Raw genomic sequence first — 72089 nt, 5'->3', positions numbered from 1 at the left:
ATAGCTAGAAAAAGAATTATTAAAGCTACCAGTTGAATGAGGTTTGTACCTCATTGTGGCTAATAATGGTATCTAGTTAGAATTTTCTGAATAGCTATTTAATCATGCTATTTATGTCCATTCATATCAATTTACTAAGCCCAAGAAATATTTGTTTCCTTTTCATCAAGTTTGTGTTTTAGAAAAAGCTTTATGTTGTATATACAGTCTTGCTAGGAACTGAATCATGCCACCCTCTCTTCGCTCCCCACCTCCAAAATCATACGTTGAAGCCTTAAGTCAAAAAGTGACCATATTTGGAGATAGGGCCTTCAGGAGATTTTAAATTTAAATGATGTCAAAAGGATGGGGCCCTAAGTCAATAGGACTGGTAGTCCTATAAAAAGAATAGGAGAGAGGCATGTCACAGGGGAAAGGCCAGGAGGAAAACAGCATGCAGGAGGTTGTCTGCAAGTCAGGAAGAGATTTCTTCCTGGAAACCAACACTGCTGGACCTTGACCTGAGACTTCCAGCCTCCAGCACTGTGAGAAGATTAATTTCTGTTGTTTAAGCCACCCTGCCTGTGGTATTTGTTATGGAAGCCCAAGCTGACTGGAACAGATTTTGATACTGAGAAATGGAGTGCCGCAGTAACAATTACGTAAAAATGTGGAGGTGCCTTTGGAACTGAGAAATGGGTAGAATCTGGAAGAGTTTTGAGGTGCAGGCTAGAAAAATCCAAGATTGGGGTGAAGGGGGTGTTGATAGAAATATGAACGTTAAAGGTCATTCCGATGAGATCTCAGAAAGAGAAAAGAACTGGAGAGAAAGCTTCCATCTCCTTAGACAATAAATAAATAATCATGAGTAGAATGTTGGTGGAAATATGGATATTCAAGACCATTCTTGTGAGATCTTAGATGGAAAGGAGGAAGAGGTTATCAGAAACTTGAGGAAAGGCAATCCTTGTTACAAAATGGCAAAGAAATTGGCTGAACTGTGTGCAAGTTCAAATGTTTTGTGGAAAGTAGAGCTTGCAAGCAATGGATTAGATATATAGCTGAGGAGATTTCTAAGCAAAGTGTTGAAGGAGCAGCCTAGTTCATCCTGACTGGTTATAGTAAAATGTGAAAGGGGAGAGATGAATTAAAGAAGAAATTGTTAAGCAACAAGGAACCAGAACTTGAAGATTTGGAAAATTCTCAGCCTATCCATTATTACCAAAAATGAGAAAGCATGTTCTGAAGAGAACGCTGAGGGTGTATCTGAACAATCATTTGATAAAGAGGTTAGTATGAGTGCAAAGCATGATTTTAATCAGCCACCTCAGTAGAGGGCAGAACAGAGATGCGACACTGGACCAAAGGAAACAGAGAAAATAGGGCGGAATGAAGGAAGGCTGTGAACATGTGTTAATCTTCAAGAAAAGGGAAGAATGACCCCCAAAGTCAATTCAGAGATCGTGAGGGCTGCCACTCCCACCATAGACCCAGGGGGAAGGCTGTTTTCTCCTTTCAGTGGACAAGAGGTCACCACAGATAACTGCATGAGGGGGACCCTCACAGAGAGCTGCATGAGGTGGGGAAGTTACCCCACAAATCCAAAGAGACGACTGCCCTGCAAAGCCATGGGGTGATGTTGCCACCCCAGTTGGCCTGGAGGGGAGGACATCAGAGCAAAGAGGACTGGTTTTAGCCTTAAGATCTAAAGAGATTTGCTCTGCTAAATCTTGGACTAGATTGAGGCCTGTCTCCATTTCTTCTTTCCCATTTCTCCCCTTTGGAATGAGAATTTCCGTCTTACCCCTGTTCCACTATTATACTTCAGAAGCACATAACTTGGCTAGTTTCACAGGTTCACAGCTGGAGAGGAATGTTGCCTCAATGAAACACACCTTGAGTCTCACCCATACCTGATTTTGATGATATTTAGTTGAGACATTGGACATTAGACTATCTGCACTGAGTTAAGACTTTGGGGCATGTTGGCTTGTAATGAGTGCATTTTACATTTGAAAAGGACATGAATTTTAAGCTAGAGACTGAATTCTCACCCCAAATTGCCATGGTGAAGTCTTAGCCCCCATGTGACTGTATTTGGAGATAGGACATTTGAGGAGGTAACTGAGGTTAAAAAAGGTCATTTAGGGCTTCCCTGGTGGCACAGTGGTTGAGAGTCTGCCTACCGATGCAGGGAACACGGGTTCGTGTCCCGGTCCGGGAAGATCCCACATGCCGCGGAGCGGCTGGGCCCGTGAGCCATGGCCGCTGAGCCTGTGCGTCCGGAGCCTGTGCTCCGCAACGGGAGAGGCCACAACAGTGAGAGGCCCGCGTACAGCAAAAAAAAAAAAAAAAAGTCATTTGGGTGGGGGTTTCATCTGATATGATTGTTGGCCTTATAATAAGAGGAAGAGCTCTCTTTCCACATGCCACAGAGGAAAGGCCATGTGAGGATGCATCAAGAAGGTGGCTGTCTGCAAGCCAGGAAGCGAGCTCTCCCGAGGAACCAAAGCTGCCAGCACCTTGACCAGGGACTTCCAGCCTCCAGAACTGTGAGAAAATAAATTTCTGTTATTTAATTCATACTGGTCTGTGGTATTTTGTTATGGCATCCTGAGCCGGCTGATACAAGTCTCATTTTAAAATTATAGATAATAGAGAAAGAAAAAAATTCCTGTCTCCCCTACCTTAATACACCCTTTTGTCTTAAAAGAAAACTGAATCCGTATCAGTTTGAGTGAGAAGCCTGGATTTGGGGGATAGAGTGAAGCATGCATAAAACAATGTAATGCCCTGGCAATATTCCGCTCTACTATTTTTAAAGCCAGATGGCTAACGGTGCTACCGCAGGTCTCTCATGAAGACTGTTGCTATCATATGAATCGCTTGGCAGTAGCTTTTCTACCCCTTCACAAGTTACTAGGGCAACTCGAGTATTGATTGGTGTCTTTCTGCTTCTATGAGTTCCCTTTGCTGTATTTTATGAGTTTGCTGAGATATGTTTATATGAAGCAATATATGTGTGTATGGGGGGGGTGTTGCTTGTATACATATGAGAGATTGTTTTTCACATGCACTAATCTGACACGTTTGTTTATTTGTTTTTTCTCTCCGTACAACTAGTGGACCACTGACCATCTTTGGACCTTGTAAATTCTCAAATAAAAGCAGAGCTGACCTCCACTGTGCTTTCTAGGGTTACCCAGGGCTTTCAAAGCACATGGCCTGCTAGGACTCTGAGGCAGGCCACAAATCATCTATAGGAAATGATAATTTCCATTTTGTCTGACAAACTATAAGTTCTAGATTTAATGTCAGGCAAGAGATATGTTTTTTTCTTGAAGAAAACCCCCCCCTGCTAACAGTGCTATTAGTTCTATTTTCTGCATGTTCCAAGCTCTCATTAAGATCATCCAAAGGAATGAGTAAGTACAGGATTAGAAATCAAAGAAATTTCCTCTAGTTCTGGCTCTGCCACTGTCTAGCTGGACAGGTTTGGACATTGTCATTTAGCATTTTTTTGCCTCATTAACTCATTAAACATTATTCAAGGACCCACTGTATGTCAGATGTTGTGCAGGGATAAAGAAAGAAAAATAAACAAAAACAAACAAACAGATAAAGAAACCTAAAAGCTCCAAGTCCCAGAAGAACTGAAAACCTTGTAGAAAATAAAAGCATAGGTAACAGCAGGGTGTCAGCTGACATCAGCCTGGGAGCCTGCCTGTGTGTAAAATGTGTGGTCCATGACCACGGTTCCAGGTAGCCAAAATGTACACATTCTTTAGAAGTAGTAAAGGAAGAGGAGGAGAGATGTGCGCTGCAGTCACAGGGAAAAAGAGAAGAGAGAGGAGGGCCATGGAGGAGAAACTGGGCTGTACTGGCATCTGGCCTCCTGCAGGACCATGGGATTGGATCTGAGCTGCAGCCTAGAGAAATGTGAGACACTAAAGTTGATCCTGCCGTTTTCAGTTGGAAGCATCACACGATTCTGACACATTGGTCATTTTGCAGCTTTGGGCTGCCCTGGACTTTTGGACTTTTGTACTCAGAGCAGGACCTCATTCTCCCAGGAGGAGGGAGAATTTGTGGCAGGTAGAACAGGAGCTAAGAAACTCATCAGATCCAACAAATGTCCAGCAGATAGAAAAGGTCAGCAGTAGAGGCCTGAGTCTGGGACAGCTCCACCCAGAGGCAGGTACTCATCCTTTCATACATGTGGCTTCCACAATATTTGAGAAATGGGTGGGTTGCCTTTGCAGGAATTTCCTGTCTCTGCAGGAACATGAATGTGAAGGGGACCGAGGTAACAAATGATTATTAATGCTAATATAATCTCAGAGTCTATGGAAACTGAATGGGAACATACAGGTTATATGCAGAGTTATCACTAACATGTAAAAAATATCTAGTGACTGCAGGTACAAATAGCTATGAGGACACCTAAAGGTGTGGAATTAATAACTCCAGGAGGATTTGAGGGAGAGATCAACAGGAGAGGCTATAGTTAATTATTTTCTTAAAGGTAGAATAACACATTTCACACAAGGAGAGAGGAGACATTCATTCCAAAATGGCCAGTATTAAAAAAACAAAACATGGACAAATAACAATGGCACCTTGAGAGAGTGCATTAGTTTAGAATGCTCTCCACTGCAAGTAATAGAAAACCTAATAACAGTATTTTAAACAGAAAAGTTGGCTTTTCTGGCATAACAAGAATGCTCACAATAGGTAGTTGCTGCAGATGGTTCAGGGAATCAATTATGCCTTTCCTTCATGGTTGCAAGGTGGCTGCTGTAGCTCCAGCTATCACACACATTCTTTAGTCAAGATGAAGGAAAAAGATAAAATGTCCATACCAGCCATGCTCTTTTACCTGGAAGGATAGAGTTTTGCTAAGACCCTTCCTCCCTTCTCCTATGACTTAAGCTAGATCTCAGCCTGGATGTACCATGTTTGTTCCCTTTCAACCCTTCTCCCCTCTCTTCATGCCTGTCAGCAAGGAAGCAATCTGGGAAAGCAAATATTTAGCTGAGAACATTGTCATATTGAAAATAACAACAACAACAAAGAATTCGTTAGGAAGAATAAAAGAGGAACAAACAGGGAATAAGGAGAAATGATGTATGACTGGAAACGTAGTCTTTGAGATGGAAGGGGGGTGGGGGGAAGGAATTTTCAAAAATGAAACCTAAAAGTAAAGATATGGTCTGATTTTAAAGGCCTCTTTAGACTATGTTTATAAGGCTTGTTCTTTTGTTCCTTGAAACATGGAATAGTTGAATTCTCTTTTAACTTTAAGATTCTATAAGATCCCTTGTCAATAATCCCTAATATTTAAGATCTTTATTCGAACGTCAGAAATTTTCTGTTGGTCACACGCTTACTGCTTGCTCTACTTTCCCTAAAGCTCAACGAATGTAGAACAATGAACCCTTCCTTCCCCTCTTCCTCTCTCATCACCATCAGTGCTAGGACTTTAGCCACATAAAGAACTTAATTGAAAGTAGCCTGTTTTTAACAGAATGGCATCTGTGGTGTATCCAGCAGCTTGAAGGAGCAATGGGTTGAGTAAAGGACGCAGAAGCAGGAAATTCTGGTCAGGTCCCATCACAGATGAGCTGTGACGCTTTGTGCAACTCTCAGTCTCTGGGCTGGTGTCATGGAGAAAAATCTAAAATAATAGACTGAAACCAGTAAAATTCTGGAGTCCCTTCTAGTTCTATGGTTATTTGTTGACTCATTTCCTTCAGTTCCTCCAAGCATGCACATACCATGGCTGTATTTTATAAGGACTGATCTAATGACATTTAATGGGGAAAAAAAAATTCCTTTATTATGAGATGTATGGATCTCTAACGTAGCTAGATTTGTAATCTTGTGCAGCTAATGATTTTGCTGTAAAGGAACCTATTAAACAATACCCCCTTAGTTTGGGGGTCCTACATTTTTATGAATTCAGTGCCTCTTATTGCACTGTCAGAAGTTTTAAAGTCTGGGGTTTTCAGATAATTCTCGTTTCCTTCAGAGCGCATTTCTGCCCATGTAGCTTGGAGCTGCAGCCTTCATGTTCCTAGACAGTCACCAACATCTTTAAATGTCTGTCAGGCATGACTGTGCTTATAAGAATGAGGAGGTTTTGCAATTGAGTTCAGGGAAATAATGACCTCTCTGTCATTTATCATCAATAAGCTGTTGAAAATAGTACATGAAGGTGCTCTGCAGGACAAAGATGCCAAGCTAGGCTGTTCAACTAGCATCCTAGCAGCTCTGTTGTTTATTGCTCCTCTTGGATCACTTCCTTTATTTAATTTTGGCAAGTTACCAAAGTTAAAGAAGATATTTGCTGCTGTTGTGGCTCAGATCAGCCCACTTGTCAAACAAGAGGATTGTGAGATGCGGGGGGAAACTTCTCAGTGCCAGAGACCAAAGACAACAATGTTCACTGATGGAGAAAATCTTTATTACTGTGAGGTGGTGCATGCTGTTTTTACAGGACGTTTTTCTAACTGGATTGCATCCACACTTTTAAAAGACAGACAACTGGAGTATCACTGGAGATAATAGGATCTGGGGCTGGAAAGCCTTCATATTTTATTAGGGCTGCATTCATTCCATTTCTTTAAGTAACTGGAGTGTTATTTCATGTTCTAGTGTCTGCATAACTGTGTTGCCTTTGATTCTCAGTTCCATTTAAAATTCCTCAGCATATCAAGGCTAGTGAATGTCAGCGAAGACAACTATCAACAGGTAATAACTTCCAAATATGGGAACGTGTAGCTGGAAAACACTTAAATGAGCAGGTCTTTCTATAAGAAGTGGGAGCCAGGGGAGGACAAAGTAACTCCAACCACCCTGCATGTATGTCAGATTCCATTTAGGTTTTGACTGTGCATAGACATAGGCATTTATCACAGACGATCAAGGAACTGGAGTAGGTCCCAATGAAGAATAAGGTTACATAGACCAAATGAGAGACCCATAGGGTACATGACAGAAAATATTTATATCAACCAGCTTCAAAAACCTGTAGGAACTGGGGAAAGGATATAGCCCAATTGGGACAGTAAGGAAATCCTCAATAAAAACTGTTTAGTAACTTGCTTAGAACTCCATCCGGGTTGTCTATTGTTGCATAAGTAACCATGACAAACAGTGGTTTGAAGCAACAACTTACTATCACCTTTATTGGTTCTATAAGTTTCCCATGAGGCTACAGTCAGATGTTGGCAGGGTCTGGACTCTTTTGAGGGCTCAACCGGAAATGCAAGATATCTTCTTCAATCCCAAATGTACTGTCTGCCTGAGATGGGACAACTTAGGGCCGCCTAGGCATCTTTCTCTCCATGCCACTTCCTTGCATGGCTAGATGGGTAACCACAGAACATGGCTCTCTCAGGAAGCTAGCCTTCCCTGGAGCAAGTGTTCCGAGAGACTGAGACAGAAACTATGAGATTTCTTATGATCTAGCATCAGAAATCGGACAGTATTCTTTCTGTCACATATTATTCATTACAAGTGAATCACAAGACTCAGCCCAGATTCAAGGGAAGGGAACTAAACAAGGGCATGAGTATTAGGATGTTGGGTGCTATGGGATCCATCTGCAGAGACTACCTACCAGAATCTTATCGGTTCATTAGCTAAGTGAATTTTTATAGCTTACTATTTGCCAAGGAATATACTAAGTTCTCTTAAATAAATTTCTTGGTAGGACCTTCAAGATGGCAGAGGAGTAAGACATGGAGATCACCTTCCTCCCCCAAAATACATCTACATGTGGAACAACTCTTACAGAACACGTACTGAACACTGGCAGAAGACCTCAGACCTCCCAAAAGGGTCTTGGTGCTCTGGCTGGATGTCAGACCTGAGCCTCTGAGGTGGGAGAGCCAAGTACAGGACACTGGACCACCAGAGACCCCGCAGCCCCACGTAATATCAATTGGTGAGAGCTGTGCCAGAGATCTCCATCTCAATGATAAGACCAACCTCCACCCAACGAACAGCAAACTCCAGTGCTGCACGCCCCATGCCAAACAACTAGCAAGACAGGAACAGAACCGAACCCATTAGCAGAGAGGATGCCTAAAATCATAATAAGTTCACAGACACCTCAAAACGCACCATCAGACACGGTTCTGACCACCAGAAAGACAAGATACAGGCACATCCACCAGAACACAGGTGCCAGTCCCCTCCACCAGGAAGCCTACACAAGACACTGAACCAACCTTACCCACTGGGGGCAGACACCAAAAAAAAAAAACGGGAACTACGAACCTGCAGCCTGTGAAAAGGAGAACCCAAACACAGTAAGTTAAGCAAAATGAGAAGATAGAGAAATACACAGCAGATGAAGGAGCAAGGTAAAAACCCTCTAGACCAAACAAATGAAGAGGAAATAGGCAGTCTACCTGAATAAGAATTCAGAGTAATGATAGCAAAGATGATCCAAAACCTTGGAACTAGAATGGAGAAAATACAAGAAAATTTAACAAGGACCTGGTAGAATTAAAGAGGAAACAAACAACGATGAACAACATAATAATTGAAATCAAAAATTCTCTAGAAGGAATCAAGAGCAGAATAACTGAGGCAGAAGAATGGATGAGTGACCTGGAAGATAAAATAGTGGAAATAGCTACCTCAGAGAAGAATCAAGAAAAAAGAATGGAAAGAATTGAAGACAGTCTCAGAGAACTCTAGGACAACATTAAACACACCAATATTCGAATTATAGGGGTCCCAGAAGAAGAAGAGAAAAAGAAAGGGACTGAGAAAATATTTGAAGAGATTATAGTTGAAAACTTCCCTAATATGGGAAAGCAATAGTCAATCAACTCAAGGAAGCTCAGAGAGTCCCATACAGGATAAATCCAAGGAGAAACATGCCAAGACACATATCAATCAAACTATCAAAAATTAAATACAAAGGAAAAATATTAAAAGGAGCAAGGGAAAAGCAACAAAAAACATACAAGGGATCCCCATAAGTTTAGGAGCTGATCTTTCAGCAGAAACTCTGAAAGCCAGAAGGGTGTGGCAGGACATATTTAAAGTGATGAAAGGGAAAAACCTACAACCAAGATTACTGTACCCAGCAAGAATCTCATTCAGATTTGACAGAGAAATTAAAACCTTTACAGAGAAGCGAAAGCTAAAAGAATTCAGCATCACCAAACCAGCATTATAACAAATGCTAAAGGAACTTTTTTAGGCAGGAAACACAAGAGAAGGAAAAGACCTAAAATAACAAACCCAAAACAATTAAGAAAATGGTAATAGGAACATACACATCGATAATTACCTTAAATGTAAATGGATTAAATGCTGCAACCAAAAGACATAGACTGGCTGAATGGGTACAAAAACAAGACCCATATATACGCTGTCTACAAGAGACCAACTTCAGACCTAGGGACACATACAGACTGAAAGTCAGGGGATGAAAAAAGTTATTCCATGCAAATGAAAATCAGAACAAAGCTGGAGTGGCAATTGTCATATCAGACAAAATAGACTTTAAAATAAAACTATTACAAGAGAAAAAGAAGGACACTACATAACGATCAAGGGATCAATCCAAGAAGAAGATATAACAATTGTAAATATTTATGCACCCAACATAGGAGCACCTCAATACACAAGGCAAATGCTAACAGCCATAAAAGGGGAAATTGACAGTAACACAATCATAGTAGGGGACTTTCACACCCCACTTTCACCAATGTACAGATCACCCAAAATGAAAATAAATACGGAAACACAAGCTTTAAATGACACATTAAAGAAAATAGACTTAATTGATAGTTATAGGACATTCCATCCAAAAAAACCCAGAATACACTGTCTTCTCAAGTGCTCATGGAAGATTTTCCAGGAGAGATCATATCTTGGGTCAAAAATCAAGCCTTGGTAAATTTAAGAAAATTGAAATCATATAAAGTATCTTTTCCGACCACAACGCCATGAGGCTGGATATCAATTACAGGAAAAAATCTGTAAAAAATACAAACACATGGAGGCTAAACAAAACACTACTTAATAAGCAAGAGATCACTGAAGAAATCAAAGAGGAAGTCAAAAAGAACCTAGAAACAAATGACAATGAAAACACGATGACCCAAAACTTATGGGATGAAGCAAAAGCAGTTCTAAGAGGGAAGTTTATAGCAATATAATCCTGCCTCAAGAAACAAGAAACATCTCAAATAAACAACCTAACCTTACACCGAAAGCAATTAGAGAAAGAAGAACAAAAAAACCCCAAAGTTAGCAGAAGGAAAGAAGTCATAAAAATCAGACCAGATAAATGAAAAAGAAATAAAGGAAATAATGGCCAAGATCAATACAACAAAGGCTGGTTCTTTGAGAAGATAAACAAAACTGATAAAGCATTAGCCAGACTCATCAAGAAGAAGAGGAAAAAGACTCAAATCAACAGAATTAGAAATGAAAAAGGAGAAGTAACAGCTGACATTGCAGAAATAAAAGGATCATGAGAGATTACTACAAGCAACTATATGGCAATAAAACAGACAACCTGGAAGAAATGCAGAAACTCTTAGAAAAGCACAACCTTCTGAGTCTGCAACAGGAAGAAATAGAAAATATAAACAGACCAAGCACAAGCACTGAAATTGAAACTGTGATTAAAAATCTTCCAATAAACAAAAGCCCAGGACCAGGTGCCTTCACAGGCGAATTCTATCAAACATTTAGAGAAAAGCTAGCACCTATCCTTCTCAAACTCTTCCAAAATATAGCACAGGGATGAACACTCATTCTACAAGGCCACCATCACCCTGATACCAAAACCAGACAAAGATGTCACAAAGAAAGAAAACTACAGGCCAATATCACTAATGAACATAGATGCAAAAATCCTCAACAAAATACTAGCAAACAGAATCCAACAGCATATTAAAAGGATCATACACCATGATCACGTGGGGTTTATCCCAGGAATGCAAGGATTCTTCAATATATGCAAATCAATCAATGTGATACACCATATTAACAAATTGAAGGAGAAAAACCATATGATCATCTCAATAGATGCAGAAAAAGCTTTTGACAAAATTCAACACCGATTTATGATAAAAACCCTCCCAAAAGTAGGCACAGAGGGAACCTACCTCAACATAATAAAGGCCATATATGACAAACCCACAGCCAACATAATTCTCAATGGTGAAAAACTGAAACCATTTCCACTAAGATCAGGAACAAGACAAGAATGCCCACTCTCACCACTATTATTCAACATAGTTTTGGAAGTTTTAGCCACAGCAATCAGAGAAAAAGAAGGAAATAAAAGGAATCCAAATCGGAAAAGAAGTAAAATGGTTACTGTTTGCAATTGACATAATACTATATATAGAGAATCCTAAAGATGTTACCAGAAAATTACTAGAGCTAATCAATGAATTTGGTAAAGTAGCAGGATACAAAATTAATGCACAGAAATCTCTTGCATTCCTATACACTAATGATGAAAATCTGAAAGAGAAATTAAGGAAACACTCCCATTTACCATTGCAACAAAAAGAATAAAATACCTAGGAATAAACCTACCTAAGGAGACAAAAGACCTGTATGCAGAAAACTATAAGATACTGAGGAAAGAAATTAAAGATGATACAAACATTTCGAGAGATATACCATGTTCTTGGATTGGAAGAATCAACATTGTGAAAATGACTATACTACTCAAAGCAATCTACAGATTCAATGCAACCCCTTTCAAACTACCAATGGCATTTTTCACAGAACTAGAACAAAAAAAATCACAATTTGTATGGAAACACAAAAGACCCTGAATAGCCAAAGCAATCTTGAGAAAGCAAAACAGAGCTGAGGGAATCAGGCTCCCTGACTTCAGACTATACTACAAAGCTACAGTAATCAAGGCAGTATGGTACTGTCACAAAAAAGAAATATAGATCAATGGAACAGGATAGAAAGCCCAGAAATAAGCCCACGCACATATGGTCACCTTATTTTTGATATAGACTTCAGACTATACTACAAAGCTACAGTAATCAAGACAGTATGGTATGGCACAAAAACAGAAATATAGATCAATGGAACAGGATAGAAACCCCAGAGATAAGCCTACCCACCTATGGTTACCTTATCTTTGATAAAGGAGGCAAGAATATACAAAGGAGAAAAGACAGCCTCTTCAATAAGTGGTGCTGGGCAAACTGGACAGCTACATGTAAAGGAATGAAATTAGAACACACCCTAAGTCCATACACAAAAATAAACTCAAAACGGATTAAAGACCTAAATGTAAGGCCAGACACTATAAAACTCTTAGAGGAAAACTTAGGCAGAACACTCTATGACATACATCACAGCAAGATCCTTTTTGACCCACTTCCTAGAGAAATGGATTTAAAAACAAAAATAAACAAATGGGACCTAATGAAAGTTAAAAGCTTTTGCACAGCAAAGGAAACCATAAAGAAGACGACCCTCAGAATGAGGGAAAATATTTGCAAACAAAGCTACTGACAAATGATTAACCTCCAAAATTTACAAGCAGCTCATTCAACTCAATATCAAAAAAACAAAGAATCCACTCCAAAAATGGGCAGAAGACCTAAATAGACATTTCTCCAAAGAAGATATACAGATTGCCAAGAAACACATGAAAGGATGCTCAACATCACTAATCATTAGAGAAATGCAAACCAAAACTACAATTAGGTATCACCTCACACCAGTCAGAATGGTCATCATCAAAAAATCTACAAACAATAAACCCTGGAGAGGGTGTGGAGAAAAGGGGACACTCTTGCACTGTTGGTGGGATTGTAAATTGATAACAGCCACTATGGAGAACTGTATGGAGGTTCCTTAAAAAACTAAAAATAAAACTAACCTATGACCCAGCAATCCCTCTACTGGGCATATACCCTGAGAAAACCATAATTCAGAAAGAGTCATGTACCACAATGTTCATTGCAGCAATATTTACAGTAGCCAGGACATGGAAGCAACCTAAGTGTCCATCAACAAATGAATTGGTAAAGAAGATGTGGCACATATATACAATGGAATATTACTCAGCCATAAAAAGAAATGAAATTTAGTTATTTGTAGTAAGGTAGATGGACCTAGAGTCTGTCATACAGGTGAAGTAAGTCAGAAAGAGAAAAACAAATACCGTATGCTAACACATATATCTAAAAAAAAAAAAAAATTGGTTCTGACGAACCTAGGGGAAGGAGAAATAAAGATGCAGACATAGAGAATGGACTTGAGAACGCAGGTGGGGGAAGGGTAAGCTGGGTCTAAGTGAGAGAGTGGCATTGACATATATACACTATCAAATGTAAAATAGCTAGTGGGAAGCAGCCGCATAGCGTGCATAGCACAGGGAGATCAGCTTGGTGCTTTGTGGCCACCTACAGGGGTGGGATAGGGATGGTGGGAGGGAGACTCAAGAGGGAGGGGATATGGAGATATATGTATGGGTATAGCTGATTCACTTTGTTATACAACAGAAACTTACACACCATTGTAAAGCAATTATACTCCAATAAAGATGTTAATAATTAATTAATTTCTCCTTTGATGATACTATTTTCTTAATTTTATAAAGTAATTGATTCAAACATTTTTTGATGGAAACTCCGTAGCAGACTGTAGTAGACAGAATTCTGAGATGGCATTTGTAATCTCTGCTCTATAGTGTTACTCTTGTGACTATGTTGTCTTACTTAGCAAAGGGTCTTCTCATATTTCATTAAGGTTCCTAACCAGTTGACCTTTTTATAAGAGGATATTAACTCCAACTACTCTGTGTGCATGTCAGATTTAATTTGAGTTTTGATGGCTCATGGATATAGGCATTCATCTCTGATGGTCAAGGATCTGGAATGTTTTCTAATGCATAATCAGTCTCCGTAAACCAAATGGGAGACAAATATCCAATATCCTACATCACTGAGAGCCTTTGTATCAAGCAGCCTCAAAATCCCATAGGAACTAGGTTCTTATATAATAGGTGAGCCTAATCTAACCACACCAGTAGCAGAAGGGAAAGTCAGAGATAAAAAGCCCATGAAATATTCCAAGGGTCATTGCTGACCTTGAAGATAGAGGAAGCCATGTGCAAAGACTGTAGAGTAGACTTCAGGAGCTGTGAGTGACCCTGATCCTGATCAACAGCCAACAAGGAAACATGGATTCCAGTTCTACCCTTGCAAGGAACTATATTCTGCTAAGTACCTGTATGAACTTTGAAGCTGGTTCTTCCCAAGAGTCTCCAAGTGAGAGTTCAGCCTGGCTGATGCTTTGATTTTGGCCTTGTGATCCGTTAAGCAGAGAACCTAGCTGGCCCTCCCTGGGTTTCTGACCTACAGAACTTGAGCTTATAAGTGGTCATTGTTTTAAGCCACCAAGCTGTAATTTGCCATGTAGCAATAGAAAACTAATTGGTACCTGTGGGAATTTCCTTGATATCACACCCTTGTGTGATGTCCATTCTTTCCAAGTCTTATCTACCCACTTCGGCACGAATTTTTTTCAGTGAATTCTTTCTAGTAACTCTATTTCACACAAACGTTGTCTCTGAATATGATTTTGGGGAATTCAATATAACATAGTTGTTAACAGAGGTGGTTTAGAAAATAGATGGCCAGAATGGAATTCTGGAGTGAGGTCATTTACCAGCCAGATAGCAATTAAAATTGGATAGATGGTAACTCCTGGCACAACACTGCCTTACAATTGCCAAGACATCCCATTTGGTAAATTGGGATGGGAAGAAGGTGGAAGAGGATGTATTGGCTTATACAATATCTCTAACATTTAAGTAATGTAGGGGAAATAGTTACTTTTAGAATTGTGGAATTGATTGCTTTTTTGCTAAGTGTCAATTATGAGGTAAAGAAAGAAAATGACAAACTCAGGTCAGTCAATGACCAACTCGGTGCATGATGTGAAAGTGAAAAACCTTCCATGGCATCACTAATAGAGACTCTCATCACCTATAGCCAGAGAGTAGACCATGCTGAGGACCAGGCCCAGAATTCAAGAGTGAGTATAGCAGAGCTACAAAGAATGATGAATTCACAGCCTTGGCAAGGTCTAAAGTCAGGAAGGGAGTGAGATCCTATGACCCGCTATGGAGATATCTGGTTGAATGTGCTTGAATACATTTAATCTAAGATTACCTTGTACCATCCGTGTCTACAGAAATGGCTACTTACTATTGCTTGAGGATAGCAACATATCCTTTCCTAAAGATCACGCAGAGACATCTCTTTGCCTGTGATCATGCTAAAATCTCCCCTAAGGAGTACCCCTCCTGGCTAGGACACCAATAACTAAAGTCAAGTAGGATGGTCCAACTGGGAAGTACTGACTCTACTAAGGGAGGATTGGCATTATTCACCAAAGGAACAATAAGGTCTAGACAGTATGGAGCAGCTAGAATCAAGGAAACTTAAATAAGACTTGAAGTACTGGACAAAGTGAGTTGTATATAACGCTAGATTGGGAGGATTGGATATATGGTGGGCTCTTTCCGACGATTTAGATTCAACACCCAAGCAAGGGCTTGGTTTTGATACATTGTTGGGTTGGCTCTTGGAAATCTGGACATAATGATGCTTCACATTAAAGTACTTGGAGATGACAGAACTCTTCTTGGAAGAATGTTGAGAAAGGATCAAAAATACTCAGAGAGGTAGATATGCAAGAATATATCTATTATGTGAGCCCCAGACCTAGCAAATAGCTACGTTTCCTAGGAGGGCCCAGAGGACACTCCTTTTCCTAAGGAAAGCACTCAGTGAGAGAGGAACCAGCAATGTGGAAGCTCAGTGGTGGAGTGATGGCTATCCACTAAAGGACATTAATAATAGAAAATGTGAAACTGAGCTTCTGTTATGAGAATGATAGATTTACAGAATAGCAGAGGCCAGGTGGTAACATTTAACCATCAGACACAAGGTGAGTGTATTTGCCATTATGGGTAGTAAAGTTGAAATGGAAACAAGGGGACTCTGACCCACAGGGATCTATGGTGATGGCTAATACACCAGGACATTCTCAAGAGTCAGATAAATGGAGGAACCAATGTGGTGTAACTTAATATATATAATCAAAAAAAGATTGAATGCAGATGAACTGGTATTAACCACCCCAGTGGAAAATCATTATTCTTCATCCAGTTTCCAGACCTGAGCTTGATTGAAAAAGATGCAGGTGCATTTGAGGAGGAAACCTGCAATGCATCAGCAATTCACCCAATCCTTCCCCAAAGAGATCTATGTCCATTGGAATGGGGGGATATCCAGAATTTTTGAAAGTTTTTAGTTACAAGCTAACATACCAAGGCTCCCAAATCCCCTTGTAGCCACCCATTATAGTGCAATGCCATGTGGCAAACGAGGTCCTTGTCCAATTCTAGAGGAAACATAGTTTCATCTGGTGGTCATTTTCCAGTCCCTGAGTTTTTAATTGGGATAAATATACTTATATCGAGGGCAGACAGTAACTAAAATACAGTCCAGTCTTGATCAGTGCAATTTTAACTCTCCTACTTTATGATATGGTCCAAGGGGATCTTGATGGTCTGCACATTCTTGCTGTACCGCAGTCCTGTGCATGACGGGTCCTGAAAGACAGTGGCAAAAAAAAATCCTCCCAACAGACAGACCTTGTGTAGCATCTGGTCTTCTATCTCACGTGGAGAAAGAAGTGGCTTGTGGTAGGGACATACTCAAATCCCTGACCAGTGGTAAAAGCCTTCGCTGGTTGATCGGTGGCTTGGAAAGAGCAAGATTGAAAGAGAAAGTCTAGATTAAGCGCATATGGTTAGACTCATGAGAGTCATCAGAATGTGTGCAGATTTCTGTAGAACACATTAATGCAAACCAGAGTAAATGAATTAATTGGAGGTACTAAACAAGCAGGGGGGCAGTGACTCATTCAGATACACTCTGCACTCATTGATGACAGTGTTCGTATAATAAACCCATAAATGAACTAGCCATGACAAAAGAGATGATGGCTATACATGAATCTAATAGCATGGACTTATTCTAACAAATTTGATATAACTACTGTCATTGCGTGGGTTCAATCCCTGGCTGCGGAACTAAGATCCCACATGACGCGCGGCGTGGCCAAAACATTAAAAAAAAAATCTCACTTGTCAACAAACTGTGATGCTGGGCTCTTGAAATGTTATCAGTTCTCAAGACCCATCAGCCACGTGGTGGCAAGTTGATTACACCAGACCCCATCCACTCTGGAATGGGCAGTAATTGACAGATATGCTGGTATGTGTTTTTCTTTCCTGTCCTTAATGTTTTGGTCAGTTTTATAGGCTTACAGCGTATCTGATTTACTGACATTTTATCTTATATAATATTTCTTCAGACCAAAGCGTACATTTTGCAGAAAAGTGATTTTAATATTGAGCCTGGCTCAAAGGATCACCTGGCTCTACTATTTTCTGTAGCACCCAGAGCCTGCCAGTCTGATATAATGCTGCAATGGCCACTCAAAGGCATAGCTAAAGTTCCAACTTGCAAATAACACCTTGCTAGTTTGGAGGATTTCAGAAATGGTATATACCTTAAGCCAGCAGCCATTTTGTTCTGAGTCCCTGATACTTATAAGTCCAGAAATGATAGGGTGAAAGTAGAAGGGACAACCCCCCCCCCATTGCCATCACTCCCAGTGACCCGTTTAGAGGATTTGTGCTTCTTGTCCTTCCAATTTTTAATTTGGCTGGTCTAGAGTTCTAAAACTATGACTTCTACCTGGCCATTTTGGTCCTCAATCCAGTAGACCAGCAGACAAGAAAGTTACCATATTGGCAGTGGTAACTGACTCTGATCATTATGAGGAGGTAGAATTGCTTCTCTACAAAGCTACAGAAAGTAGTCTGAACCTCTGGAGATACACTGTGGCAACCTTGGCGATCTCAAGACTGTTTTAACCATGAACAGATCACAGCCAAACAAAGACACAGTACCAAGGGCTCTGTCACTTGCAGTATAAAGATCTAGATTACCCCAGCATTTAATTAATCCAGAGCAGCAGAAGTGTTGGCCAAGAGGGGAGTGAAAGTAGGCAGAGGATGAATATCACCTCTGCCTCAAGACCAACCACAGCAGTGGAGGCTGTAGCTTAATCCGCTAATCTTTCTTTAAGTATTATTTTTAGAAATGTTACCAGGCACCATCCTGAAGAATCAGTACAGTGAATTTAATGCGAGGATTGAGTGGATCTCACCTTGAAATGGGTGGATTGTAACAGACCCTGTGCTTCACACACATTCCCTGGGATAACTTTACAAATTCATTTTCACTCTGACTCCAACAGCCAGAACCTGCATCTCTTGCTCATAGGACTGTTCTTGGGATGTTGAGCTTATTCTACTCACACAAAGAGGGTGGGAATTGGCTTGGAACTTATGTCCCTCCAGGTGGAGCCCTAAAACAATAATTATGGTATGAAGGTATGAATTTTCAACTCTCTTACACCTTGATCTAGACAACTCTACGGTGTGATGTACTCTGTCTATAGATTAGCATTTTGAGATTGAGGTAGGACTTTGCCTACCATAGCTGTACTTGGCCCCCTGCATTCCCACAATACCTTCCCCATCTATTTATTACTGCCCAAGTTCTGTAGAAGCAATTCTCCATTCTCATGATGTTCAGGGTCATTTACCTCAGCCAGTGTGATTCTGCCGAAACCCAACTATGGTAAGTACTTAGGACTTTATTCTGAGTGAGACACAACACCATTGCCAAATTTTAAGCAGAGTAATGACATGATTTTACTTTACTGGATATTTTGTGAAGTCGAGTCTCTACAGGACAAGAACGGAATTGAGGAGACTAACAAAAAACTATTGCAGGTAAGAGATAATGACAGTTTGGGGGAGGGTGATACCATTGAAGGTTGATTAATAGTGGTCAGACTCTGAATGTATTTTTAAAGTAGAGATCATACTTGTTGATTAATTGAATGTGCACCTAAAGGGAAGAAAGGTGTCAAAAATAACTCAAGATACTGGCCTGGACAATTGGAAGAAAGGAATTTCCAGTTAGTGAGAAGTTGTGTTGTTTTTTGTTTAATTCATAAAAATGTAACTGGAAATAAGCTAAAAGCAGGTCAATCTTAACAGTGTGAAAGGATCAAAATGTTTCTTGGCTCGTTTTCCTCTCTCATTTAGCGCAAAATCAGAGCTAGAACATCCAGCTTCTATGCTTCCCCACATCTTTGCAGCCCATTCCTATTCCTGTTCAAATCAAACTTCAACAGCAGTTTTGTGAAGCCTTTTTAGAAAAGGTACCATCTCCATACCCAGCCCTCCTCGGGCTGTATCATGTTTAGAGTTGCAGACTCTAGAGTTAGACTGAATTCAAACTTTGGTACAACCACTAACTGCCTTGAGTAAGTCACAAAAACTTTAAAACAACGCATCTGTAAAAAGAGATAATTATAATACCTGTGTCTTGGAATTAAATAAGACATAAGAAAATAAGATGACAGGTTTAAATGATTTAGGCTGTGTTATTCTGATAAGTGTTAAAAACAAAAGCAAAAACGAACAAACAACAAAACAGATCACCAGGTTAAAAGAAGGACCTGATTTGTAGCATCATGATACCACTGAAAGTTGGGTTAAATGGATATGCACCGGATTGGATTTTGTGTGCAGGTAAGAGTCAGCTCCAGCACACCTATAAATTTGGCACAGTGAGTCACATGTAATATGTGTTCATAAACACTACCTATTAGTGTTACTATTCATACATATATAACTCTTAGGACCCTGCATTATATTGTATGTTCATGTGTCAGTCTTTCCTCCTATATTATGTACTTCTTGAGGGCAGAGATTATGATTATAGTTTGGAAAACCTAACAAGATACTCTGACCTCTTTCCTTTGGTTCTTCTCATCCCATTTTGGGAATAAAGACCCATGTCCTTATTATTATGTTTGGATATGAGCACCCCATTGACCTCCATCTCTCTCAGGGCTGAACTGGCTAAGTCATCTCTGCTACCTCTTTGCCTCATTTCTTGTCTTTAACATAAGCCTCCTTTTTCCTGCTTCTTTTTGCAAAATATTAACTGAATAAATGAATTGTTGAACAAATGAACTAAAATGGGGTAATATTGAAAGAATAGCAATCCTGAAAACTGGTGCAAATACCAGATCATTAGTTTGGGTGAGAAATAGGCACCCATCATTTGGTCCTGGAAGATAATAATTAATAATAGTAATGATAGGAAAAAAGACAAATAATAAGTATAGATATCACTAACAAATATAACTATAGATATGCAAATGAGAGTCATTTGCCTAAGCATTTTCTCTCCATTTTAAAAATTAATCATCACAGTGACTCCATGGGACATACACATTATTTCTACTTTACAGAAATTAGCAGCAAGGGACACTTGAGAGAGAGTAATGCCTGGAACCTTAATGATAAGTATAGGAACATAACAGTTCAAAGCCCCATCTGATTAGGTTGGAATTAAGGAGAGGGTGTTATGGATGCTACGGAAATATATTCTGGTTCAACTGGGATTAATTCAGAAAAGTTGGGGATGCTGAATCTGCATATGGGAAATCAGTGGATCTATAGAGAGTTGAAGAAGATAGAAAAGAGAAAGCAAAGGACAAGAGTGCATATAAGGATTCCAAATCAACACAAATATGAAGAATGGAAATGGGATGGAGAAAGACTTCACCCACACCTAGCATACAGTGAGTACCTTCTCTTTCCAAGAAGATGCTTTCTTGAATGTGAATTCCTTTTATATTCACCAAATAACCCTGATAGATGGGTATTCTTCTCTCACCTCTCTCTGTCTGTGCTGGTTGGATTTCACTATTACCTTCTTCCATTAAACTCTGAGTTCCATCTTCAGTTCTTGCTACATGGTAGCTGCAAATGATTCTAAACAACAACAACAGCAAAAGGCAGGGGAAAATATCACAGAACTTGCTTTGCAGAAGAGATAAGCAACTCGAATCTCTCCATTTTTAATTTGCCATTTATATTTTTACTTAGTGGTCAGCCAATTAAGTTTATACTAACTTGTATATAGAAAAATCTATGACATTTTTGGTGAGCTAAAATAAAGAGTAATGATTTAGTATCTTCTACCTGATGTAATCACATTATAAAAGGAATAAAATTGTACTAATTTGTGTCACACTAAACTATGAAAATCTCTTCAGCGTTATTTAACCTCTGAAATATAGTTTATATAAACAATTTTATTAAAAATGGGGTCAATTCTAGACACAAATCTGGCACCATAACGTTTTTTATATACACCATAGTTAATATGTAACACTCCTTCTCTCCAGGATACCTGAAAATCATTGACCTTGGAAAATATATCAGGACTCCTGGTTGCAGATTACAAAATCCCAAATTGAATTAATTAGGCAAAACATGGAATGTTTCAGCTCAAGGAACAGAAGGTATAGATGAATGTCCAATGTATGAGCAAGTTGGGGGTGTAGCTGAGGCTTAAGAACTCCTAGAAACAGGGTTTAAAAGACCAAGGTATTAACTGAGCTGCCATTTGTCTATTTATATCATTTTCCTCAATACATAAAAGCTATAATGGCTTCCTTTATATGGCAGAACACATGGCTTTTTATAGCTTCTGTGTTTTTCATGTTAAGTTTTCAAATCTCAGAGAGACAGACTTACCCTGGTTAGTCTGGTAGGATACAGTTCCCAAGCCTGGACTAGTGACTTCAACATCAGGGAATTCTATTTTTACCAGCTTTGGACAAGTTCTCGCCCTTGGACCAATGATGGTGCTTAAGAGATAGAGTCATGAAAACATGGCTTCTACTGAGAGAACCATTAATAAACAGCAAGAATTCTGGAAGAAGGAGAGAATCAGGCAGAGCAAACAATAGATATTCAGTGCAGGGATATAAAGAGAGAGTTTCCAGTTCTTACATTAACTGTTACGGGGGGACCCAGTAACCTCTTTAATATGGCTCGAAATGGTCCTTGGGTACCAACTCTCAGATTTCAGCAGGCCCTTACCATATATCAGATCTACCAGGCATAGTTCCCTTCCTGTCGTTTGTTATTCCTTCCCACAAAAGGAGTACTGTTAGTATTCACAACACTTAATAAAATGAAATCATCTATTTACTCAATACCAAAGGCAGTGTTGGCTATAAATTAACCCTCATTGTTGCTATAGAAAAATAATAACAACAGTTCTTTATTCTTTTATTACTAAGATTGTAATTTAGCAGGAGTTCCATTCCTGTCTTTTTCTTTAATAGGCACTGACCTGTAACAAATTTCTACAAATAACATTAATATTTTCCTTCTCCATCCTTGCCCTCTCCACCCTTTGTCTCCACTCTGTCTTTCAAATCACTGTGGGTCATACAGAGGACACATGTTTGATGTTTGGATTCCAGAATTACAAGCTTCACAGCCAATTTGTATTTGCATAAAAGCAGACTCCTTTTTCAGACATTAGACACACATTGCAGCATTCAGCCTGCCAACTTTATTACTGTTCATTTCACCGTCCTACAGTAGCTCCTTCTGAAAAGAGTACCGTAAATTTCAGCAATATAAAGATAGTATACCATAATCACTCATCAAAGAAAGGAGATATTATTTTATTCTATGATACACATCAATGATACGGTATTTGTCAAACAATTTATGATTTGGAAACAAAGGCGATAAAATCTAATTGAATATTTGAACCAGATACCTTGAAGGATAAAAGTAGAACTCAAGGAAAAATTATATCTATCTTTTATTTTGGCTGGGAGTGCTATGCCAGCCGTGCTATCCAAATACCTGGGTACAAATGTGGCAGTGTAATAAAAATGCATCCCTAGGAAGAGACCATCCTATATATTTTAAAACAGACAGACCCAAACACACACTCCCCGTACCATGTGTTCACATTATAAAGCCCATTCTGTGACTTGCTGAACCAGCTAGTGCGTTACTGTATATTTGGAGAATTTACACTAAGCCTTTTCTTTCCAGTTTTCCTTTTACTGCGGGAGTTACTGATGCTGATAGAACTCAGTGGCTCAATAAACAACTTTGCTATCTCAAAAAATACACCCACTTTGCCAGCAAGATGTTTGGAGTCATTCCAAGAGAAAGAAAAAATAAATAAATCTGATCAACAGAGAGAAGGGACCACATTGAAACGTACGCACTCCTGTTTTTACTCTGGTCACAAATCATTATCCACTCTGGCATTGATTAATTGGTCTTCCTCAAATCCTCCAGGATTCTTATGAAAACCCAGGATAAAGGACGATTACAATATTAGCAACAGATAGAAAGGGATACATTTTCAAAATGTTGTCTGGAGATAACAGTGCATAGACAAAAATGTGCCACATGGGAGGTAGCTTTTGCTTATTTACATTTTTTAAGTGATTTAGTTCTTTTTGTCAAAGTCTTCATTCACTCCCCTTCTTATCTCAGGTCCACAACCAAGTCTGAGAAATGCGGGGGTGACATGCTCTACATACTCCACCTGTCAGGTGACACCATGGCATCCGGGACCCATTGACAATTTCTGTGTTATTATGTCTAATTCTTCAGGGTGTATTGTTAATGATCAAGTTTCGCATTGTTAATTTCAGGTACTACCTTAAATGGATGATAAATGGGCTAAAACAGCTGTCTGAACGTCACATACGGTCAGTCTCATGGAGAGTTGCCTTGTAATTCTAACAATAGTTTCACTTTGATAGTTAATAAGCTTTTCATTTGAGTACTAATGTTCATCCACATTCTTCTTTACTTACCCACTCTTCAGTGACTGGATTTTTTCCACTTTTGTTTCTCTGTTTTAAAATAAGCTTCTCATTACACTCTATAGTTTGTAATTACCATCCTAAGTGATACATATTGCTCAGTAAAGGATGGCTATTACTATATGTGTATAAAGGTTAAAAGTGTGGTAAGACACAGGAAAAGTAAAAGAAATAGACCAACGGATTACATTCAAGAGTCCAGATACAGACCTGTGGACATATGAGCACTTTGTGTATGATAAAGATGCCGACACTTCTGTATATGGATGGCTTATTATAGGGCATTGTGAAAATTGGCTAATTATATGGAAAATAATAAATCTAGATGCCTATTTTACATGACACAAAATGTTTAAATTTAGGTGGATTAAAAAGGAGCGAAAGGTAATACTGTAAATCTTGTGAAAATGTATGAACCCATCCCCACTCCACCCCTAGAGTGATGAAAACCTTCACAAAATCTCCAAAGCAGAGAACCTAAGGTAAAAATTAAAATTAAGTAGACAGTTTAGATTAAGTTTAAATAGTTCTACAGTGATAGCAAACCATCCGAGTTCCAAAATTTTAGAGGATTTGAAAATAGATAGAACAATAAATTGGCAGATTACTGTTATGCCTAAATTAAGTCTAGCCATTTATTCATCAATTTTCAAAGAGAATGTCAGATAAATAAATCTACAAAATTGAGCTTTGTAATGAATCGCCAGAAAGAGGAACACAAAGTATTACTAAATGTCCACATTTTAATTAACAAATGGTATACAGCACAAACCATGTGGCAAAGCATTGTTCTAAATATTGTTACAAATCTTAACTCTTTCACTATTGTAACAATCACATGAAATTGGTACTATAATGATCATCCTCATTTTACAAATGAAGGAAGTAGAAAGAGGTTTGTGACTCACCCTAGGTAAGACAGTGAAGAAATGCACAGACTGAGATAGGAACCTAGGCAGTTTGGTTACAGATCTGTCCTGTCAACCACTACCCTGTATTGCTTTCCTCAAAATTTTGTATAGAAATAGCAATTAACATTAGACTTCTGGAAAATATTTGCCTTTTGCTTTGATTTTTTTAAACATCTCATTTACAATCATAGGAAAAGAAAGCAAATATTCCACGTAGTGACAATTAAAATATTCCCAGCTCACCAATGTAGACTTGTAATAAAAATCCTACATCTTTCTATGATATTCCCATTTCTAATGTTTTCTACTAATCCATAATTTAATAAAAAATAACGGAATAATTCTTACCTTTCTCAAACATGTAAAAATTAGCACTAAGAAAAATGGAATAAGGATAAAAATTGAATCAGATGAAAATTTACTTGGAAGAATTTGGGTCGGATGAGATGAAATTAAATAGCATTAGTTCCTTAAATGTATAAAACATGAACCAGTGAGGACATAAGTCCATGCTGTACCTCTCAGTCTCTTTGAGGGATCATTAACTAAAATACTGCAGCATTTAAAATTATAAATACATATAGGAATTACTAGTCTGGGAGACAGAGAACCCCAGAAACATGTAAGTGGTGTGTTACTGAAAAGACTGTTACTTCTCAGAGGTCAGACACATGTCCTTTTTAAATCATAGAATTGTAACATCTTGGTGTTGGAAAGATGCTTCTATATGATCTGCTCAAAAGACCCATCCTACCTTGTACTCCCTTACACCATACTCCTGACAAATAGGAAGTCAAGCTCTGTGAAGAGCTCTGGAGGTAGGGAAGCCAAGACTTCCCAAGAGGAGTAGTGGAAAACGAAATTGATTGATTCAGACTTCCTTGGTTCTAGTTCTGGCTGGGCCAGTAAGGAGCAGAGAAGCAAACCATTTGACCTTGTTATGTCTACATTTCCTCACATGGAAAATTAAAAAAAAAAAAGAACTTTAAATATGTTCATTCTATGATTGTATTTTGTAAATAGATTTTCATTATAAAAGTCTTTATATAGTCAACCAAAATTGGCCTCCATGTACTTGTTGCAAAAATTTAGAGCTAACCCTTCAAGAAGTAATTGCTCTTTGTTCTGGATATTTCTTGCTTCCTAACAAACCATCAAAAATCTTAGTGGCTACGAACAATGACATATATTTTGATCATGGGTTTGCGAGTCGATCAGAGCACGGCAGTCATCAGCTTGTCTCTGCTCTACTCAGCTTTAGCTGGGTGGTCCTAAGGCTGGTGGCTGAAGTATTGTTCACTGAGATGTCTGGTGGTTGGTGCTAGCTCTTGACTTGGACCTTGGCTTGTGCCAGTGGCCAAAATACTTACACATGGCCTCTCCATGTGATGCGACCTGAGCTTTCTTCCTAAAAAAATGGTGGCTAGGTCCTGAGGATGACTGTCCAGCGAGACAATCAGGTAAGTTCTATCAACTTGTATGACTTATGACTTAGATGTGGAAGGTCATTCAGTGTCACCTCTTTTTTTTTTTTTTTTTTTTTTTTGCGGTACGCCGGCCTCTCACTGTTGTGGCCTCTCCCGTCGCGGAGCACAGGCTCCGGACGCACAGGCTCAGCGGCCATGGCTTATGGGCCCAGCCGCTCCACGGCATGTGGGATCTTCCCGGACCGGAGCACGAACCTGTGTCCCCTGCATCGGCAGGCGGACTCTCAAGCACTGCGCCACCAGGGAAGCCCCAGTGTCACTTCTTCATCAATCTATTCATGAGAAGCAAGTCACTAAACTTCCACTTTAAGGGGGAAGGACTCAAACTCCACCTTTGCATGAGAGATGTCAGTCTTCTATGTTAAGCCTTTAAAATATTTGAATATTAATATCCTGTTCCCTTATATTTTCTCATTTCTTGGCTAAATGTATTATTCAGTTTCTTCAAACTTTTCTATCAGACTACGTTTTAGGTAGTAAAATGACTTGACTTCTTTAAATAAAAAATCCTTTTCATTGGCCATGCTGAATGAGACTGCTCTTCTTAAAATTGTGAAGCAGGAGTTCTCAAAATATGATTCTGAGATTACCTGGGAGTTTCTAAGATTGTTGGGGGCTCTGCAAAGTTAAAATTACTTTCCTAATGATACTAAGGCATTATTTTTCTTTATTGTTCATTTTTCTCAAAAATATACAGTGGAGTTTTCCAATCCTACACAAGTGATTTCACTGTTGAAAGCTACTTTAAAAAAAAAAAAAAGGTAAAATTATGACTCTCCTTTGGATATAAAATGATCATGCAATTAAGCTTTATTCTACTCATTAACTGAGAGAACCAGGCATATGACGGAACCAGTTTAAAGAAAAAGTCAAAAAGGCCCAAATTTATAGGAATAAAAGAATGTTGCAATGAATTGCTGATAGAGGCAAACCTTTTTTTCACAGAGTTCAAGGGAAGATGTTTAAACCTCTACCAAAAAAGAGAGCATTTGTACGGAGTGGTATGGTAACTAGTTCTCACAGAATTAGAATCTGAGAAGGTGGACAGGTGCGTTATAGAAAATGCATTTTTTCTTCTATGTCACAGCAGATTGGGGCTCTTTGAAGAAAAATGGAACTGCATGTTTTCATCTCCAGTCTTTTGGCATCTCTTTCATTTTCTGCTTCTTTTATCAATTTACCACCAGTGGTCCAATTATCTTCCCTGATTTCAGTTAATTGCTACATCTTTTAAAAACATAGTTTTCTCTATTGTCAAAGATGATCCTCAAGTACTTAAAGATTTGGTGTAGAATTTGGTATACTTTAGGCTGACACTTCAATCTTGTCTGTACTCTCTATGGCTTACTGAGGTTTCCATCCCCGTCTTCCAGATGCTTTTAGATCTGGACCATTACATTCTCTATCATCTCCTGCCTCTCATTTTGTAAGGTCTGTGGAATATTCCTTGAACTCCTAGAGTAGTGTTCTTTGAAGTATGCTCCAACGATCACCCATATCAGAATCTTTTGCTGGCTAAACAAATACACATTTCTAGACAACAACACATTTTTACTATATCAGAATTCCTGGTTTGAGTTGAATTTCTGTCATTTGTAACCAAAAGATTTTTCACTGGCATTCTTATAATATTAAACCTTTTAGGAGTTTTAGCTATCTTACTCATTTAGCCTTCATAAAAACTTATTAGCCTTATTTTATGATTGAGGACACTGAAGGACTAGCTCAAGGTCACACAGCTAGTAATTGTCAGAGCTGGGAATCAAATCAGAGCCTTGTTTATTTGTTTTTCTCCCTCCTAATGTCTCATAGTCTGAGTAAACACCTGAAAGGTCCTGGGAAGGGCTTGGTGACCAAAAATAATTCTCATTGGCCCTGCCTCAGAGTCTGAAATCCTCAGCATTCTCCAGTTCTTTCAGTTCCAGGCAGCTGTTTAATTGCAAATTACATCCGGAAGGGTGTCACATTAATAGCTACTACCAGCTATTAACTCCTAAACACAAATCAGTGTTCTTGTTCTCTAGACTAGACAGGACTCTTAAAGAACGTAATGTTTGTAGGAAATTTTTGAACTGAGAGTGAAGGGAATAGGAAAGGTTGGGGGCAGAAGGACGCTGTCACAGCGGAGGCTCTGGACAAATGACAGATCTCAAGTGCTGGGGGGTGGGCAGCCCATGACAAGTGAGGGGAGGACTGGGCTGGGGACACAGGCTCAAAGGATTTTAGAAGGGGCGATAAAGGCAAAGATTACCTGCTTTCCATTTTTGCATAGAACCATTTCAAATTCTGGCATCCATTTTGATCCTGCTTCAGTCTTTATGATAAAACACAGGAAATTACCCCCCGAATGTGCAGTGTGTGTTAAATATGAAGAATTAATCCAAGACTGCCAAACCTAATTCACATAAGGTCCCAGCATGAGCTCACATTCAATAATCATTAACATCTTTAACCTATTCTTCAATTTCTTTAATGAATACATGTATCTTATTTCCTTAGAATGTAGGATGATTGGACTGTTCTTCAGTGTCGTATATACATGCAACGTAAAATATGACATTAACGTGATTAAATCATGTAATAAACATTATCACGTTGCTTTGTTGTCAGAATCATAACTAATGGAATGAGGTCGGAAAGGTACTGCAGAAACAGCTGCAGATTTATAATTTTTCCCATGAATTACTCATAGAAGATTTCACAAACCAATAAAGTAATTCCAAAGCTGCACAAATTACTAAATTACTTGTTAAGTTAAAAAATAAGTGACAGAGCTATTTGTGTCATAGTGGCTAGTGTCAGTGACCAATAAATTTGTTATAAAATGTTCCAGGATTTTAAAAAAATGGTCCTCATTTAGGCTTAGATTAACAGTAAGAAGCAGGAGCTTTTCCTAAAGCTCTAGGTGAACAATGGCACTTGAAAATGAAACACTGGCAAATTGCCCATCTCCTGTGGGAAAAGGAGGAAGGAGGCGGCAGCATCTTTGTAAGGAATCACACTAGAGAAGGCAGGCTTCTTCCTGGGGCATTAACAACATCTCAACAGGACTCAGAGATTTTTGTCAAGAGCCACAATTTACACAATAATTACACTCATTGGAGCAAATACTGATCCCAAATTGCCTCCTACTTCTCGTCCTCTCCCCAAATGGAATGTTTTGTCTATGTACCCGAGTTGTTTTAGAGGATTAGTTTACTCATGTATTCATTTAACAAATACTGGCTTTTGTATGTCTGTTTTATTTTTCCAAGCAATCAATTCATAGAGCAAACACCCTTTTCCTTTCTATTAATGTACTAAAAGAAAAAAAAAAGGAATATGTTTTGGAAACTCCTGGCATACCTAAGCCATGACTCTCTTACAAGCTTAAGGAAAACAGATATGTTTAAAAGTGTGTCTAGGCATGCTAATCATAATTTATTAAGAAACACAAAACCAAAGGTAATGAAAGACAACCTGGATTTATGTGGAAGCGACAAAGATTATATTGTGCATTTTACAAGACAAAGGTAGTTCCTCCAGACTATTAGTTGCTGGTTTTTCAAGGACAAATGCAAAGCTATCATTTTTCCAGATGAATAGCATGAGGAAGAGAGGTGCATTTGCCGTGGCCTTTGCTCATATGCTTACTATTGTTCAGGAAACATTCACCTATGTCTGTTTGTCTTGACAACGTGGGAATTCACTGAACCGATGATCAGACTCTGCCTTCATGGTGCCATGAAAGAGAAGGGTAATTTTAGTCCACCACAGCTGAAACTATTGATGTCCAAGCTCATTATGCATTATTAACTTCCTTATGGTGTTGGGACACCAAAGAGACATCCTGTTAAGAAGCAGAGAGTGCAAAACAGGATCAGTGGGATATTGTAATCAGGTTGGAGGAACAACCAAAGTGCCTGGGAAAAGATCTCCAGATGGTGATGAAAAAAAGATGATCTCCAGTGGCGATGCTACACAAACTCCTGGAGGGGAGCCTCGTGACCACATGCTGGGAAGGGAGCTTGAAGAAGAAGAAAGAGCAGCCAGTTCTTCCTTCTACGCAGAGATCACGGCAAAAGCTTCCTTGGGGATAAAGCACAATCCCTTCGAGCAAAAGAATTTTGTTGATTATCTGTGGATTTCCATCACTCGTACACCACCCCCCCAACTCCCGACCAGCAAGAATTAGGTGCTGCACAAACACATGAAAATATCCTTGCCTATCAAGTCTAGGAGTGTTGGTGCCTCTATCTGATATAGCCCAGCTCTGCTGTTTCTTCAAAGCTCTAAAGAAGCAGACCTAATTCATGTTCCAGGAATTCTCATTTGGAGGCAAACTGTATGCTTTGATAGGAGAGGTCTTTTCACTTCTGCTGGTGGGAAAAACACCAATGATTTATTAACATTTTTTTAAATCCACTCTTAAGTTTCTCTTCTCATAGAGTTGTGAGAATCAAATAAATTAATATTTGTTTTAATATTTAAAATCCTGTACAAATGTGAAGTATTCGTGTTATCCTCCTGTTGACATTGAAATTCATGCATTAGGTAATTGATTAAAAATCTACTACGAAACGATGAGGCAACTGCTTAATACTGGGTCCTCACCACTACCCTCCAGATTTCCCTCCTTGTTGACAATAGTTCCCCAGAACTATGAAATGAGATTATCATTTTTAGAGTGACATTGTAATGGTCAAAATTATTTGCATTGCCTCAACTTGAAAGAAATAGTAAATAGTGACTTAGGTGACCTATGGCCATGATTTCAGTATCCTATTTGAAGCTATGTATGAATATATTTTCCTAACTGAAGCTCTAATGTAACTGGTCCTATTCAGTCACAAACATACACTCATATGCAAATGTATAAATAAAAACAAACTCAGAAAGAAATACATACATTTCAACAGGAGACAAGTTTCAAATGACAAAAATAGAACAATTTAGCAACACTTTAGATGTCCTGTATTCAAAGTAAAACAATCCATGCACTGGGGGAGTAGAGTGTTTTATAAGCAGTGAAGCACTCTTCCCAAGGGATTTAGTGCAAGAGGTTTATAGAGCATTAGAAGCGCCAATACTCAGAAAGGGCATGATTGGCAAGGGGGCCAGGGATTTCTGTATAAGGTGAGCAGGTCCTATCTTCTAGGGTAAGGTAAGCTAGCCAAAGCTGAGTTGGAAGATTGTAATTGATGTACGTTAGGTTTCCTTGTCAGTGTGGTATTTCCCCTGATGGCCAGCTGGTTTGGGTTTTGATTTGTGACATAAGCTGGGCCACTGGGGCAGCCTCCATTTTGTGGGTCCCACCTGATGGAAGAAATACCGAGGCATGTCATTTAGAAGCCAGGAGCTTAGATAGTAAGAACTTGTCTCTGCAATATGCACAATGACACAAAAAGACAGTCCGTTGATCTGGTAAACCTAACCAACCATATAATTTGAGTTGGGCTTGAATGATCTCATTACTTACTCCAAAAAAGCCAGAATGAATCCTGAGGTCAAAAAATGATCCAGGGGCTTCCCTGGTGGCGCAGTGGTTGAGAGTCCGCCTGCCGATGCAGGGGACACGGGTTCGTGCCCCGGTCCGGGAAGATCCCACATGCCGCGGAGTGGCTGGGCCCGTGAGCCATGGCCGCTGAGCCTGCGCGTCCGGAGCCTGCGCGTCCGGAGCCTGTGCTCTCACAACAGTGAGAGGCCCGCATACCACACACACACAAAAAAAAGATCCAAATTTCTGCAAACTAGACTAGTCTATGTTGTCCTCACAAGGTACACATCGTGATCACACAAAGAAGAGACCGAGAGAGTGTATGCACGGGGTGTGTGTTTGTGTTTCTAGAAGTAGGGAAGCGGTGGAGGGGAATGTTTTATAGGAGTCATTTTGTCCATTAGATTATCTAATGTTTTCTGGAAAAATAAAACCCTGAAGGGAGGAGAGGTGTGAAACGCCACAGTATGTTGGGAGAGTAGGACCCCTCTGATTGGGCCAGACCCTTAGCTGTGAGGTATTGTAACAACACGATAGAGGAAGAAAGAATAATTCCTTGCCCGGCTGGAGAGGTGGGGTGGGGTGGGGTGGGGTGGGGGGTGGCGTTTTATCACCCTGCAAGCAAATCTTACCTTTCCATCCTCACAATATCTCCATTAATATCTACCTTATGTTACTGATGCACAAGTATGACTATTTAGTTGTTCATTTATTGAGGGCAGACATTTTCTTACTTATCTCCAAACCTCTATCCTTAGCGTGTACCTGGAAAAACCTGGCACTCAGGAAATACGGGAAGTAAGAGGGATGAGAGAAAGGAAAGAATCGCAGACTCTGAGAACAGCATTTGACCTGCCAAGGGAGTCTGACTCCCTCTACCAGGATCCCTGAGATTCTTCTCCATCACCACCATCAGGGTGGTGGCTCTGTGGCCAAAGTGGGAGGCATCTGAAGAGCAATCATAGGAGTGGATAGAGAATTAGCTTATCTCATGTGTGGCTGTTGGACTTTAACTCACAGAGAATACTGCATCTGAAAACGAAGGTGAGGGCACGTTTACCTAACTCAGTGGTCCTATGTCTCTAACCTCCTGCCATCTCTAACATTCCGCAACTACGTCCAGTTGTATTGGTCAGAGGCAGACAGCATTATTGATGCCTAATGATTTCATTAATAACAGAACTCTCATTAGAGCAAAGTGCTAAAAACGAAATGCACTATTCCTTAATAACCAGTAAAAGAATCTGAAATGAGCTCAATTTAATTTTGCTCTAACGAATTGTAGGGCTATACAGCAAGCTGTGAATAATCTGCCTCAGCTCACTGCAGAAAGTGGTGTGTATTCAAGGAGAGGAGAGAGAACATTTCAGTCTTTTCAGTGGCTATAGATTCGTGTGGTCATTAGCACAACTTTATAAATCCACCAGCTTAGAATTAGAGACAGCGAGAAGGTCACAGGCTGAAATTTCTCAGAGCACAGCCATCAGAGACATTTCAGAAACAGTTTTATAATTTCTCCTTGAATTCTTGTGCTTTCTGCATTAGACTATTTACATTTTGACACACACATCATGTCAGTCAAGTAAGAGAAGATAGACATCAAGTGCTCCAGGGCCCTAATATACCATTTAGGAGGGAGCCACCAGCTGTGGCATGGAAAATGTGAGGGAAGAATACAATCTTTTTAAAGAACCCTTTGAAACATAAAAGAAAAATTACAGTGTGCTTTGCTGCTTGATTGTCTCCGGTACAAAGGCAACTGACACTGACTAGAATCTGTGGCCTTGCAGCCCACGTGCCTTCCAGATGAGCTAAATTACTCGGGCTTGAAATGAGAAAACTTGAAGCCGTGCCTTGTATGTAGACACACGCAGGCATTTGGTTGTTTTCAATCAAACGTTGATATGAAGTATCCCTCCGTCTCCTCTCCCCCTCCTCTCTTAAAACAAAACCAAAATCAAAACCTGAGGTGAAAATGTTGCCTTGATTCCTGTCAAACGTCGTCAGTAGAAAACTGTATCATAATCTCCATAAATAAATAGGTACTAGTCTGTTCCCGATAATCATAATAACATTATATTGAACCCTGATAGTGTCATTTCTAAGCTAGTCAATGGAACTTACCATCCTTTTCCAGAAATTCACCAATTCTGAATTGGGGGCTCGATATAATTAAGTGCTACCAGCTGAAGATTCCTTGAGGATCTGACCATTCCCTCGAGAGAAATATATCCACTCCCTTCTGTTAATTGCTGGTTGCCAGCATCTCCGAATAAATAAGATGCGACAGTTGATTTTGACTTAGCGCATGACGTTCATAGGACGAGAGCTAATTTGTGTTTTCAGATCCTATATTCCATCTATTGCTTCACTGACTAAATAGATTAACCCAGGTAACTTTTACATGTTATTTATTTATTTATTTTTTCTGTCAGAGGCTCAGTATCAATACCCGAATTAGAGATACTGTGGACTCGTTCACGGAAATGTATGGGGACCAGGTGACCAGCATGGATAGAGTGCCTGCGCAGTGATCCAAGGCATCTCGCTGTTGGCAGTGTTCTCAGATTTCACTGTGCATTAGGTCCCCTGGGTGGTTGTTTGTTAAAAATGCAGATGCTAATGCCTTATTTCACATCTGCAGAATCAATCTCAGGACGTGTGTCTGAAGCTATATCGTGAAAAGCATCATAGATAATGTAGGAGAACCTGGGGTCTATATTTTGAAGAACACTGGTTTATAATGTATTAGGTAGAGTCCGCTAGAATGGAATAGTGAAAAAGGTACTGGATTTAGAAGCAAATAACCTTGATTCCATTCTTAGTTTCTTGGTTTTCTAACTGTGCTCTTAGAGAACACAGTTCTCAGCCTTAATTGTTTAATCAATAAAAACAAGGAGGGGCTAAAATAGTATGTTCTTATCCTTGCATCTAGCATAGCCCAGCTCACTGTTTTGCTTTGTTTGTTTCTGTTTGTTTGTTTCAGCCAGGCCACCAGGCATGCTGGGGGGGATGTTAGTTCTCTGACCAGGAATGGAACCTGTGCCCCCTGCATTGGGACCGTGGAGTCTTAACCACTGGACCACCAGGGAAGTCCCCCTACTCATTGTTAATGTTGTGTTTTAAAGGAATTTTAGTTAGTTTATTTATTTACCGGCTTTAGAAAAAAGAGATTTAAGCCAGGTTAGTATTGAAAGAATTTTCATTGAAATAATAATGTTCACCCTACAATACTTTTTGAAAATCTGCAATTCTAAAGTAGAGATATATGAAAGTAGTTTCATTTTTATTTACATGGATTTGTAGTACATCAACATTAGCGATTCGGTGCATAGCTAAGAACGGGTCCTGGTACCAGTGAAAAAAATGAATAAACAAACAAAAGAAAACAAACCATCTTGGGCCTCAGAAAGTATGGCATGGCCAAAGAAACAACACAAAACTGAGGGCTTGGTAACCACATACAACACATTTGGGGTGCAGGCCCTGTTCCACAACTCAGATCTTGGTAATTTATACCATCTACCCCCAACCTCTAAGTTAAATGTCAAAAGAGAAAGAAATTTCCAAAAACGTGCCCTTCCTTTCCAAAATTACACTCTTTATTCCAAAATAATATTAGCTCTGGAGTTAATAGCTTATTTTATTTCCTTACTGTGAAGATATTATTATGTATTTAGCCATTACAGGTGTTACCAGGGTGATTGCCATGTATACCACATTTCAAGGAGGAACTAAGCTTCTTGAAAGCTCCCCATTTGCAGACACTCCTCACTTCCCCATCACTTAAACAAAAAGAACATTCTGGAAAAAACATTTGTGTACTATATCAACTCCTGTCTATAGCAGAAGATTTAATCATATGGACAGAATTTTATACCAATCTTGCAAAGGTGGCTTTATGTATGCAACTTGGCAAGGGTGGAACTAGGAATGAGGGGAAGACCTCAGAATAATTTACGATTTTCCAAGAGCTTATTGATTAAAAAAAAAATCCTTTGTTTCTATAATATTGTTCTCGTCTTTATTTCTAATTAGATCTTATCAAAAGTTAGTACAAACCAGACCGGTGACATTGTCTTCAGAATCGGAGGAGTACAAAAGGAGGCATTTGGCAATTCATCTGTGAATCCTTTTTGCACCTGCATAATTCCTTTCTGAGTTATGTACTTGGAGGCCTAATGCCATGCCTCAAGGGTAGATCAAGGTGTGCCCTGGCAGCAACAGTCTAAGTAAACTTCCCAACACCTGCAAATATTAATTGTTAGTCGAATTTAGACAGCTGAGGTAGGCAAACCCTTTTGTCCTTCTTTTTTTCCATGTGGTTCCAATCACAATTACGGGTAACTACATGATGTTTGACATTAATAAGTGCAAATTTACTTCTAGGTCAGGTTAGTTTCTACAATACTGAAGAGGGGGAATGGTATTCTCTTTAACTAGTGATTAAAATTAAAATTTATTGTAATTTCCAAAGAGAAAAAAATTACTGCATTAAACGTACTAACGATACAATGTATAAAAAAGAATTAAATACTAAAATGCATATATAAATCTCTAACACAGCTAAGACTTCCAAGTTGGGGACGAGACTGAGGTGAGGTGGCCAGAAGCACATTCTGCAGGAAAGGGAAGACTGGCAACATGGCACTTGTTTCCCTGACACGGTAAGGATGAGCCCCGAGTAAAAATGCAGTTTTACAGGAGGTTGGATGAAAATAAACCACTATAAGGGAGAGGGCACAATTTTCTAAGGCTACACACAAAGCCATCAGACGACACCACTAGAACACTGTGTCTTGCCACTTCAACTTCAGAAATCTTAAAAGAATAAATTTTGAAGATATAGTGTTACAAAATAGAGCATGGCTACTTTGTAGAAACTTCTTCCCATTGTGTACATGCATGGTGCGTATTTCCTATTTGCCCCTCCAGACCCACTTCTCTTCTCCCCCAACTCCTGCCTCCGCTTGTTCCCTGTGAGGCTGGTCCCAGTCTATAAACACTCTGGCCCTCTGTACCGAGACAAGTTTATATGTCCCCAGATCTGCGCCATTACCCTGCTTGCCCTATGACTGATGCAGCCTTAGCAGAGCTAACATTGTTTTAAAGATCGTGGAGCTAGGTCTTTCCAGCCACTTCCAGCTGAGAGTGACTCTGCTTTGGTGGTTCCTTCAGATGGTTCACAGGTGTGACCCCACAGAACGCTGGCTCAGCCTTCACGGTTTTTTCCTTGCACCCTGCAGCTTCCTCATTGTTGTTTAGTGGGAAACACCTCAGGACCACTCAGTGCCCCTGCATGACACAATCCAGAAGATGAGAGGAGCTGACACTTCATAGGGCCACTAATAGCCAATGGGACCCCTCAAACCCTTGACAGACATCACAGCTTCATACCACTTTTTCTGGAGGTGTTTTGTGAAACCAAGACATCTGCCTGTTGTGAAGATGGGCCAGCTCAGTAAAGCACTTTTTTTTTTTTTTTTTTTTTTTTTTTTTGCAGTACACGGGCCTCTCACTGTTGTGGCCTCTCCCGTTGCGGAGCACAGGCTCCGGACGCACAGGCTCAGCGGCCATGGCTCACAGGCTTAGCTGCTCCGCGGCATGTGGGATCTTCCCGGACCGGGGCACGAACCCGTGTCCCCTGCATCAGCAGGTGGACTCTCAACCACTGCGCCACCAAGGAAGCCCAGCACTTTTTATATTTGCTCTCCTTTTGCTTCTTCACTCCCCCTTCCCTCAGTTCCGCTTCCCCAGGATTGTACTCCCAAGGAATATGTTAGCTTAGGCTCTGTTTAAAATACACTGGCTTCTGGTTTGGGACAATGGGAGGTACGGTATGTTATAGGTAGTTCAGAAGAAAGTGAGTTCAGCGTTTTTGTTTTCCCGTCTTCATTCTTGCCAGTTGCACTCCAGCCCTCTCCTCCAACCATTCTCTTGGGGTTCCAGCATCTGTTCCCTTTCCTGGCTCCTTCAGGCCCACAGGAGACAGTGAGTTCAAGGTACTGCACCATCTCTTATTGCTTTCTCTTAACCCTGCCCACACCTTTGTAATTAGCCCATTTATAACATATCTTCAGTTATACTGCTGCTTTGTTCAACATCTTCCTTGAAAAGTTTGCAACAGATCCAGAGAACGAGCCTCACAAGTAAGTTGGAAACTGACACGTTGATAATCTTCGAATAGAAACAACGGAGTCTACGGCCATACCGATCTTGTCTGATCTCGGAAGCTGGTTAGTACTTGGATGGGAACAATGGAGAAGGTCTGCCAAGTTTATAGAAGGTATAAGTGAAAAAAGGATTTGGCAAACTTGTCAAACATGTTACAGATCTAACATTCCGTGATCCTTGCTCAATGAGCAACTCAATTCTTAATGTTAAGCGTGTCTAATGAATGAAATAATAAACGGGCAAGTTTTAGTAGTTTTTCCTATTTTATGTCGGTAAGTGATATGAAGCAAGCGGGAAATGTGCTCTGATGTACTAAAATGTAAAACAAAAACCACTCAGCTTAAAACCAGAATAGATGAGATAGAGTCACCATTGAGATACTTGTTAACTATATGACCCCAAACAAGTCATTTCCCTGCCCTGAGTCTTAGTGCACTAATATGTAAAATGGGGATTAAAATGCCATGTTATGTGGGTCACGTGATTGTTATAAAGAGTAAAACAGATGAAGCATGTGAAAGTACCTTATTTTGCTAGGGCATTAGTGATATTATAAATATATATGTAAATATTCGTCCTCCATGGAAATAGCCTAATATGCACAAAGGATTGCAACCTAAAATTATGAAATGGAAAACACTGGACATGCCTATTTCTTTGGGAAGAGAATAAGTTCTGTGCTTGTCCACGGTGAAATTCACAGTTTGATAGCAATTTATAAATCTTTGGCTAAATAGTACATACTTATATACAATGCATCATATAACTTTTTAAAAGCCTATTTTATATTATTTCCAACAAAAAATTCATTTTTCTGGCCATAATCTTACAAAAGATGTTTCTCTAATCAATATGCCTGAATGTTGTTTTCTGTCATTCTCTACCATTTTTCCAGCATAGTAGAAAAAAAAATGTCACCTTTCCAAAACAAACAAAACATCTGCCCTCTAGGAAGACAGCCATAGGCATAGACCAAGCCCCAAGCAAACCCTGGTCTGAAGATAAGACTTAGATCCAGTTCCTCTGGCTCCACAGGCTTTGCCTCATTCTGTGGCGAAAACTCAGCTGCTCTGAATCTTGGTTTCTTTGCACAGACTCTGCCTGAAACTGCGGCATATGTTACCACAGGCATTTGATTTGCTCGTATTTCTGAGACTGATTCAGAAAGAACATTTATCAACTGTTCCTGCTTTCTTTGGTTCACGTGTTGAAGTTTCGCTGACATCCACTGTAGAACGGAAATCAGATTCAATATCCCATCAATTTTCAGCATAGAAAAGCAAGCACATTTCAGCTGTGTCACTGCATCAGCAGTAAACATATTTAATAATATCAATTACTGACTTCAACACTTTCATGATCTGGAAAAGCATACAGCTTCTTGGGGATAGAGTCTTTTGCAACTAAGAGAAAAATGCATTTATTATACAGTATGGTGCAAACATTTTCAGTGGGTACTAACTATGTAGCTACAGGAATAGTATAATCTTTTGTGATTATTCTGGGAATAGAAATCTAGGCTGAGATGCTAAATAAATCATCTAATTCCTTCAGATATGGTTCTTCAAGAAATCATTGGATTCCCTTAAAGGAGCTATATTTAAATATTCCAGAGAGGCAAATTAAGTTGATTTTTTTAACTTGTAGGAAATTCCACACTGAGTCTTGGAAATTACAGGTAGTTGAATTCAACACAGAGATGAATAGGTGGATTTTTGTTATGCTCACCATACTCTTGTTAGTTGCTCTATATGTTTTCTCATTTTATTATATCAAAAGTCATATCAAATAGATATTAGCATACCTGTTTCATAGAAGAGAAAGCAAATACTCAGAGATGGTAAATAATTCAGACAAGAAGCTAGTAAGTGGGAGAGACAGATTTTAATCCATGTTCTACTAATTTAAGGTTAAGTTCTCTCAAAGGTGTTCTGCTGTTATGTTTGTTCAAGAAGGCATTAGAGATCGATTTCTTTAAAATCTTGGTTTCTAAGATTATAAGCAGTATTCTTTTCTAGAAGTAAAAATTTCTCCACTGCTCTCCTTGTGGCCTTGCACATAGTGTGCTATTATATAGAAGACACTCACGTTGTGATAGTTTCCTATAGATTGTAATTAAAAAAAAAAATTGGCTAGCCACAGTTTTTTGTAGGCTCTAATGTGCTTAGCTAAGGGCTATATTGTAAATGTTTCACCTTATGGAGGCAATAATCAAGTGAGAACTCCAAAACTTGAGAAAGATTTAAAAAATAGGAGTTTTCAAAAGAATGAGGATGGGGTCCTAATTTTGGACCCAGCCAAAGGAGGAACGAAAGACAACCCAGTTCCGTCTTCCCTACCACCTCCTTCTTACTAGGTTTATGGAAATGTGCTCCCATTAACTGGATAAACCCATTGGCACTGCACTAGCAGTGATGGCGTCCTTAGATTCTCACAGCCAAGAATGTGATGGGTCAGTTAAATAATCCTGGATGAGGAAACCACATACATGGGACTACTCCTTGGGATCTACAGAACTGAAATAGAAGCTGGTTGATTCAGCTTCAGCTGGCAAAGTGGTCAAGCAAAACCTCCATTTACTAGTGTCAGAGAGACATGAAAAGCAATAAGGAATTCTAGCACAATGCAGAGATGAGCAGTCAAAGGCCGGACTCCTGGGCCCTTGGAATCTGTCAAGCTCCGTCATGGGAAAAGGACCTACCCACCTGGTAAGGAAAATGAGGCTGGAGGGAGAAGGTGAGCCAGTTCTTCACCTTGACATGACCAGAGAAGGCTGCATCAACCTGCGAGGGCAAACTCTGTGTGGATGGCCACAGGAATGGCAGTCCTGGGGGGCACCTCTCAGAGACCATAAGAGCAAGAGTTTCTCCCAGACAAAAGGGGATGTGGAAGCAATGGCACCAGGACAGAGGCTTAGCACAAAGCCAGTGTGCCTGTCTCCCCTGGGTTTGCAGAGTTGCTGATTCACCTTTCTATGGCAGGACGAGGTTTGCTGTTCTCGTCAGACATTTTGCTTTTCATTTTGTCCTTGCTCTTTACATATATTATCAATTAATTTAATCCTCAACCAATGATATGAGGAAAGACATTAAATAATGTCAGAGTAGTGTTTCAAACCCAGGCAGTCCGGCTCCAGAATCCATGAGCTTGATCACTTTTTCACGTTTCCAGACTTTACCCATTAATACTGGAACAACTTTATATAAAGAAACTTCATGGGATAGTATGGGAAATCTTGGTGCAGAAGTTCACTAAAAAAGAAAGACTTATGCTGTAGCTTCTCCACTTGGAGAATCCTAAGGACTATAGCTTCCTTGTATGAAGACCAATAAGGATCTATTGCTATCTTTCCAGTCCGGCACCAGTACCCTGTAGAAAGATCAAGAAAGGTTTGAAAAGACCCTGAAAAATGCAGGCAGAAAGAAGAGGGGAAGAGAAGAGCTAGGGGGAGATGAAACACCTGATGGCCATCTGAAAAGGACTCTAAAGAGAATGAACATTTTCTGCTTAGAAGAAGAAAACAAAGATTTGGTATCACATCCTTGACTTTGTTTTTGCTCACAAGTTATTAGTAATAAGGTTGATTTCTTTCTATTAATGGATAATCATTCCAGCTCTTCTAGGCAATTCAGCCACAACTAAGGAGTTGCATTAATTAATTACTGTAATTATTGTAAGGTATTTGCTTCTGCAATCTGTCTCCCTCAATGGACCATGAGTTCCTCCAGGGCCATTCCATGTTCATTTCATCCCCATTCCCTGCACTTAGCTCACAGCACTGTTCAAGAAAAAAGGAAACCATAAACAAAACAAAAAGACAACCTATGGAATGGAAGAAACTATTTGCAAATGATGCGAATGAAGAGGGCTTAATTTCAAAATAGACAAACAGCTCATACAGCTCAAAAAAAAAAAAACAATCAAAAAATGGGCAGAAGACCTAAATAGACATTTCTCCAAAGAAGAACTACAGATGGCCAACAGGCACATGAAAAGATGCTCAACATCACTAATTATTAGAGAAATGCAAATCAAAACTACAATGAGGTACCACCTCACACTGGTCAGAATGGCCATCATCAAAAAGTCTACAAATAATAAATGCAGGAGAGGGTGTAGAGAAAAGGGAACCCTCCTATATTGTTGGTGGGAATGTAAATTGGTGCAGCACTATGGAGAACAGTGTGGAGGTTCCTCAAAAAATGAAAAATTGAGTTCCTATATGATTCAGCAATCCTACTCTGGGCATACATCTAGAAAAGACAAAACTCTAATTTGAAAAGGTACATGCATCCCAGTGTTCACTGAAGCACCATTTACAATAGCTAAGACATGGAAGCAACATAAATGTCCACTGACAGATGAATGGATAAAGAAGATGTGGTAAATATATGCAATGGAATATTATTCAGCCATAAAAAAGAATGAAATAATGTCATTTGCAGCAATGTGGATGGACCTAGAGATTATCATACTAAGGGAAGTAAGTCAGACAGAGAAAGACATATATCATATGATATACTTATAGTTGGAATTTAAAAAATGATACAAATGAACTTATTTACAAAACAGAAAAAGACTCACAGATATGGAAAACAAACCTATGGTTACCAAAGGGGAAGCAAGGGAGGATAAATTAGGAGCTTGGGATGAACAGATACACACTACTATATATAAAATGGATAAACAATAAGGAACTACTGTATAGCACCGGGAACTATATTCAATGTCTTGTAATAACCTATAATGGAAAAGAATCTGAAAAAGAATATACATATATAAATATATATTTAAATATATATATAACTGAACCACTTTGCTATACACCCTGAAACTAACACAATATTATAAATCACCTATACTTCAATTAAAAAAAAATTAGAGAACAAATGTTATATTTGTGCCCAGCTATTTGACTTGTATCTCTAAGCTGTGGAACTCTTTTATTAATAAACAATTCTACCTGGCAATTCTTTGGCTATGGGAATGATCTCACATCTTAGAAGTTACCCATGACCATGTTCTCCACTAGGACTTGGAAAAATAGAGTCTGGGAACTCCTCTGTGAACTGCAACTTTTAGGACATAATCCAGTCACTATCAGTCTTATGGGGAGATTTAGACCTTCCACAGAAACAAAGTCAGGCCCAATTTCATTTCAAAGTGAATGTGAACGTTGGGGAATGTCGGCAGAGACAAGGAAAGTCACAAAGTTCAGAGATAAATGTTACGTGGTTCCTGCAACTAATGAATGTGCTCAGGGCTACTAAGCAGTTGGCACATGTAGAAGTCAAATAATTAGTATGTATTTTTTTTTTATTTTTAAAAACAAACCTTATCACTTGAATTTTAAACACACTGTGATTCCCCAAAATATAAACTGCTCTAGTTTCTAATATTTTATTTTTAGAATGACGTGCAAACATCGAGGTGAGAAAATGCATTCTGTGTATTTATTTAAAATTCAGACCTGTTAATGGCTTGTGTGCCTATCAAACACTCTGAAGGTAAAAAGAAAGTTAGTCACTTTAACAACTGTCAGGCAAATAACCAACTAGAAAAATTTTAAAAAGCTAAAATTATTAAATGTCAGAAGCAGATTAATCTATTATTTGCTCCAAGAAGGGGAAAGAGAATGAGAGGCCATTTAATGTAATTATTGGGGTAATGTCTTGTTATATTTTTTCCAATTGATCAAATAGTGAACATGACAATATGACACTTTGTTTAATAGCTTTAACTTTATTTTGCATATGTGCCCGTGTATATGGGGTTGGGCTGAGAATGTCAAAAGAACTGGGTGAAATAGACTCTCCTTCCCCCATCATGAAGGCACTTCTATTGCACAGGTTGTATTTAGAGAGCGAAAGCACTTGTCTAGTTTAATAGCTTTCACTCCAAATTAATTATTTAATTAACTGGGGTGACGTGGCCATTATTTTATTTAGAACCACGAGATATCTCTGCCTAAATGCAAGCCCATTTCATGAGTTTTTTCTTCCTTCCTCTGTCCACCCTATGTATTTTCTTCTGTTATCTTCCTTTAGATCTTGCAATTGTGCCATTTGGGACCTCTTGTCCCACTGACAATAAACTGTCTTATAACTCAATGTCTCCACGTGATTTCCTTCTCTGCATTGCCTTGAATCTGAGTCTCCTTCTGGTGTCGCTTCTTTCCTGTCCTCCTTTGTATGGGCTTCTTATTCCCCCCTGCCTTACGTGTCAATGGGACACGAGGTGTCCCATAGGCATCATCCTATCTCCCAATCACAAGTGCAGTCATTACATGCCAGCATCTGAGGTTTCCACCCCAACTCCTACCGCCATCTTGGAGAATGTCAACATTCACGCACATGATTCTCTAACAGCCTAGCTCCTTATCCAGTTATGAAGACATTCAGTTGGTTGCAATCTTGAAAGTATTCACTCCTGGGAAATTAAATATCAGTACTTCGGAATGTCATATTCTATACTTCTAATACTTTCATTTTATTATTTCCACTAAATAGCTTTGCTGATTTCCTATCAAATGCCTGGAATTCTCTTTGTTCTCCAAATATATTAGTCCCTTATTTTAATGAATATAAGTGAATTTCTAGCTGGGTGTCCTGCATATTAAAAGTATTTAGGAAAAACTACTTTATTGTTAGCGGTATTGTTATTATCATTATTACTATATTATATGTAATTATATATTATGTTATAATTATTATTATATTATTACTATCCAGATGGAGCCCATGGTTTATCTGTTCAGCCATTTTCTTATTAGTTCCTTTAGTTCTCTAACCTTATTCTTCCTTCACAGACCCCACATGGCAAATTCCAACACTGTTTAAACCAACCCATTGCTTTTCCATTTTGCTCACACTATCCCATTTAGCAAATTGCTCCTTACCTTTATTCCCCTAATGTGGTTCCCCTAACAAACACATATCCTGATCTTAACCTTGTTTCTAATTCACGTTTGGAAAAAAGACACAGATGAATGACAGTGAAATAATACTTAGCAATTAGAAACAATTGACTAGCTGTTCACCCTTCAGCATGGATACATCATGAAAACGCATAGCTGGTGAAAGAAATGTAAGAAAGAGAAGGAGACATATAGTACAATCATAACATTTGTCCTAGTTAAAAATACATGAACACAGGATAACACTAAGCATTTTATAAGAAGCTAATCCTCGTCTATCATATCTACACTGGTTTATTGTACCACTCTACTGACGGGTCTCCCTTAGCCCTTGACCCATTACAGTTAATTTGCTAAAACTCTTCCAAGGTTTCTCACAACACAAAGCAAAAGCCAAAATCCTATTGGGGGACAACAAAATGCAGCACGATCAGCCTACTGCCCTACTTTCCTCTCTGTGGTCATCTCTTCCAGCTTTACTGGAAGAGTAAAAGAGTAAAGAGTAAACAGCTTTACTGTTTTGTTGAACAGGCCAGGGACACTCTTCCTCTGGTCCACACCCTGCGGACATCTCCCATATGCCTTCCAAATATCCCATGGTTTGCTCCCTCTGTTCCTGTATTTCTCAAATATTTATTCAAAGACTAATTTTCTAGGTACTTCAGGGACGGAGTGGGTGGTCGGTGAACGTATCCGTGGCTAAAACTGAAAAGACTTCTTCCTCCCCCGCCTCCCCAGGAGCTACCTTTTAGTGTGTGTGCCAGTGGGAGGGTGGGGAGGGGAGTTGAGGGGAGACAGATAATAAACAAAATGAGCAATTCCTATAGCATGTTAGAAAGTGATACACGGTCTGGGGTTAGATGAGACAGGGAAGAGCTGTAGAGACTGTCGATGTGGGATATAGAATATGCTAACATATTTACTTATTTATTTACTATCTTTTGGATGCTCTGTTGGCTTTATTAACCCCCTCTTTCAGGGGTGGCAGGACTTCGTAGCTGGAGAGCAAGAAAGGAAGCCAGGAAGCTGTCGTCTCTGTATGGGTCATTAAAGGGGCACGGAAGGCACCCTGCATCTCTTGGAAATCTATTCCCATCCAACATCAGCATGGACACAATGTATCACCGTTTTTGGTTCAGGGCATGTTACCGCTTTCTTTTAACTGCACACTCAGGGAAGGCCTTGTTGGGAGAGTGACAGTTACGCAAAGAACAGAAAGAGGTAAGTAGCGGCGGGGAGGGGAGCGGTGTTTGGATATTTGGAGGAATTCGATTCTAGCTGAAGCAGGAGCAAATGCAGAGCATGGGAGGTGCTGGCATTGGCAGCAGCACAGAGTCCATTATTTCTGGGCCTTGGGGGAGAGGGGATGTGGGAGATGAGTTTACAGTGGTGAAGGATGCACAGGTGTGTAGGGCTTTGTAGGCCTTTCCTAAGGATCCTTGGTTTTGCTCTGGGTGATGTGGGAAGCTCTTTAAAGGTTCTGGGCAGAGAAGAGACAAGATGTGACGTCAAGTGTTTATTCAAATGTCACTTTCTCTGTGAGACTCTGACTGCCTTAATCAGAACCCCAAACCTCTCCCTTCCTGGGCACTTCCTATTCTTATTCTCTGATTTCTTTTTTCTTGTTAAGACTTATGAGCATCTAAGCTATATGCTTTACCTAGAAAATAAATATTTTCTTTTTTCTTTCTCCCTGCTTCCTCCCCGAGTATTAGAATAAAAAATCCACAAGGGCAGGACAATGATTTTCTTCTATTTTGTTCGCTGACATATTCCTCAACTCCATCTAAACATGTGCTAAGAGTAATGCACTGGGAGATAGATAAATATCACTGGTAAAAGACATTTGAATAAGTGCCTATAGGGGCAGAGTAGATGAGTGAAATTGGAAATAGGGATAAGATTGATGAATAAGTAATATAAAAGAAGAAACTTACATGGGTCAGTTTTGATAGTGTGCCATGAAATGTTAAGTCAGATTTACTCTAGGCAAACAAAATAAAAATACATATATACATGTCTAAATAGAGAGAAGCTCTCAGATACAAATTTCTTTAAATTACTGATCCTCTGTGATAAACTTTACTGCCTCTATGTCCATTTTCACATCTGCTCCACCCTTAGTTTAGAGACAGAAGCCTCTCTCTTTTGTAAAGTGAATCCTTTTATGCTTGGTCAAGAGAGTTCCCTCAAAGAGGAAAAGTCCTCAAAGAGACTTTCCCTTCACTACATCGGTATGTTTATGTGTTTCCCATCTTGATAAACAAAAATGAAAGCAAGTAAATAAGGTAACTTCTGATCCTGTGTACCTTTCCAAAAGCTGCTCTGTTTCTTTCAGAGCAAAGCTGTGAGAAGAGGCCTAAACATTCTGTTTCGACTCAACTTCGGGTTCCCGGAATCATTTCTCAAACTGGTTCCTGACCATATTCCACACCTAAAACTCTTTAGTTAAGAGCATCATTAAGTTGTTATTTTTTGGCTCATTTAAAAGATTATTAGACATATGTAATATGTGTCATCACTCTGCTAGACATTGGGGAGGCAACATGGCAGGAGAGAGTATTTTCTTTACCAATCTATCACTACCACCTTCTTGGGCATAAAATGTAGCCTCTCCTTTTGGGTATTAATCAAGTTAAAAAAAAAAAAAGATGCAGCCTTTAAAATACAACTTAGAGAAAGAAAGGAAAAGGAAATCTCTCTCTCTGTATAAAACACAGTAGTTATGCTAAGACAAGATTGCTCAGGACGATGTAAATGACTGACTGTCTTTTTGATATTTGATCCTGAGGCTGAAACAGTCATTCTTTCCTTCAATATTTTCTCTATTCTCAGAGATCCAAAAATTCTCAATTCATTTTAATAAAAATTAGACCAAAGGGAAAGCTTGTAAACCAAGAATAAAATCTGAGAAAAAGAAGCAAGATGCTAGTGCAGGAATAAGAGAGAAAAATTCCTTAAGGGACTCTGGAATGAATGGGAGAGGGATGAATAAAAAAGGAATTTACAGTAAGGAGAGACTCCCAAGTGTACTTGGGAAGTGAGAATGAGAAAGAATGAAGTTCTGTCACATTCAGGAAGGTACTGGTAGGTTTGCTGAGTAGCGATTATAAGCCTCTTCTTACCCCCCACTCACTATGCAGTCCTGTGTGGAGAAGACTTGGACCAGAAGTAAGGAATTTCTTGGTATATCGCTCTGACTCTGGGTGCTTAATTCATGGGATAACAGAGAAAGGGGACTCGATTCTGTAAAGAACTGTACTCGTGTCTCCTTCCTGTGTTAATGACATATAAGAAATAAGACACTACCTAATCCCTCAAGGAACTATAGCTTACTGAAGAGGGACACTTCAAGTAAACAGTTGTAACTAAATAAGACAATTGCTCTAATGATGTGTGTGCCAAGTGCACTAGAAGGAGAAGCACCTAAATCAGCCTAGGGGTGTCAAGTTCAATGTCACAGAGAATACAGCATTTGAGCTGAGAGTTTTAAGATATAAAAAGTTGATTAGACTCCCAAGAGAAGAGGATACCAGGCAGAGGGAACAGTGCATACAAAGGTATAGAGGAGAAAGGCTTGTTCTGAAATCTATGGGCAATTCGATATTGTGGGATTATAAGTAGGAGATAATGTAAACAAGCAGGACCCTAGGGGGCCTTTTCTAGGACAGACTCCGCATGTCATCCGCCTGCCTCTTGTTTGTAGAAAAACTTTAGCCTCTAGCCCTTCCCCGTGTTCCAAATAATAAATTTAGTCAGAGGAGTGAGAAAATGCAGAAACAAAGGAATACAGTTAAGCAAGACAAAATAGTAATAGTTTAGCCATTAAACGAAGTCAAGGACATTTAGCTCCTCCTCAAGGGTTATAGAGAATATTCTGAGCTGTTTGGCAGATACTGAAACCCCCACCAGGTGGAAGAAGTTAACTGTATGCTGCCCACAAGCACATAGACCTCAGACCAGTTGGAACCAGAAGTTTGATGATGTTGATTCCCAGTTACCTCACCACCAGCCAATCGGAAGAATGTCCATGAGCTGATCACATACCCCACAACCCCATTCCCTCACCCTGTCTTTAAAAACTTTTCCCTTTTTCCCTACAAACCATCAGGGAGTTGGGGGCCTGATGAGCACTAGCTGCCTGGACTCCTTGCTTGGCACCTTGCCATAAACACTGCCCTTTCCTTCACCAAAACCCGGTGTCAGTAGATTGGCTTTACTGCACATGGGCAATTGGACCCAAGCTTGGTTGGGTAATAATAATAGCTAGGGAAAGGTTGCAAAGAGCTAAGTGGTTGGATCAGGAGCCAGAAGTTAGTTAAATGTTGAAAGACTATTTTATGTCTTGCCAAGGAGTGTAGACTTTTATTTTGTAAGCCAATGGAAAAACATTGAAAACTTTTGAGATGCGGAGGACCATGGTAAGATTTGAATACTGGCAAGATTACTCTTACTTTTTTTGTGGCAGGCAGACTGGAGAAACCTGAAACGTTTCTCAAAGAGCCTTCCATGGAACAGGACTTATGTATGATTTTCCTCAGAGTAAGTATACTGTAGTCAAATACATTTAAGAAAAACACTGCATACTTTATATTCTTGGTGGTTCATAATGCACATTTAAGTAGCCTAAAGTTGTCTTTAGTAAAAAAAAAAAAAAAAAATGCATAATAAAATTAGCCCTGAGCTTTCCAAGTTTATTTGATGTGTTTTTGGTCAGTATTTTTTTTTTTTTAAGATTTATTTACTTATTTTATTTATTTTTGGCTGCATGGGGTCTTAGTTGCGGCACACAGGACCTTCGATGAGGCATGTGGGATATTTCATTGCGGCTCATGGGCTCTTCATTGTGGTGCATGGGCTTTTCTCTAGTTGTGGCATGTGGGTTTTCTCTTCTCTAGTTGTGGCGCACAGACTCCAGGGTGTGTGGGCTCAGTAGTTGTGATGCGCAGGCTCAGTTGCACTGCGGCATGTAGGATCTTAGTTCCCTGACCAGGGATTGAACCCTCATCCCCTGCATTGTAAGGAGGATTCTTTAGCACTGGATCACCAGGGAAGCCCCTTGGTCAGTGTTTTGTTTTTGTTTTTTTTTGCGATATGTGGGCCTCTCACTGTTGTGACCTCTCCCATTGTGGAGCACAGCCTCCGGACACGCAGGCTCAGCAGCCATGGCTCACAGGCCTAGCTGCTCTGCAGCATGTGGGATCCTCCCGGACCGGGGCACGAACCTGTGTCCCCTGCATCGGCAGGCGGACTCTCAACCACTGCACCACCAGGGAAGCCCGGTCAGTGTTCTTAATCTCCAAAAAGAGAAGCCACTTCAGGAAGACTGGGGGAATGCAGTGTGCTTTGTTTGGGTAGGAGAGCCTGGAAGACACACTCCTTTCCTCGTCTTTTCCCCACCAGTTGTCCTTGGATGTCAGTGTGTAACGAATATAACCTACCAGGCTCTTGTGGACCTGAGAGAGAAGAGCCAGAGGCTGAAGTCTCTCAGCCAAGTGAGACTTTAAGACCAGCTTTAAGAGACTTTAAGACCAGCTTTAAGACCTCCTTCCTGAGGCTGACAGAAGCGAAAAAGAGAGAGGTTGAGGATCCTCTGAAAGCTAAGGAAATGGACGTGATCCTTGCCAAAACCACTGTACCAGCAGAAATCAGTGGCATCAGATCAAATCATATTTAGAACTCAGACACCTGTCTTCCACTCATCAGGCAACAATGGACTTCACTAGCACCAGGGACCACATGCCGGTGGGGGAAGATACAGGTAACAGGAGTCAGCTGTGGAAATCCCCCGCCCCCAATACACATACACCCTATGTCCACCATGCATATCTTCCTTCCAAGACACAGACCCCATCTCAGAAAGGACAAAGAATCTTGAATGTGATGAAAATGTCATCCAAAGGAAATTCAGTTTCCTTTAATTGTAAGCTTAAGATTTTGCATCAGTTTCTGAAAGTTGAGGTTAAGGTTAGCTGTGGAGGAGGTATGTTGCCTACTTAAATTTCAAATATCACATAAACAAGGGAGTACTAAAGCCAAACAAAACTTTTTTCTAGATACATTTCATTACATCAAAAAATATCTGTTATATATTATTAAATAAAAAACGTCAAGTTGTAAAATAATATATATAATTGGGTATCTTTTATTTCTAAAATTAAAAAAATATATTAAAGGGTGCATAAAAAGGCTGCAAAGGCATACTACAAAAAGCTAGCATGGTTATCTCTGGGTGACGCACATGTGGTTGAATTTTATTTTCCATTTTCAGGTTATCTGAATTCTCTAAATTTTCTACATGAACAACTTCTACGTTGGTAATAAGAAACAAAATAAACGGAAAATCTTTGCCCTCTTGCACACACCTGGGTGCAATTAATACATTGACAATGAACTTTAATATTTAGTCCCTTGTGAATTTGTTAGGTATAAACATTGTCTTTGAATCTAATCACTGCTTGTGAACTGATAAAATCAATTCTCTAGATGTGCTCAACTATTTTCTGAAACGTCTACTGGTGATGAATAAACTGAACCACCTACAACTCATAGAGGAAAATGTCAACCAGAAGAAGCATTTTTCAAATTCTATTTCTAAGACTCAGTTGCACATATCTTAGCAACCATATACTCACCAAGTGCCATAAGGCTTTGCCTGGGATGAAGCTGAGTTTGAAGACTGCTGAACTGTAATTTTTTTGAAAGCCTCTTTGTTGTATTTAAAATTGCTTCCTATTTTTTAGCAGCACTATTTTTAAGATAGTTAAATCTTCGATTTAGTATATCCTCTTGCAAGTTTTATTTTCATAGCTGTTTCCTGTATTAATGGCGATTGCATTTTTTTCCATTTTATCTTAAGCTCTTGTTAAGGACGGAGCTGTATGATCTATTGTTCCTAGGAATGACTTCAAATTTTCTCATTACTGCAAGACGTTAAGTTGCCAAGATATGATTTACTTTAGTAAGTGCCTTTTATGTCATCTATGTTGGAGAGTTCTTGTGACTGTTATTTAAATTTCATTTCCCTGGCACTCTGTCTCGCAGTTAAAAAACAAAGGACAGACTAGATGTTGAACTCCACTAAAATACCTAAAACCTTAGATAACGGCCACCGCCTCGTTAGGCAGGCACCACCACCACAGACCACATACCACATGAAACCGGAGCAGCCCTCTGGAAAAAGCAGAGGAGAGGGTTGCTCCTTGGCGCTGCCTTTCCAAATGTGTTCCTATCAACTGCACACATTTCTGAATATGTTGAAGCAAAGAGAAGACCACAGAAGTGGAAAATTGGAAGGCAGAAAAAAAAAATCCCCTCAGGCAAAGATTTAAAGTTAATTTTCAAGAATGTTTGGGTGGAGGACGCTTGCTGGGTTCCGATAAAAGTAAGGAATACAATAGAAGGCTTCTGTTCGGAGGCTGAGGGACTGTGTTGAATTGGCTAATAAGAAAATGAAACTGTGTAAACAAGTTTCATGAAGGGGTTCAATCATGCTGAGGACTTGCTAAGCAGAGCTCAGAAAACTGTCACCATATACATCTGAGAAAGTGATGTTTTTCATGTTTGTACTCAGTGCGATATTTGGAGGAAAAAAACTCAGGTTGATAGGGATGGTCTAATTTAAATCACCCCTCCATTGGATGGCAGAATATTATAATATTTTTATTGACTGCATTAAGCAAGAGAGAATAATTGGAAATATTGGGTTAAAGCAAGTGTTTAATAAAGAAAGCAAAATAATAACACATATTTAAATATTACTCTGTCACTCACATAATTTAGTAGTCATATTTTATTTGCTGATAATATCTAAAGCCATTATTATTATTCCTTTGATTTATAATGTGTACTTACTTTTAAGGCCTCCCAGCACATGTAAATTACAAAAACCTAAATGATTTAAACAATGGCATAACTAACAATGGCACTTAAGAATTGTATTAGCACTGAAACACTCCTATTACTCACATCAGCAGACCTTAGGTATATCATCTCAGAAATGACGTTATTGAATTATTCCCATTCTTATCATATGTATTCCTGTCCAATGACATTAACCTAAAATTTTTTTAAATGTTAAGAATAAAATTTTAAATCATATTTTCTAGAAAGATTCCTAACATCAATTATTATTTTTCTTCCAATGCCACCATCTTCACATATTTCATCTTAAAAATAATAATAAAAATGGCAAGATACTATGTGCCATATATGCACTTTACATACCAACAATCTTATGAGGTAAGACCATTACTGCATCTGTTTTTACAAAGGAAGGAACTCGAGGCAGAAAGAGGTCTAATCAGTTTTTGCAGTATCACATTGCTACTAGCTTAGCGAGGCTCAAACCCAAGCGTCTTGGCTCAGTTTTGAAACAAAGAAGAAACACTTCCCCTTTCATCACTGATTATTTTAGGTTAATTTAATGTGTTTTGTTCTTTTTTTTAAAAAGCAAATACTAATAACTATAAAATATTAATTGGTGTTACCCAGGGTGTGAATTGTCAATCGCCAAACACCTAAATAATTTGGAAACATTTGTATTTTGGACCAAGTTTTAAAACTTTTTGTTTCTGTCTTTATTCTTTCTGCTGGACTCCAGTTGGGGGTTGGGCAAGAGTGACTGAACAGAACAAAAATGATGAGGCAGAAAATCAGGGTAAGTTCCTGAAGCAGGCAATGGAGGAAGTTTACACAACTGAGATATCCTGCCATTAAACAGGCGATGACCTGGCAGGTGACACAGTTTGGCAGCAGAGTCCTATAAAGCAATTAGCACTAGGAAGATACATTCAAAACTATTGTGATCCCAGCCAAATGGTATTCAGAGGCGTGCGCCTGGTCTTGGGAAATGAAACAGAAGAAAGATGCAATTGAATAGAAAACCAAAACAGGTAGGATAGTGGGATCCAGTGAATAAAATAAGAACTTGAAATTTGTAGCATGGACTTTTTTGGGAGCAGAACAAGATGTGAAAGTAAAAGTCAGTCCTGACTGTGCTGTTCCTCAAGGAACATCAACCATTTTCCAACGAATTAGGGACAATGCTAAAAAAGAAGAGCATTTCTACAGAATCATGCCCAGGGCCACACCACAGCTGCAAAATTACTGAGGATCAGCTCTTCAAAGGGATTGCTACTTTCTTACCAATGACATTCCCCGCCACATTTCATTTCTCCCACTTCTTGAACAAAGATTACTGCAACAACTAATTGCAGAACTGTTTCACTTCTTTAACGCATCCATCTCAAAAATGGCGCCTACTTCCATGTCCCTACTTAGAATCAACCAGTACAAGCCAAAACCCTAAAGAGACCCTCTTCTTGCACACCCCTCCTTCCGTGTGCTCCCCACCCATCCCCCTGGCCAATAGCTCTGCTAAGTGTTTTCTTTTGCTTCCAGAAACTAATAGTTCTCACCTTGTTTCACACATGTGTGCTCCTGATCGTCTTTGGCCAGTGGGCTGCAGCAAATAAAACGGGCCAGTTTTTAGAACGAACATGATTGGACAAATAAGATTTGCTGTTTCCATGAAATGGGTATACGGTAAACCAGACTAGATTCAGACTTCAGTCCAGAACCTTAAGAGGAGCTAATTCATGAAGTTAAGTAGCCCTAGCTACAAAGTTCAGAAAGACTGAGGGCCAGGAAGTCAAGAACATAACAATAGCCAAAGATTAATTATATCATAGTTCCCTAATTTATTTATTTTTTACCTTAGAATTATAGAGATTCAAGATTAAGGTGGTATTTTAGGTAATCCAGTAAGGAAGTCAGACACTTGCTCATTTATCTGAATGTTCAGTCTTAATGGCAATTTTGTGATAAATATATTTTAAAAGATCGATTAATGTGTTTTGTAATTTGTCTGTTTTTGTCTATAAAAGAAAATTCAGAGCTTGTAATCATTATCTGAAAGATACTACCCTTGATACAGGGATATTTATGTTTGGTATAAATTTCCTTAGCAAGGCTTTCATGGACTGTTTAGGGTTTCTTTGAAGACAGTATGAAAAGAAGATATGCATTGCTTTACCCCCAGAAAATTTCACTATGAAACATAAATATTCTACAACATTTTAAACACAGAATGTAATCTAATACAACGTACAGTCTTGAAGATGTTTCCAAGCCTCCCTGTTTATTTACCAAAAAAAAAAAAAAAGGGAAAAGAAAAGTAAAACAGTACCTAAACCTCATTATAAATTCCTGACTGTGCAGAAAAGGTGCAGCTGCTAGCCTTTCATCACCTAAACTTTGCTTTGTTTCTATTGACAGATCATTTTAATAACCCCAGTTCTCCAGCTGATGTAAAGTATTCCACATTTCCATGCTTGAGCAATTTATTATCTACCTGCCTAAAATAGGAAATTTTATTTCTGCACTTCTCCTTGGTACTTCTTCTTCCCAGTACATTTGTTTCTCTTTAAAAGGGCACCTGAATAACAATGTTTGCCTCTTCCAAAAATAATTTTGGTCTGACAGTTTAGCCAGACTTGAGAGATATATAGAAGGAGCTCAGTGTCACGTGACCTACCATACTTCAGAACTGTTTTCTATGCTGGTTGACACTACAACTGATCTCTTCTGTCTGAATTTATAGAATTTGAGTTAAGTAATTTTTAAAAAAAAAAAAAGAGTGGAAAAATTAACACACAAAAATCAGGGATGACGTTCAGCGTTGTATAGAATAGATAGAAAGACTGATGTGTGTCCACTGCCCAACAGCCTCCGTATTCTCAGCCGCACTCCCAAGCCTTCCATCCCTTCTGCTTAATGAAAGGTGGGAAACAATGCTAATTCTTTCCATCGTGGTTAGTCTAGGAATCAATACTGCAATGACGTTATTTTGAACAGTAAAGCATTTCTCCCATATTGTACTCTAAGTTAACGATGTGACAAGATCCTGGAGAATATACACTCCAGTTTTGTTTATGACAACAAAATGAGCCTTGGGTTGGCCACGTATTCACTTAATGTATTGAACTATGAAACTGAAAAATACCCATGAAATAAGAAACCACAGTGTTCTGCAGGGATGAACTTCAGCACGTCTTTTTCATGCTATTAACTAGCTGAGTGCAAGCCGATTTGAGAACCACCTGATAAAGTTTATATTTTTAGTCTCAGGGAAAAGTAAACGATAGCTCAAAAGGCTATTTTCATTGCCCTTGATGATTTTGTTCTTCATGGCATTTCCTTATTTCTTGCTGAAGCAATTTTGCTGAAGGCTACAATATACTGAGAACTAGAGCTGGTGGAGTGGAAGTAAGTTAGCTTTGAAGCTAAAAGTGGCCAGACTGCCTCCCTCCGGCAAAAATATCTCCTTATGATATGGCAGAATTCCTTTACAATAGCCTTGGTGAACTTCTAAGATATTACCTAGGTGTCAGGTCCAGTTTAGAATGTACTTAGGATGTCATTTTGAAGGAAGAAAATACCACGTTTGTCCAAGTAAGCCTTAAAAATAACACTCAAGCTTTACTTTTCTTTCCCTCCTGCAGGCAAGGCCAGGGAAAGGGTTCATGACCATACATTGTTGCAATTTAAAAAAGAGTTTGGAGAAAGGAGCCCAAATAACCAATATGTCTGGCTTCACCAACTTCAGGTTCAATGTAAGGTTGTATGACTATGGCTTTGAGACTGCATGCCATGTATACTGAGGAAATCTTATCTTTTCCTCAGTTTCTCTTCCTGAGATCTTCTCCAAAGCCCACTAGCGTTAGTTTTGAGCAAGGGTAAGTAAATCCTGGTTACCGTCACTGGAAAGTATTGCTAGCTTGAGGGAGAGACCATTGCCACATTAGCTTGTTGTCAAGACCCGGCAAACTCCGTAGTTTGGATCAATGATTACTGACCACGTCGCTGCACCCCATCATAGTTCCTCAGGATGCAAGGTCACGAGGAATTTAAAATCATCTACATACTTTGCTGGTAAATTTGCTACTTTTTCAATGTGTAGTGTGGGTTCCAGCCTTTCACAGAAAAAAATTCAACCAATGAACAAGATAAACCAATAGTGCACAGCAAAATTTCCCCCAGATCTCTGTTATTTCTTTCAAGTGACCTATTGTAGAGGCCACCAACATTCCAATTAACTTATTCATTTATTTCGAGAAAAAAATTTAATCATTTATAAGATTATCTGGCTATAGATAAATCCAGTTTATATAACCATGTGGAATCCATTAATATCTCCATTCCAATTAAGAAGACTTTTTTACTCCTAAATCATAGGTGGGTACTTGTCTCATATATATGCAACTGAAAGGCCTTTTCTGGAGTCTTTCCTGAAGTAGAGGAAGGTTAGCTTCAAACATAATTATACCTTCTAGAAATGCATGTTGTCAAGCAAGCCAAAGGTAACCTCTATATTAAAAATCAAAACAATAATGTACATTCAAACAAACCACATTTCTAAATAATTTTAATTGTACCTACCTGTATATTTAGCTTAGTGCTTTATATATGGCATCTGGGTTATTATCATGAGATTCTACAGAAGAATTTCAATTACTGATATAATCTGGATCTGGAATTTTTGAGCCATTTGATTAATATGTTCTGCTCGTGAAAGATCTTCCTTGTTTTTGTTTTCTTTATCATTTCAGTTGGAAAACATAGCTCCTTGATTATAAAAGTTTTTCAGCACAGTGTCAAATGTTAATTAAATAATCCTAGCTGTTTAAGATGCTATGTGATGAATGTTTCAAGCCCATATTTTCAATTTGTTTGATTCTAACCGAACTTCACAGTTGTAATTAAATTTTCTCTCTCTAGACAGACATTCAAATTGGAACCGGGGTCCTATTTTAACATCAAGATGTACTGAGTATAACTAGTGGAGCAACGATTTTAGTTTTACTGTGGGCCTAGGTTAGGAAACACTCATGTTTTGCATAACATGTTTAGCATAATTTAATGTTTAGCATAATTTAGCATAATTTAACATATGTTTAGCATAATTTAAGTTTTATTAAATCTTTTTAAGTTTTGGTCCCCTGAGGTATAAGAAGTTGACCTTGACTTTTGTATTATTACCAATGGAATCACTTCTCCATGGTTAACAACTCTCAACACTTCTCTCTTGCTCAGAATGCAGATGGAGTAGGAAATTCATAAACTGAGAAAAAAGAAATTTCTGTGTCATTCATGTGGGAAGATTTTCTAAATTTAGAAATATACCATAGCTATACAAGTGGTCTGCCAGCTGACACAGGTATGTTTGGCTTTGGCTGTTTAGTTGAAAAGACAGAACTGGCAGCTGCTGTATATGAAAATGCTCACCCTTCATCTGTTTTGAAGGACTTTGGTGGAGGATGAAACATGATACCTAAAAGTGCTGGACCAGCTTGGGGAGCCAGGTATAAGATGCCTGTATGGCAAGAGACATTAATTAACGTCTCATAACAACAATGCTAGTTATTATAGCAAATACCTCCAACACACACATTCACATCATAGTTGGATGCAACTGAGTGTTTGCCTGGGCAAGGTTTTCCTCCAAGGTTGTGACTAAAGGATTCTGGCTCTTTTGATCTCATAACTCTGTCACTTTTGAGTCTTTTGCATTCTTCCTCAGGGCAAAGGGGAGAGAACACTCTAGTTGAACCTGGCAAATTTTATCTGGGAGAATCTGGAAGATAGGAAGAAGCAAATATCACTGCCATTCACATTTCATTGGCTAAAACAAATCACATGGATTTCTAAGTTAACTTGGAGAGAGGATATGAAATATTCTTCTGACATGCTCAATAAGAGAAAATGGGAAGATTGAGTATCTACCCAGGGTCTGCTACAATGCTCCTGACAACAGCCAGACACTGCTGCATTTTTCTGAAGTCTCTTAAGCTCACTATAACCAACTAGGGGTGGGCAGAAAGTCTGCTGTGATCAATGCCCTCATCACAAATCCTGTGCAACCCATTGTAGAGACCTAAAGAAGTTGTGGGGTTTCAGCAAATATTATAGGCTATATATTGAAACTACACGTGGATTGTCAAACTTCTCACTGATTTGACCTGGTCCTGGAGCTGCTGGGTATCTATCCAGTAAGGAGATTGAAGTGGCAAAACTTTGTGTGAGGGGACTTGGCTGACTCTGGTTTGGGACTCTGTTCTCTTTCATGAACAATCAGAGGACTTGTGAATATTCTCCACCGCTAAAAAGGAATTCCTTGAGAGTGTGTTTTCTATGACATGTTTAACCACATCACTTCAGAAATAAAATGAGGCTGCAATACTCACTTTTTTGTAACTCTGGATCTCTTTGGTTTTCATCTCTTTCACCTAAATTAACTCCATTTTTAGTGAGAACTAAAGGGAAATTTCAGACGAATCTTAGGCCCTGAGGTAGACTATCAGCTCCTGGATATACTGAGCTCCTTTCAAAAATTGCCTAAGCAATGCCTAAGCCCATGCTGCTCTTGTCTACAATCAGTCTGATAAAATATATAAGAAGCATGTCAACCATTATTTCCTGGGTGGTTAAGGAATTGTAATTTTCCTCCTTTATCCTTGCTTTTCTCCAAAAATGCTCACTTAGAGCCCAGTGACGTATGGTACACTGAGGGCGACGTGTTCAAGGATTTTAAGCATTATAGAACCCAAGGACTGGGCCTTTCCTGTTCTAATATTCCTTGTTCTTTCCTGAATTTCTGATAAAAGTCAAATGCAAAACCCCTTAACTTTTAGTACATGGTTATATCCAAAATAGACTGCCTTGCCTGGCCTAATACTGAACCATTGGTCTAGGAGCTCAAAGTAGCCACCAGTGAATTGATGTCTGCTTGGGTTTTCCTATGAATTCTCTCTTTGGATCAGCTTTCTCTCTCTCAAAGTCACATTACTTTCTTCCAAAACTCTGGTAAAGATGTGGTCTTACATGCTCCTTTACAGAACCTGTTTCATTCTGGCATTTTCCAGGTCTCTCTTGGGAACTACCATTGGTAAATTCGCATAAGACATAGTGTTATCCTTACAGTAGTGTTCTCATTCAGAGACAGTTCCTTTTCTGTCTCTTTTCCTCTGAGAGGGAATTCTGACCAATAGTCGGCACTCTATAAATACTTATTAGATAAATACATGGCAAATACTAGGTATGCTTCTTGTACCTTACATTAACACTTTAATTATCATACTAGTGTCTTGCCAGGGTTAGTTCTATGGAGTAATTTGGTTAAGGCACAGCCAAATACTGTGTCAGAGTATAATATTATAAGACAGCACCACCCTCAAATTATAACACCTCAAATTATAGATAATGAAGCCTATAACAAATATTTTTATTAGAAGCAAAAAACTATAGAAAAATTATCACTTTTGTTCAGTATAAGCACTCAATATTCCAACCCAAATAGCAAGTTTCACAATGTGGTGGACATAGCCTGTTCTATTCATCCCTGCCTGAGTCCACTGATATGGAGGCCTCACTTCTAGGCTTTCAGAAGAGACTGTGTGGACACATCCATGCTCAAGAGAGAGCACGACTTTCAAACCTTATTCTTTGTCCATTTCCAACACAGTTTCTTAGACCTTTTGTCCCTTTTATTCATACTCCTCACCAAGTTTATACCTGCCCTAGTGCTGGCCTCTGGCTTGGATTACCAGGGATTTTGTTTATCAGTGGAGGTAGAGGAAAGAGAAAAGTGGAGAAAGATGCTTATGGATGTTGGGAGAATCTAATAGAAAATCAGTCAATTTGTGCTTCAAAGATTAAGCTCCTTCTGGCATATAGTAGATACATTTTTAGACCAAGAGTGTCTGTCTCTTCCCCAACTTTGAGATATATTGTAGAAGCTCCCTTTCTATTACTTTAGACTCAGAAGACAGCTAAGAGGAAAGCAAGCTGGGAAAAAGATGATAAATCTGTCATGACTTTGTTATCCATGCCTATTTTAATTGGCTCCTAATTAATTCGAAGTGATGGGCTCCATATACAGATAAGTGTGTCTTATCAATGGGGCAAGAGAAAGAGCGTAAACTTAGAGAAAGGAAAAAATTAATTGAGATATCTTGGAAGGTTAAGAGATTTTCTTTGGTTCCCAAAGTTATCTTTGACTAGGATTATTGAAGTTAAAATCTCAACTTCCAGGGGACAATCAATAAATCTAGATCTATTTCATTAAATAAGGCAAAGACAAGCTAAGCACTGAGATTCATTATCAAATTTATGTAATAAAAAAAGATATTTTTCTTGATTATACATTTTGTAGCTACTGATATCTCTTGGGAATGACATCTAAGCAATACTAAAAAGAACAATTTTTCAAAAATTATCATAAAAAATTTTTTTATAGTGATCTTGCCTGAATCACATGAACTGTTTTGATTTCCCTCTAGGGTGGTGACGTTACTAATGTGATTCTTCATTTATTTTGGCAAATATTTTATTTTGGTTGAATTATTTTCCAGTTATTTTGATGTTTATTAATGTCCTCACCATTGGGTAGGGAGATGTGGGGATGAGAGAGAACTACAGTAAAAAGGAGAGGCTTAGCGTGAATGAATCAAATTTGCATCTTATTATGAGCAAGCATAAGTGTGGGTTTTTTTTTTTTAAAGTTGTAGGTCAGGGATTAAAAATAGTTTAAAAAAATTGTGTTTTGCATGTTTGTATGTTTTCCTTCAATTTTTATATATACTAGAGTTTGTATTAAATTTATGAGCATCTTGAAGTATACTACATCCTGACCTACCATTTATGATTATAGAATATTCCTAATAATGTAAAATTTATGGAAATTCTGCTTAGGATTGTTTTATTTAGCTGACCGTCTCCATACATATTTACAACTTTTGACACAATTAATTTAAATGCCTTAATGCTATGATAAGTGAAAGCCAATATTTTATATACTCACTATTGAAGGCACCATGCTATGGGTCACTAACATTTGTGTACCAGTAATGAACATTACACAGGAGTAAGCACAAAATAAGTAGCAATCATATGAAGACATGTTTTACCGGTACTTCGAATACAGCATTTCCAGAAGGGATCTTATTATTGTTCCTCAAATTCTCACTTTTGATATTGAAACACTACCATGTGTCTCATCCTCTGGCTCCCAATATTGTTCTCCGGGAGTAGAATCAATGTTCTGCTCAGGCTACTATCTCAAGAGTCACAAACCACCTACTCTCCTCTTTCACTCTTTTCGGCACCTTTGCAGTCAGCAAGTCATATCAATTTACTAATTATATCTCCACATTCATATTGTGTTTTCTTTCTTTTCCTCCCCTGTTCTAGTTCAAGCTCATCATTTATTATGTCCTATCAGATCAACCATAATACATTTCTTCTTACCATGTCTAGTCCTACCCCTTTTCATCCACACTACAGACTGGTCAGAGTGAACGTCTTAATGCAGAAATATGACAGCATCACTCCCCTTATAGAAAAACCTTAGATAGAGACCTATTGTGTTAGTCAGGGTTTGTGAATGCAGGCTCAGAAAACAATCCCAGTTTTCTAACAACGAAAATGGAATATAATGACAGACTTAATGGGAGGCTGGAGAAAAAAATTTGAAAAATGTGTGTTGGGAAAAGCCAGTTGGGAGGGCTTTCCTGGAAATACAATAATTGTATTTTAGCAGGAAATGTCTGGCCAGGATGCTGCTGTTTCTGCCACAGGCACTGTCACCAGGAGACGAGAGGAGTCTTTGGCTTCCTCAGTATGAGAAGATGTATTGCATCACATGGACACTACATGCAGTGGGGATGCCCCAAATCGGGAGGGAAGTAAGATGCTGGGCAGTCACTCCAAACAAGACCCACTTGCACAACAAACAAACAAACAACTATAAACTATAAGTGTCAATTAATTACACGAATAAGGCCTAACCTTGTTAGCATTGCATTTAAACTTCCCAAGCTGAGTTTCAACTACATTTAAAAAATAATTGCTTGCTGATATGTCCCCTTCTATTATGAACTGGATACTTTTGTCTCCCCAAAATTCATGTGTTGAATCCTTAATCACCAATGTGATGGTACTAAGAGATGGGGCCTTTGGAGGATAATTAGGTTTAGGTGAGGCCTTGAGGGTGGAGAACCCCTAATGGGATTAGTGTCCTCATAAGGAGAGCAAGAGAGACCAAAGATCTCTCTCTCTATGCACACAAAGAAGAGGTCATGTGCACTCACTGTGAGATGGTAGCTATTTGACAGCCAGAAAGTGTGTTCTCACCAAGAACTAAATCTGCCGGCAACTTGATGTTGGACTTCCCAGCTTCCAGATGTGTGAGAAATAAATGTCTGTTACTTAAGCCACCCAGTCTATGGTATATTTTTATAGCAGCCCAAGCTGACCAACACATCTTCCAAAATGTCAGCTATACATTAGTCATCCCAGACAATTAATTATTCTTTCAAATTGTTGCACACCATTCACATTCAAGTTTGTATACATTCTATTCACTCAATTCTGGATTTCTCAACTGTGACACTCTTGATATTATGAGCTAGATAATTCTCTTTAGAGGGGGCTGTCCGTTGCATTATAGGAAGTTTAATAGCCTCCCTGGCCTCTAACCACCAGATACCATAGCAACTCTCCAGTTATTAAAAACTAAAAGTATCTCCCGAAATTGCCCAGGTGAAGAAGAAAGTTAAGGAGAAATGATTAAATTCCTGGATCCTAAAACAAGAAATCTGTGGAAAAATTTGTGAAATTCAAATAAGGTCTTTGGTTAATAGTATAGTATCAATTTAATTTCTTGGTTCTTATCATTATAGTATGTTCATGTAAGGTGTTGCTTTAGGAAATGAGTGGGAATTTCTAGTTTCTGGTTCTCCATGTAAGAAGCTTGGAAGTTGCCACTCTGCCTTAACAACAAGTAAAAAACTCAACAGAGGGCAAAAAAACTCAACAAAGGGCGATGATGAATGGATAAAGAAGATATGGCACATATATACAATGGAATATTACTCAGCCATAAAAAGAAACGAAGTTGAGTTATTTGTAGTGAGGTGGATGGACCTAGAGTCTGTAATACAGAGTGAAGTAAATCAGAAAGAGAAAAACAAATACTATATGCTAACACATATATATGGAATCTAAATAAAAAAAATGGTACTGATGAACCTAGTTGCAGGGCAGGAATAAAGATGTAAACATAGAGAATGGACTTGAGGACACAGGGTGGGAGGGGGAAGCTGAGGCAAAGTGAGAGTAGCATCGACATATATATACTGCAGAATGTAAAATAGTTAGCTAGTGGGAAGCAGCAGCATAGCACTGGGAGATCAGCTCAGTGCTTTACGATGACCTAGAGGGGTGGGAAGATGGGAAAGAGGCTCAAGAGGGAGGGGATATGGGGATATATGTATGCATATGGCTGATTCACTTTGTTGTACAACAGAAACTAACACAGTATTGTGAAGCAATTATACTCCAATAAAGATCCATTAAAAAAAAAACCCACAAAGCTAAAAAAAAAAACCAACAGATTGAAAAATCAACAGCTCTTCTTGATTCAAAACAGAGGGGAAGATGCAAGGCAAACCACTACCGCCCCAAATTAGAGAGAAAGATAGGCAACCACAGGGAGTCAAATCTCACCACAGCAGAGACTCACTAGCAGAAACTCCATGGCAAACAGTGTTGGGGTAGGAAAATCTGAGCTCTAATTGACTAATTCCTGTAGGTTCACTGTGGACAAGTCTGAGAGTTCAAAACTCCAGGGGGGCTCAGTCATAGGGACCCCCTGGAGTTAGGTGTACCTCTAGGAATTTGACCAGGTTTGACAGTAAATATCAGAGAAAAATTCCCTCTCACTTCCAACAGGGAGAGGGGGAAAGGGACCATTTTGAAATATACCAGAGCATTTTCTTCTTAACAAGGACTGCCCTCAAGAGAAACTAGTTAACTAGAGTCTAACTGCTGGGGTATTTGCAGAATCTAACTGACCTGGGAAAAGGGAAATATCCAACTTCAGTTAGCTCTAGCCTTTTACGTGGGAGAAGAGAAATACCTACCTCCAGCCTACTCTAGGCATCCTGTCCCACCTAAGGAAAAAGCTGAGAAACACATGGAAGGTCACAGGCCAGAGGCAGGCATAGGTTCCCTAAAGGACTGAAACCTAATCATAGGACTATAGAACCCTTCTATTCCCCCAACACATTTCACCACCACAGTACTCTAGGCCTATTTACAGCAGTTCCTTTCACTCATTGCAGCATGACCAGCTGTCAAGAAAAAATTACAAGGCATACTAAAAGGCAAAAAACACAATTTGAAGAGACAGAGCAAGGATCAGAACCAGACATGAATTATCAGACTGGGTGTTTAAAACAATTACAATTAACGTGGTAAAAGCGCTAACGGATAAAGTAGATAGCATGCAAGAACAGATAGACAAGGTAAGCAGAGAGCGGCAATCTTAAGAAAGACGAAGAAGAAATGCTAGAATTAAAAAAACACTATGATAAAAATGAAGAATGCCTTTGATGAGCTTACTAGTAGACTGGACATGGCTGGGGAAAGAATCTCTGAGCGTGAGGATATGTGAATAGAAACTTCAAAAACTGAAAAGTGAAGAGAATAAAGACTGAGAAAAACAATATCCAAGGACTGTGGGACAACTACAAAAAGGTGTAACATATGCATAAGGGGAAGACCAGAAGGAGAAGAGAGGAAGAAACAGAAAAAATATTTGAAAAAATAGTGACTGAGAATTTCCCCAAATTAATGTCAGACAGCAAACCACAGTTCCAAGAAACTCAGAGAACAATAAGCAGGATAAATGCCAAAAAACCTATACCAAGGTATATTATTTTCAAACTACAGAAAATCAAAAACAAAGAGAGAAAGAAGGAAGTCAAAGAAAACATTGAGATATGCAAACACTTTCTGTACTATCTTTACATTTTTTAAGTCGGAAATTTGTTCAAAATTGAAATTAAAAAAAAAATTCTCCAGGCTGTTCTCACTAATTCCTCTAGTCCAGTGATTCTCAAAGTTTTGGGGTTTTGGTTTGTTTGTTTGTTTTCTCCCTGTCACTGTACGTCCCTCAACCATCCAAGAGCCCTTGGAAACATTTTTTCCTAATTGTCCTCCCTGTGAATTTGTAACACCACAGATGGACTGCATATGTTTATGTACTATATTTCTGTTTTATATACAAATGAGTACGTTTTCTTGCTTTCCACCCCCAGAACCAACATCTATCATATAACTATCAAGTACTGCTTTGCATTTTAGTAAAAGAAAATTTACATATGTGTGTGTCTTTCCTACCAGATCCATTAGCTTCTTAAGATCACTGGTTCTATATCATTCACCTTATATTCCTCCCACAGTGGCTGACACACAAGGCACTCAAAAACTGAATTGCTTTAAAGCAGAGATTAAATTCAACTGAGATGACTTGTGTATTTAATAAATGTAATAGATGGGCTTCCCTGGTGGTGCAGTGGTTGAGAGTCTGCCTGCCGATGCAGGGGACACGGGTTTGTGCCCCGGTCTGGGAAGATCCCACATGCCGCAGAGCGGCTGGGCCCGTGAGCCATGGCCGCTGAGCGTGCGCATCCGGAGCCTGTGCTCTGCAACGGGAGAGGCCACAGCAGTGACAGGCCCGTGTACCACACACACACACACACACACACACACACACAAACATAAATAATTATAAATAAATAAATAAATAAATAAATAAATAAATAAATAAATGTGGTAGAATTAAAATAAGAAAATACAGAGGTCAAATTTAAGTAAAGACAAGAAAGTAAAAAAAAAAAGCAAGTTTGTAAAGGATGATCTTTATTATTTGACTAGAAATTTATTTGTGGGAATATAGGCAGAAATATATGTGTGTGAATTTGCAGTAAATTCACTTACAATGTGATGTATTGAAAAGAACACAAGACTTGTAAAATAAAAATTTTTAAAACACGGTTACTGGCTATATTACTATGGACAGAATTTTAACGTGACCTGGATTAGAGATATTGTGTGAGTAACCCAGTTCGTAAAATGAGCTGGTCTCAGTAAGATAACAGAAGGCAACTGCAATCCCATTCCATTGTTTATTGTTTCCTTCTCCTGCATAAAAGTCATTCAAGGCCAAAGTTTTTCTAGAGAGTTTCAGGTAAATAGATAATCCTTTTTCCCTAGTATTCAAAATCAACTCCAGTATCATCTTAAAACTCTAAACTTCAACAATTAATATTTCTTCTCTTAACTTGCTGGGCCTACGATGGGCTGAGAAACTTGCTGTGGGAAAAGTCAGAAACTCTTCTTTAAATTTTTCCTGCATGAATCAGAGACCAACCCTTCGTCTATCAAAATCCAGACAATGTATACTATGCTCTCCAGCAGTCCCCAGGAAGCCATTCTCACTTAGCTTGAGAGCAGGGGACTCTTTCCTGTGGTTGCACCGTGGGAAGGGGACCGTTCAGAACATACTGACCACTCTCTCCAGATGAGTTCTCACTACCATTGTCCTCAATTCCCTGATACCCTTGCCTCCCATGTGTAGAGGCTGAAGATAGGTGATGGGTTAATGCTGGCAGAAACAAGCATTATGCAAATCCTGCATAGATGCTACAGGAATCAATTTAAAACTGGATGGGTACTGGCACATATTATAATTTTTCTGACCTCAGAGACGTTGGTTATAAACTCTCAGATTATCGGAAACTTCATCTCATCTGGTTACATTTTAAAGCATGAGTACCGTATCCGGCACATGATAGGTACCCAGAAGACGTTTATCTCCTCTATTTCCTATTTCTCTCTCTATCTCGCTCTCTCTTTTTTTATCCTTCTCTGAACTAAATTCCTTTCCAGTCCACAATTTTAATTCTATAAATGTCCTCTTGTATAAATACCTCAGATTGCAAACTTCTGTACATTTTTATCAATCCATCTGCTTCCCATATCATGCAAAAGAAAAGAGAATCGGATTAATATGTAAACACCATTAAAGAATGTTAAAATATTAAATATATGAAAACTTAAAAATTATACCCTGCGAGCATAGCAACAGGATACATTATTTTGTTCTCATAGCAAATTGAGAACAAAATAACATAACTATACTAAATATTGCCAGAGGTCTCTCTTTGTCCCTCAGTTTCCTTAACCACCATGAGAGTTTAGAACTAGACAACGTTATTAATTTATAACTGAGAATGAAAAGATATCACACCGGGTGGAAATATGTTCCATCTCCTCAGTGCTCTGTTTCCGCCCACTTAGGGGTGTTTTATGAGAGGTCCTCCAACATATTAACAAGAAATATTTGTCTCCTTTCCTCCTTTAAATATCCACATGGATTTTAATAATTTTATGGATTTACAGATTCCCATGGATTTAATGATACATCAAACCTTCTTAAACCTACTTATAATTCTAGAGTCTACCATTTACAGGATAGGTTTACTGTTATATAGAAAATACTTCCTGTTTTTTGAATGAAGTCCAAGGACTGTCCTCTATCTAAGAGCCTTAAATCACCCCACAGAAAGAGCTGAGGTGGCCTGAGGAATGGCGGGAGCTGATATGCTGGGGTTTCTGAGCAGCTGTCAGCCAGAGATCAGATAAGCCAAAGATATCAAGAGAACATCCATACCTGTGAGCAGAGGAGTAAGGAGTGTGAAGTCCAGCTAAATAATCTGAAACTACTGGCAGGCGGCAAAAATAACTGAAGAGAGCTCCCTCTGGAAGGAAAGGCGGCTGGGTATGGGGAGCGAAGCAAAGAATTCTGACACGGAGCCAGCCCACTGTCTTGGCCTCCACTGTCTTTATATTCCTTGCACTTGGTTGAGATTCCATCCTGACTGAAGCTGGCTTGGAAGTGAACTGTTAATAACTACAAACAGCTGCCTGGCTCTCTGAGTAGCAGATACTTCATCTACATTTGCTGGGGTAGAGGACAGACATATTTCTCCAGCATTGGCCGTTCCCTGACACCAGTATCAGTGAACATGTTCTCTGGGCCTCTCTGATTTTACAAACTTTGATCACAGTTGCTTCATCTTTTATGCTTGCAGTCTGAACGAGCCTTTAGACCTTCCACACATGGTAGCCCCTTTCCCCCCTCAAATTTATCCTTCTCCAGGCTTTCTTCAACTCCATTATTTCTTGAGGTGGCTCAAGGAGATTTTTCAGATGTGGATTCTCCATTCATTTGAACAAGGATAAGACAATAACTTCAGTTTTATCCCTAAGCATTTTTCCCCGTATCCCAACATGCTTTGGGCTCTAAATGCTCTTTGAACAGTTGTATTCGTGGGATAATATGGTACTTTAAAAACATTTTAAAAAATGTTATATTGGAGTACAGTTGACTTACAGTGTTTTGTCAGTTTCTGTACTTCTTAATATTAATGTGCATGGGCACCACCTGCGGTCTTCTTAAAATACAGATGCCAATGAAGTAGGTCTAAGTTGGGGTCTGAAATTCTGCATTTTTAGAAAGTTCCCAGGTGATGCTGCTAGCGAGTAGACCACCCACTGAGTAGTGAGGGATTAGTACAATAACTATCAGAAGTTTTCTGTGTGGTAGAAGAAAGAGTTTTCAGTAGAATGCGGATTATTCTCTCCATTACGCCCCCCATGCCCCAAACCATGGCTTTCTATTTTTTCCAAAATGGCATACAATGATTGATTTTCCTATGAAAACAAATACATAGGATCTCACTACCATTTATTTACATAAATTTAACATTATGAAATTTGGAAGAGTTTAAAGTTTGCCAAATACATTTCAATTTAATTATGTACTTCTTGTGACACCATGGAGCTTATCATCAGGGCACGGACATACATAGAGTAGAGCAGATGGCAAAGAACTGGGATGTCCCCCAACAGGGAGTGACACAAGCTAAAAACACGGCTTTCTGACACTACAGTTTATCCAAAATGACATAAATGGAAACCAAGGAATTTGACTATCTCTAGGCATAGATCCAGTAAAAGTTGGTATCAGGAGCCCAAACTCTGTGCCATCCCATTATATGGATAAAAAGATGAAGAATTTGCTTTACAATTAAAAATCCAGTGCCGGGCTTCCCTGGTGGTGCAGTGGTTGAGAGTCTGCCTGCCGATGCAGGGGACACAGGTTCGTGCCCCGGTCCGGGAAGATCCTACATGCCGCGGAGCGGCTGGGCCCGTGAGCCATGACCGCTGAGCCTGCGCGTCCGGAGCCTGTGCTCCGCAACGGGAGAGGCCACAACAGTGAGAGGCCCGCGTAGCGCAAAAAAAAAAAAAAAAAAAAAAAAAAAAAAAAAAAATCCAGTGCCAGTGGGTGGGGTGACTGGGTAGAAGACTCATTACTATATTAGAAATTCAAAACTAGGGACTAAGGTAAATAAAACTCTCTTTCCCACGGGTAGAAGGGAGGACCACAGCCCACATAAAGCTAGCTCTAGTTGGGAGATAATACCAAGCCTCATTTAAGTTGTTTTAACAAGCTACACACTTCCTTCCTTATATCAGTTTAAGAGTGTACAGGAAAAAACAGGTATACCTCACCTTTAGAGATTATTTTTAAAATAGGCCAATGGGGACTGCAGGTTTAGCATAAATACAGGAATGCCACTATGTCTCATTTGAATGAAATAATTATTTATTTAGATAGTAGGACTCATATTTTCTTTAACATTAATTTTTTGCATCTCCTTTTGTGGAAAATATTGACACTTCATGAATTTTTGAAAGCCTTTTTGAAAATCTAAATAGTATTCACTTATATTTCTTGTTTATATGATTATTTAACATCTACTTTCCTGATAGTTTCTCCCCTGTAGGGGGAGCTCTGCTAGTTCACACTCCTGCCTCTCTGTACCCCGTCACTCACCTAAATGTCAGTATTGGAATAAACTGGGCCTGGGAAACTTGGCCTCTTCTTTCCTTGTGGGTTCTGCTTGCCTTCGGAAGTCATGTACTCTTGGTTATGGAGCCACTTTACAAGCTAAGGCTCTGCCCCATGGAAATGCTTGTGGTGGTCCAGGGCTGTGGATAACCGGGAGGTTATATCTTTCTGATTTTCTGGGACCAGTAGTTGGAAGTCCATTATTGCCATTTGTCCAAGCCACATTCTCCAATTCTGAGTTTAGTATAATTTTGGTCCATACCTGTATAATCTTTTGTCTTACTTCTCAGTTGTTTCAGACTTTGGCAGAGAGGAGAGATGATACGTACTTGGCATACCTTTGTACCCAAACATTCATTATCATCATTCCTTCAGAGAACTCCAGAAGGCTTGTTGTAACAGGAAATGTGTTGTTTCCTCCTTATGCTTAGTGTATGTGGATTCTAATACTTATGAATGACCATCTCATATCAAGACTTTGAGAGTTTGGCATGAGAAAATTTGAATTCAAGTTCCAACTCCCACTTTACAATTGAGTAAAGTTTGGAACTTAATCTCTTTGAATCTCAGCTATCTAATCGGTAAAATGGGGATCAAAAAGTCTGCTGTCTACCTAAAAGTGTGTCTGTAAGGTTAAAATTGATACATGTGAAAATGTATTGACAAGCATAAAGCACAGAACAAGCGTGTGTTATTATTATAAGAATTCTCTATATGTGTATATAGGCAAACATACATTGAAAAAATATATGACATTGCTTTGGATTGTATTCAACTTGCTTCTCTTTATAGAAAGCTGGCATTTAAACCATTTTTTTTCTATATACACTATTTACCTTATTCAATGGGTCTGAGTCTTATTGATACCATAATATCCACTTCTTTCTAGAGTTATTTTTTGCTATGTATATTAAAAATATATCATTTTTAAATCTAAACACTGTGATTGGCAGAAAATATTTCCTCATCTCATAAAGACGTTTAAAAGTGAATTATGTTTACAGCACTTACACAGTTTTCTTAAATGATGTAAATATCACCTTGTCTTGTTGCACATTTTTAAATTTATTACTTTTAGTTATACGAGGTGTCAAATAACATTTGTTAGCCTTATTTCAGTACAGGCTCCTTTAAAATGTCAACCAAACAGATGTTCTACTATAAACATGAATAAAAGTGAGAGCATAGTGAGACTAAATATAGGCTATGTTAATATTAATATTATTATTAATATTACTTAAGATTCAGTAGTGATGAAATTATATGTAATTAATGAAGATGACAAGAAAAACACCCACATTTATAATTCTTTAAAACAATGTTGCGCTTTTAGTAATTTTTCAACGTTAAGAAGTGATTTAATAATTTTTTAAAAGCAAGATTATGGGAATAAAGTTAGATATGATTTCTAGTGTTATTTTATTTCTGATTTCTGATTCTGATACAGATTTTATTCCTGATTCTCATTTTAATAGTG

This window comes from Lagenorhynchus albirostris, chromosome 5, assembly GCF_949774975.1.
Source record: "Lagenorhynchus albirostris chromosome 5, mLagAlb1.1, whole genome shotgun sequence".
NCBI classification, from domain to species: Eukaryota; Metazoa; Chordata; class Mammalia; order Artiodactyla; family Delphinidae; genus Lagenorhynchus; species Lagenorhynchus albirostris.
Note: the sequence above shows the minus strand (reverse complement) of the source record.